The sequence below is a fragment of the Camellia sinensis genome, chromosome 2, assembly GCF_055761805.1.
Source record: "Camellia sinensis isolate YWXY chromosome 2, ASM5576180v1, whole genome shotgun sequence".
NCBI classification, from domain to species: Eukaryota; Viridiplantae; Streptophyta; class Magnoliopsida; order Ericales; family Theaceae; genus Camellia; species Camellia sinensis.
In genome coordinates, this window is record NC_138962.1 from 136,081,526 (window position 1) to 136,153,614 (window position 72,089).

Genomic DNA, 72,089 nt, shown 5'->3' on the forward strand with positions numbered 1-72,089 from the left:
AAATCCCAGCAAGCGCCGCCTCTCTCCATTTAGACATGGCTCCGAAAAGCCGCAAAATGGGAAGTCTTCCCCTTCCCAGACAAAGCGTCGATTCAGGGTCCCCTGGATAGGTCGGTGCACCAACTCGTAATGATTCTCGGCTTGTTTGGCCCTGGTTCTTCCGGCCATCTCTCTTCCTTTCCTCGCCTAATCCTCTTTGGTAGGCAGATAACCTAAGCCAAAGATATATGGGTTATGCGGCACTTCGGCCGATGCTGCAACACCTTTCCGGCCACTTCACCCTAATCCCATTCCGGGGATGTACTGAAGCTTGATCATAAGGTAGACAGATTGCGCACTGACGTATAGCCCCTCATCAACAACTAGAATGTTCCGTACAACCCGGGCCTCAGCTAGGGTGAATCCTGACCAAAACACATCCTCTGCGCCATGCTCAATCTCCAGAACTGGTGTAGAAACCTCTGGCGGTGGGTGTATTGAAGAATTTCCAAAAACGATTGCCACCCCCTTCCCGTGGGGGTACATCAACATTTGGTGCAGGGTGGAAGAGAAAACCTTCACCTGGTGCAACCACGACTGCACCAGGAGTAGATTGAAGGTGGCGGGAACATCCAAGACATGAAAATCAATATCCTGTTGGCCTGGACCAACCTGAGTTCGAATCTGTACAGTCCACGTCACCTCTCGGCTAGTATTATCATAGGTCTGTATCACCTGGGCAGTAGGCACAAAATGTACGGGCTTCAACTCGATAGCATATGTCGTCCTCGACGGAGACACATTCATAGCAGATCCTCTGTCAACAAAGACCACCGGTATCCATTTCTTTCTACACTCGACAGAGATGTAGAGCGGTTTGTTATGATCTGAGCCCTCAAGCGGCAGTTCCTTGTTAGTGAAGGTCAATGTTGAGGAAGCTCCTTCCGGGAAAACCAGACCTACAAACTGTTCAGGCGTGGTATTGATTGAAAGCTTGGCCCTATCCATTGCAGAAAGGATAGCTTGTCTGTGAACCCTTGAGGCCATAAGCAGTCCTCAAATGGAGATGTCTGCTTGGATTTTCTTAAGCTATTTTAGTACAGGCTCCTCCTTGAGCAGTTTTTCTTTCTGCCTCTCTGCTTCTTTGTCCTTTCCGGATGCCTCCAGTTGATCCAAGTGTGGGGGCTTGAAATACCGCCCACTTCTGGTCATATGGTCAACCTTCTCAATGTACCAGGTGTCATTCGGTTGGTTCTGCCCCCAATCTTCGTCAGTGTGGGCAAGAAGTAAGTCGTCGTCTTCCTGTGCACACAGCACATTCCGTCCCCGTAGGGGCTTTGGCCTTCCTAGCCCTCAAAAGATCCTTGATCTTTTCTTGCTCAAGACGCTTCAATGCAGCCTCTTTTTCGGCGTCTGCTGTACATAAACTGCTCGGTTCTCGTGCATAATTCTTCGCACCGGTGCTCTCCGGTGATCCCTTATGATTCTCGGCCATTTGGGCCACTACTGATATCCTAGCTTCTGATTGCCCTCGTTCTGGCTGAGGTGTCTCAACAACATCCGGCTCATCGCTGAGCCACCCAGTATTCTCTGTTGATCCATCAAATTCGAACCAGTTGAAGTTCACATCCCTTGAGTTCTGCTCTTCAAAGAATTGTATATTTGCAATATCCTCTTGCAGCTCTGCTAGGTCATTTAGCCCCTGACTCGGCCCATCTTCCCGAACCGCTTTGATCTCTGCCCCAACTGGCGACTCTACCCTCGGTTTAGCCTGATCTGTTGATGTGATGTAATAACTCGGGTTGTATGCAAAGCTCACAGACCCCTCGGGCTCTGAATCAACATTCCTATCTGCCCCCAAAGTCATGCCAGGAGTTGGGTTCTTGCCTCGTTGTCTCGAGATCCCGAGTTGTAATCTCGATTTGTGTATTGTATGAGTACTGCAAGATGAAGGCCTCAGCCATCTCGTCCCAACTCCTTTTGACGTCATCCTCCAATTTGGCATACCATATGGCCGCTACACCCGACAGGGTTCGGCCAAATAGAGACAGCTTCTGCAGTCTAGTGAGGCCCATCGGCCTTAGGATGTCTGAAAACAATCTTAGGTGCACCATGTGGTCTCCAGACCCATCAAATCGATCAATGTGCGGCATCTTGAATATGTCAGGCAGCGTCACGGCTGCGTCGGTATACCCATCTTCGATGTCAGGGATGGTCTTGACTCCCTGGGATCTTTTGAACAACTTTTCCAACTTACTCAATTTTAAGGCTGTGGGGTCCATTTCAAACTCAAAGGGAGAGTCCGGTATATTGACAGGCGTGGATGCCTTGCATAGTTGTGGTGGGATTGGGGGCGGAGTTGGCCCCGTTGGAAGGTCGATATCCTCTTGGACATTCCGGGCATTCGGTGTTTCTTCGGGTATCGGAACCCTTGGTGGGGGAGGAACTTGTTGCGAAGCAGATGCTCCGTTTTGCTGTTGTAACCTCACGATTAACTCTGCTTTTTCACTCACAACCGTGGCCTGCTGTTTGGCGAACTCTGTCTACCGAACAGCATCCTGCTGCATCATTTTCATGCTCTCTTGGAGTTGGCGCACCATCTCCTCTAAGCTAGCCATACTATTCTGCTCCGGTCGAATTACTGGTATATGTTCCCTTTCTGTAGGTGAAACAGGACCCTGATCCCCACTGAACTCAGGTGGGGTAGATAAGGCCCTCTGAACTGACTGTTGAACTGATGCCCTCTGCCTAGCTATCCTCCGTCTAGTAACCGGGGGTAGGGAGCGGTACACTGGTTGTCCGTCTACCAGATCCTCAGATCGATGGAGCCGACGACCTCTAATCCAGAGTGCTTGGGGAATATCTACCGGGTTGGAAGCAATGGTGCTAAACTACCTAGCAAAAAGATAAATAAAGCAGTAAATAAACAAACAATCGGACGGCATAACGGCATAAAATAAACACATACAATGCGCAGTTGGGTATTCATAATACACAGTTGGTAAGCCGAACATGCTGTTTCTCGATACTGATCACTGTTCCCCAGAATCACTGTTCCCAAAACTGAACCTGATACCCGCAGATAACCGATTCTCACAAACTGATACTGATGCCCTCGGGCCTGATACTCAATCTTGCAAACTAGTATGTACGCCCCTGTAGAGATACACTCTAAAGCACATAACAGATAAGTGAGAACCAAAACACCCCTATGGAGGGGTAAGGTTTCCCTGTCCTATTTTGTCAGGAGCTAGGGTTTCACTATGCACGCAGTAGTTTCAAACAACCTATAAACGGGTAAGTAACCTGTCCTAGCTTGGAATGGTCACTATGGATCCGAATATGCACTAGGTCGAATGGTCGAAGAGGGTGCCCCGGTAAAACCGGGGTTTGTGTTCCCATGCTGTCAGAGCCCATAACCGGTTAGCCTTATGGTCATGCCTTGACAAGACAAGCGTCCGGCAAACCGTTCAGGAATGGCAGATGCCAAACACGGTGTCCTAGGCGCACCAATGCACATGCAATGCAAAGAAACACATAAGTGAAATCAAAACAGGATATCACGAGTTCGAGTCAAGCTCTCTAAATCCCCAGCAGTGTCGCCAAAAACTGTAGCACGCGCCCGTGGGGCCCTCGCTATAGTTCGGACTCAATTTGTCACGGTTCTTAATCTGAACCAAAGAGTCCAAATCTGGCAAATTGTTTTGAGAAAGCAGATTTTTAGAAAAAGAAGTACCAAACATGGACTGCTTTGCCAGATACAGAGTTGCCACCTAAATATTTTATTTTGGGGAATTTAGGAAACCCTGACTCGATGCCAAAGGCCACGTGTCCGTCATCACCAAAGTTGTCTCGGCTCAGGAACTTGGGTACGATTGGGGAAGGTCAGCTATGAGCACCCCCTCTCGCCCGATCAAAGATCGGCCTCTACTAACCGTGATATCTTGTTTTGAAAGCATTATGTGTTCTTATTCCATTTATTAGCCTAGAATTACTATGTTATGCGCGCAGCAAACAAGTATAGACCAAATCGCCTAAATTGGAACAAAACATTGCATGTTTGTTTTGAAAATGGTTTGCTACTCATAAGTAGGCTAAAATGCAGGTTTTGCCACCTTCGAGCGGGCTTTTGAAAAGATGATTTTGCCACTACCTAGTGGGCTTAAAACACACAGTTTTAATGCATTATTCCAATTTAGGTAATTCAACCTCCATCCACAGGCATCCAAGCAGTTATATCACATAAGCATCTAGCCACATGGTAAGCATGCTGTCATGGCAACACTCACACGCATGCGGGATGCTAAAGCATAAATACTTACATCGTACTCCGTGCCAAAACAATAAACTAGTTAGCCAACATGCATGGTCCTAGTTCATGTCAAATTGCCTAATGTAACACATACAGGATGCAATCAAAGTAGGCTCGGCTAACCTAAGCATGGCATGTGAAATGCGATCAATTGATGCACGTATTCAATTTGGAATTGAAGTACAAATGCAGTTAGCGTGATGTACCGAGCCTGATGCATGCAATACAAATGCATGAATGCACGCATGCATAGCATAAGGTATGCTAATTTTAAATATGCCCTAGTCTACCATCATAAGCAGGTAAATAAAAGGGAAGAAAGACGTGGGGTTGGAAGACATACACACACTCACGCACACTTATTACATCATTGCCCTCACTCGAAGGGTCCGAATAAATATTACAGTCCGAATGATAAGCAAATAAATTATTACAGAATTTCTAATTTACTTAACAGAATGAGTGCAAATAAAAAAGAAAGGTGGCCACCGCTCCCGCCACGGGATGCGCGAATGATGCATGCTCGAACCCGTCTCGCCCGGAAAGTCCGTACCATACCATTGCTGCCTCTGTTATCACTGCCTTGCTTCTCTGAAAAATTCCAAAGTTCTGGGACAGGTTCCTTGCACACAGCAGAATACCATCGGCAGGGGGGAATTCCCACCGGCAGTGTATAACTTCCATCGGCTGCTGATTGAGTCATCGGCCATTCACCAATGGCCGGTCGGCACTGAATTCTGTCGGTCGGCAGAAACTTCCTGCAGGAGACAGTTTTGACAGCAACAGAGGACAGACAACATATGGCATGGGATTTCAGGCACATGTAAGCATGGTCATGTTCGCCATCATGTATTGAACTCAGGGAGGCATGGCCCTCGATCCTCGAGCTATCAATTGTGCATGATAGCCCAAGAGATCAAGCTTGCCATTTGATGTAAAAATGCATGCAACACACAAATGAGGACCAAGGCCTTATCACGTCGAAGTGAAAGGCCCCGGTGACCGAGAGTTAAGGCGCGTTGCATCACTTATATTATGAATGCTCCTTAACCCTCACACTTGGTTTGACACCCCAAACCAAGTAATGCAATGCATGTTATGCTCACATGGCTCAAAATGCAACATGATACTAATTATGCAAGGCATGCCAAATGCCATGCAACTACTATGGAAAATATGCAATGCTAGGCATGCAAGATGCAAATGCAATGCAAACATGGACAATTTAAGCAATAGGATCATCATGTTACAACACCTAATGAAGCAATCATGCAACAAACATGAAACAAGCATGCAATGGTGGCTTAAAATGGTAAAGGGGTAGACCTTAATTCACCTCAAAACAGTGCCAAAAAGTGCCCAAAATGATGGACAAACTCTCATGCCAACATGCAAGCCAATGGACCTAAGGCTAAGGCACAAAAAGGGGCATTTTACTTCTACCAATATGACCGGTCATGGCATGAATTAGACAAGTAAAAACAGAATTTTAGCATGCAAAAATGGACTCCAAAACCCACTAATATGGCAATTTAAGTGGCTCCAATGAGATACATGGACCAAAGCTCATTTCAAGGCATAAAAGGGCATATCCTCAAAGCATGAAAGAGGTCACATATGCAAGCATAAAAGCATGATTTATGGACTGAAATACGACCCTAGATGATGCCAAATCATGAAGATGGTCCAAGCTACACATGCTAGAGGCCAATATGCTCAAGGCTCACAAGCCAAAACACAAAGAGAGGACACCAAACATGGCAAGCATGACTGAAACAAATGGCCAACAGACCTTAAACATGGTGAAATAATGCCAATACCTTCATGAAATTAGGCTAACACATGCAAGAATCATGGCCTAAACACAAGATGCATTTCTAGGCCAAATAGAGGAATATAAAGAAAGTATGTTAAGCATGCAAATGGGTACAAATCCAACCAAAAACAGAGATAATATGTGACCTAAGGACACCCAAAAAGCTGTGAAATGGTGTCAAAATCAATCAAGCATACATGTTACCCTTTTAGCCAAAAGGTAAGGAAATAAGGCAATGAAGGGAGAGGGGTGTCCCTCCCCTATACAAGACTTCAAACCACCTTCCTCACCACTGAAAATCCACTGGTTTTCAGTGATGAGAAGACCAAAACACTCAAGCAATCAAAGCCTCACAAAGGAGGCACCCAAAAAGGCCAAATAAGGCCTAAGAGGGTGAGTTTGAACTCAAACCACAAAAGACCCTTAACGAAAGTTCTTAAGCATGAAAATATAAGCCTTTTTTATGTTATGCACAAAAACTAAATCAGCAAGCAAGATAGGTAAAAAACTAGTGCAAGTTTGGGGAAACTAAAGCAAAGTGATTACCCTTGAAGATCCTTTGAAGAACAGTTGGTCCAGCCCTCTTCTCTTGATCAAAATCAGTCCAAAAGCTCAAGAATCAACCCTCTAAGCCTCTCAATCTCGAAGCAAGGTGTAATGGTGTGTGTTTTAGTGCAAAAGTAAGGCCAAAATGCACTTTTGGGCTTCCAAACACACCCTAAGGATGAGAGAGAGAGATATAGAGAGAGAAGGTGATATACTAGATATATAGATATAAAAGCTCTGGTTTTTTGGTTCAAAAGCTCCAACCCTTTGCAAAGGGAGAGGGTGAGTGTTTATATAGGCAAAGGGCCAAGGCTAAAGCTTCTCAAGGAAGCTAAATGAAAGGGGCAAAGGGTGCAAAGGAGTCTTGGCTTCTTGGAGAAGCCAAAACAGCTGGCCAAGCTTCTCCAAGAAGCTTGGCCAAAGGGTTCAAGCTTCTAGAAGGAAAGGGGGGTTCAAAGGCTCACACCAGCCAAAAACCGCACGAGGAGGAGTGATGGTGCATTCCAGCTGGTACAGCTGGCATGCACCATGCCTCAAGGGTGCAAAGGAGTCACACCGGCCAGCAAAAGATGTCACCGGCAAAACAAAGTGCCGGTTTGCAGTATATTATGCCGACCGGCCATTGATTTTAAGAAACCAAGGCCGGTGGAACCCCTACACAGCCGGCGATGCTAGGGGAAGGCCGGTGGAATGTGAGGATGGCCAACATGCCATTCTCCTCTCTTCAAGGCAAAAGCACAAGTGTTTGGTGCAAAACCAGACACTAAAGAGTCGAGTCCTGAGATCCTGAGGCAAAGCACGTAGCCGAGGCCTCCGGGAACTCCAAACAAACACAAACATGGATGATCACCGGGTGTTCAAACGGTGACATCCAAGTCTTGAGGACGGTCAAAAATGGAGTGTCTACAGTAGGGTTTCCCTATCCTATTTTGTTAGGAACTAGGGTTTTACTATGCACACAGCGGTTTCAAACAACCATTAATCGGGTGAGCAACCTGTCCTAGCTTGGAATGGTCACTATGCATTCCGAATATGCACTAGGTCGAATGGTAAAAAAGGGTGCCCCGGTAAAACCGGGGTTTGTGTTCCCGTCATGGCAGTGCCCGCAACCGGTCAGCCTTTTGGCACACTTCGCAAAGCGAGCCTCCGGCAAACCGTTCAGGAATAGCATACGGCAAGCACGGTGTTCTAGGCGCACCAATGCAAATGCAATGCAAAGAAACACATAAGTGTAGTCAAAACAAGATATTATGAGTTTGAGTCAAGCTCTCTAAATCTCCAACAGAGTCGCCAGAAACTGTAGACGTCCCCGAACGTCCCGGGAGGAGATCCCCCGTTTTGTTCATTTGGGCTCACTACAGTTCAGAAGTCAAAGTCATGGTTCTAAATCTAATCTCGCAAAGTGCAATGCAAGACCGATAAATCACCAAAGAGTCCAAATCCGGCAAATCGTTTTGAAAAACTGATTTTTAGAAAGAAGTGCCAAACATGGACTGCTTTGCCAGATACAGAGTTGCCACCTAAATATTTTATTTTTGGGAAATTTAGGAAACCCTGACTCATGCCTAAGGCCAGGTGTCTATCATCACCAAAGTTGTCTCGGCTCGGGAACTTGGGTACGATTGGGGAAGGTCACTTCGTGAGCAACCCCGTTCGCCCGATCAAATATCGGCCTCTCCTAACCATGATATCGAGTTTTGAAAACATTATGTGCTCTTATTCCGATTATTAGCCTAGAATTACCATGTGATGCACACAACATACAAATATAGACCGGATCGCCTAAATTGGAACAAAACATATTATGTTTTTTTTTGAAAGTGGTTTGCTACCCTCAGGTGGGCCTAGAAAACATGGTGTTGCCACTATCAAGTGGGCTTAAAACTCGCAATCGATGAATTATTCCAATCTAGACAATCCAACCTTCACCCATAGGCAATCAGGCAGGTATATCACATAAGCACATAGCCTCATGGTAAGCATGCTATCATGGCAGTCACTCACACGCATGCAAGGATGCTAAAGCATAAATACTTACCGAGTACTCCAAGCTAAAGAAAGAAGCTAGTTAGAAAACATGCATGGATCCTAACTATGCTGAGATGCCTAACGCAACACACGCAAAAATGCAACTATAATAGGCTCAGCTGTTCAAAGATGGCATATGATGATGCTACAGCTAACACGTATTCAATTTGGAATTGAAATACAAATGCAGTTAGTATGATGCGCCGAGCCCGGTGCATGCAATACAGATGAATGATGCAAACATGCTATCATAAGTATACTAATTGAAACAAGCCCTAATCTAACCATCATAAGCTGGTAAATAAAAGGGAGAAAGAAGTGGGGGTTGGAAGACATACATCACACACACGCACACTTATTACAACATTGCCCTCGCTTGGAGGGTCCGAACAAATAATACATTCTTAATAAATAATTAACTACTCAAGCTACGAAAGCGAATAAACTAGCATGCAAGCTATAAAATGGACTGCCTCAGCTCTTGTTCTGAATGATGAAAGATGCATGCGTGCTCGGGTCGCCTCGTCGGAAAATTCCTCGCGATGCCCCGATTCGCCTCTGTTTGTAATTAATCCCAGAATGCTGTGTAAAGCTCTAGAAGGTTGCTGATTTCTGATTTGCTGCAACACAGAGCAAGAAAGGGGCTTGACAAAGTATTTTCTCATATGTATGCACACCTCGATCTTTGTGCCACCAATCACACATCTCGATGCACGATGGCTGGGGAGTTGAATTGCACGACTCCATATGAAATGAATGCACACATAAACACAACAAGACCTAAACTACATCATGGGTAATCCGGAGTGTCGGCGACCGAGAATTGAGACACGTCCCGTCACTTGGAGTACGAAACGTCCCTCGTTTCCCGTGTTTGGACTAAACCCTACTCCAAACACAATGCAATATGCATGATATGCATGAATGTAATTCCAACATGCAACCTAGCATACGCAATGCTATGGACTAAAATGGCATACACAATGCACGAGACACAACATGGCATGCACAATGCTCTAACATGTAACCTAGCATACGCAATGCTATAAAACTGAAATGGCATACACAATGCACGATGGACTTACACCAATATGACCTCAGCCACACCCACATCAGTTGCCATATGATGGAAATAAGACAACCGAAATACATGCAAACATGCACGGATGCAAAAGACCGATCCTAAGGCCCAACATGCAACTCTAACTAAGCATAGCAAAGGATGAAAGATGGCATAGAATGGGACATGATACAACTCTGAAATGGCATGAAAGATGGTCCCGAAACATACAAATATGTCACACAATGCAAGCTAGGGGGCCCGGGTACAGAAACTAGTAAAGTGCGTCGCTCTAGAGGTACCCAAAGCAATGCACCAATGGCAAAACCAACCCCAAATAGACCCTAGGCAGGTCTGAAATAGTGAGGAAATGGCCTAAAAAGATGGCTCGGAATGCAAAGAAACGGAGCTCATTCAGTGGTCGGTAAATGAGGCATACAAGCCCGACTCTCAAACGCATTTAAAGAGTACAAAACATGGCAATATGGCATTCAAACAAGATCTGAAATATGATTTATAATGGCCCCAAAACAAGGAAATACCTCAGTATATGCATGTAATGGACCCCGAAACTCAAAGCTAAGCAAGTGTATTGAACCACAAGCATGCAAAACAAACACCATTGACCATGAGACCCAAAAACGGAGCTAGGCCACTCCAAAATACGCACAAAATCAGTTTAAGGTAAGGCCAAAAGGTGCTAACATGAAGGGCCAAAACAACATGCAACATAGGGTAGTAAGCATGGTTTTCACTATAGCTATATGAAGCACATGAGGGCTCACCAAACCAGCCAAACATAGAAGTACACCATGATAAAATATGCCCAAAAACCCACTGAAACTCAGTCAATGCATGCAAGAATGATGGTCTCCTTTGGAGGGCCATGCAAGGGGTTGTTCCACACGTATATGACGGACACACAAAATGGCAAAATGACCTCTGGACAGAGGTTATGACAGCCCTAAAACTCACCAAAAAGGCCCTAGAATTGGTCTATGAAGCATGCAATGAAGGGCCGCTTTGAAAGGCCTTGAGGAGGATTACTCTACACATGTATGATAGACACAAAATGTGGCTAAAGGGGCTCTGGAAAGAGTTAAGGAAGACCTTAAAACTCACCAAATTGGGCCTGAAATATGACTTCACAACATGCAAGTAGGAGCCTCTTTGGAAGGCCAAAAGGGCCAACAAACAAGATAAGGAGAGAGGGGGTCACCCCCCCTGATTTTGGCTCTCAAAATAGTGTGCTAGCCACTGAAAATCCACTGGATTTCAGTGGCTAGAAGGCCAAACAAAGCATGAAACAAAGGCCTAGATGCAAGGCTCAAAGTAAGATGCAAACAAGCATACAAGGGGGTAGATGACCTCTAACAGAAAAATGTTCTAAAACAATCTTCAAGAGAAGCTCAAAATAAGACACTTTTCAGTTTATGTCAAAGCTCAAAAATGCTTGCAAACAAGGCTAAACAATGAAGCAAAATAAGCCTTAAAAGAGGGATGGAGCATACAAGGGGGTAAATGACCTCTAACAGAAAAAAGTCGTTAAACAAACTTCAAGAGGGACTCAAAATAAGACTCTTTCCAGTTTATGCCAAAACTTAAAAATGCTTTCAAGTATAGCTAAAACATGGATCAAAATAATGCCCAAAAAGGGGGAAAATGGTTACCCTTGAAGACCAGCAGAAACCAGCAGCCTCTAGACCCAAAAACCCAACCTTGAACCTCTGAAAATACCCTCCAAGGACCTTAGGTTGATGATGGAAGTGTTGGGCTATGAGAGGTGGTGCAAAGGGGCCAAGAACCAAGCAATTTAGAGCTCAAGAGAGAGATATAAAGAGAGATATATTGTTTAGCCCTAGCAATTTTCTGAACCAGCACAAAGGAGGGAGAGGACCTCCTATATATACAAAGAGGTCTAAAGCTTCTCTTGAAAGCTAAAAACAACTTTGAAGATCCTCCATACACGTGTATGGTGGATGCTGCAAATGGCTCCCAGCTGGCACAGCTGGAACACACTCAGAGAGACAAAACAGAGGGTAGCTGGCCGACCAGGGGTCAAAAGGTTCAAGCTCAAAATCTAGTCATCCATGAAGTCCCAAAAGGTAGCTTTCCAATGGCGCCAGCCTTGCACTAAAATTCCTCATGTGAAAAAAGTTATGCCTGTTTTGGTAAAGCCGCACAGATTCGGTCCAACCGGATTGATGCCCTACTTCAACCAACCATATCTCCCCCATCTGGACTCGGCCTTAGGAGATTCTTGAGTGAAAAATGAAGCCCTAGAAGTCTTCTTTCCAATGATGGTGGCCTCATAGCTTAAATCGAAGTATGAAAATGATGAAGCCCGATTTAGCGAGGACCACTTCACTTTTCTCTCCTTCTTGGATTCATACCGAACCACTTTTGACCACCTAAGTGGTCGGCCATCTGATTTTCTGGTCTACCATGTGGCCACATTCAAGCCCCAAAAGTTATCTTTCCAATGGTGCCAACCTTGCATAAAAATGCCTCCTGTGAAAAGAGTTATGCCCATTTCGGTGAAGCTGCGCAGTTTCGGTCCTACCCGGATTCATGCCGAACTTCTCCCAAACTAGTTTTCCTCTCTCTTCTCCTCTTTTCTTGAACTCCAAACCCCTGGACAAGGTGTTTTGAAAGATTTTTCAAAGATTTCGTCTCTCTTTCATTCATTTCCACTTGGTCCTCGCTCGGTTTACCAAAAAGCGCAACATTTGACAAAATGCAAGCCTCGGAACATCGTAAAAACTTTATTTCAAAAACGTTTTGAAAGAGAGGGTTTTCAGGTCTAAAATCTTTTGATCAAGATTGTTTTGGTCCAAAAAAAGGGGTATGAAGTTGAGATTTGACTCTCTCTCCTTGCCAAAGAAACTGAACCTTTCCCCTGCACACCTTTCTCTACCATGTAAACCATCAGTCGCATCCAAGTCTTAAAGGCGGTCAAAAATGGGGTGTCTACATTTGCTTGTACCCTAGAAAAAGTATTCTTCTCTGATCTGCCCACTATTTTAGCACTTAAAGTTGCTATGCTCGATTATCCACTTTTACAGAGTAGAAGTCATATAGCGGAATGCCCTCAACTTGCCATGTGAAGAACTCTTTCTTTCATGTAGCCAGAATGCCTCTTGGCAGCACCACCAGTGGTCTAGCATGGGGATTGTCACGCCCCAAACTCGCCCCCAAAAGTTTGGGCATGACCAACTCAATAACAATATCAAAACTTAATAAGTATATAATATGGGGCCTGAATGGAAGCTAATATCAAATTAAAATAACATCCATTGAGCTACACTTATATGCCAGGATCATAAACATTTCATCAGATAGTCCAACACATAACGAACATACACATAAGAGGCAGTTATATACACACATACCTATATAGTCCCATCCTCGCAGCGGGGGGCATATTAACATCATCACTAATGAAGGTCATACATGATTCATAACATTTGACAAAAAGGCTAATGGCCAAAGCTATGGGTTATGAGGAGAACTCCACAAAGTGTGTAGGCTTCATCTAACTGCTTGGACGCAGTGGGGTTGTCAAAAATAGCTATTAGAGCTGAACTAAAACTGATCTCTGGGTTGATTACCTATAGAGATAGACATAACACGGAGTGAGCAAGGCTCGGTGAATAATAGTAAGTAAGGGATTTAAATGAATAAACATGAATTACAACACGTATAGGCACATTAGTTACACGTTTGGTCTTATTCTGTAAACATTTCCTTATTGGCCTTAGGCCCAACAGATGTACAAAACGGCCTCAGGCCTAATATTACACAGAACGGCCTTAGGCCCAACATGTGGTACAGAATGGCCTCAGGCCCACATCTCAAAAGTTGTTCACAGATTGGAGGGCAGGTAGAACATCGACATGTACAGTACTTCCCTTGGCTTCTGGCCATGAAATATAATCGGTCTGAATCATATTAGGGTCGGTGTGACATCGGCATGTCATCACCCTCCCCCAGTCTTAGAGTTACCCACACTTCGTGGCTTATAACCAAACAGCCTTGGGCCCATCACTAGCACAACAGAACGACCTTAGGTCCATAAGGATATTTGTAGACGCGCCTAAGGACTCCCGAAGCTCCGCACTTTGCGAAGGAGCGAAATCTCATTTGTTCTCTAGCATACTACAGTTCGGACTCAAATGTCACGGTTCTGAATCTAGTCACGCAAAGTGCAATGCAAGACCGATAAATCACCAAAGAGTCCAAATCCGGCAAATCGTTTTGGAAAATTGATTTTTGTAAAGAAGTGCCAAACATGGACTGCTTTACCAGATACAGAGTCGCCACCTAAATATTTTGTTTTGGGAAATTTAGGAGACCCTGACTCGTGCCTAAGGCCACGTGTCCGTCATCACCAAAGTTGCCTAGGCTCGAGAACTTGGGTACGAGAGGGGAAGGTCATGCAATGAGCACCCCCGCTCGGCCGATCAAAGATCAGTAAAGCTATGAAAATAGTAAAGTAGCCTCGGGAAGAGGAACAAATGCATGCTCGGTCGGCTTCGCTCGAAAATCCGTTGCCATGCCTCGTGTTGACTCTGTTTGCACTGTTTTTCACCTCTGAAAATGGCACAATTCTGTGTGATTATTCTGAATCACCTCAAGGACACTCTGAGAGGCCATCGGACAAAAGATAAGGCCATCGTCCAAGGGAAACTGGTCATCGACCAAAAATAATTCTCTCGGCCAGAAATTTGTAGCCAACCGGCACTGAAGATAGCCGATCGGCCATCTCTTCCTGTAAAATGCTCCTTTTGCTGCAGCAGAGGACAAACAGAGCATGGCAATACATTCACCAGACAATGTTTGCAACTACACCCCTTATCATGTTTAAGACTCAAAGGAGTGTAGTTCTCGACTCTCGGGCCACCAATCACGCATTTCAATGCATGATGGCCAAAGGAGCCAAGTGTGCAATTCAATATCAAATGAAATGTACAAAACACATAAGGGGCCCCAACCTCTATCATGCTTGATCAAGAGGCAAGGGATGCACACATAATGCAATGCAAACTTGCAAGCATGATGCGAACAACTCAAGCATGCAACAAGTATGCAACAAGATCATGCAATGCATCTAATATGCAATAGGCATACAACCTAAACATGTAAACATGGATAGCATGCAACAAATATGCAAAATGAAGCAAGCATGCAACAACATGCAAAGATGGACTTATACTAAAGTGGACAGCTCTTAAACATGCCCAACTCAGTGGCCAAAATGCTAAGAAATAATAGACAAAAGCACATATAAACATGAACATGTGATGGCCTATCACCTAGGCATGGGAGGACAACTTTCAAGAACACTTCATAGGGGACAAATATGGACATGTGAAAAACATGGAAAGCTTTGAAATCACACATGGAAAGGTGCCAAACCAACCAACCAACCAAAGCAAGCAAATCATGCAAGGAGGCCCAAAACTTGAAACTGGCCAAGGGAATCAAACCGTGGCCATGCGAAGCAAGCCCCAAAGGGCCAAGGGCTATCAAAGCAATCCCAAGGCAGGTCAATACAAGACCAAAAACAAGCTTGAAACTAGGCATCACAAGCTAGAACAAAAGTCCAAAAGCATGAAGCATGCAAGGCAACAAAAGGGGTGTTACACTACACCTATCAAAACCAAATATGGCATGACCTAACCAATAAAAAATAGAGTTATGGCATGGTAAAACAAGACCATAAACCCACTTAGATGGCATCCAAAAGACCTAAGCATGGAGGCATGTACAATGATCCATTCATGAGGCATAAAACATCAACTCTTTAAAGCAATAAAGGAGTGATAGGTACAAGTGTATGAGCATGAAACATGGACTGAAATATCATAACAAATGATGCCAAATCATTGAAATGAGCCAAGTAATGCAAGCTAGTGACTTGGACACTTGAAGCTAACATGCTAGGATGCCTTAGGGCTATACAAAGCATGGCATATATGATCAAAACAGCACAAAATACAGCTTAAGCATGGTAAAACAAGGCTAAAATCTTCTTAAAGTTAAGCCAAAATCATGCTAAAATCATGGCTTTAAGCACAAAGCATGTTAAGGCAATTTCATGGAAATGCACTACAAGTGCATAAGGCATGCAAAGGCTAACCAAACCAAACCTAAATAGAGGTATGAGATGGTAAGACAACACCAAATACATGCTGAAGTGGACACAACATAGGCTAGAATGACATACTACTTCATGAAGCATACAAGACTAGTGTGTGTGATTTACACAACAAGTGTATAAACCATGCATGGAGTGATCAAACCAAGCAAAACCAGTGGTAAGCCTCAGCAAAATAACCACAAATACATGCTAATATACAAGATAAAACAAGCCTAACAAATATGCTCACACATGAGGCATTCAAGGCAAATATTGAAGACACAAGGAGTGGGGATGACCCTCTCCTTTTTGGGACCTTAAAACACCATGGATTTCTGTGGTGAGAAGGCCAAAACAAGGTGATCCTGAAGCTTACAAAGAAGGCACAAAAGCAAGGCCAAACAAGGCCTAAGGGGGGGTAAACAACCCCAGACCAAAAAGTGACCTTAAACAAAGGTCTCAAGCATGCAAAATCCAAACTTTTTGTAGTTTAGAGTTAAGCTTAAAACAATAAGCAAAAAGGGCAAAAAGCTTGAGCCAAAATGGGGTATCTAAAGGTTAGTTGCTCACCCTTGTAGAACCTCTTCAAGAACAAAGCTCCAGCAGCTTTCTCTGACTAAAACCAGCTCAAGAACTCTGAAATCAACCTCAAGGGACCTCAACTCCAAGAGGATGGTGTTCTAGTGTGTGTTTGTGTACAATAGTAAGACAAAACAACACTTTAGAGCATAAAACAAGATCAAACAAAGGAATATAGATACAAAAGTATATCTATCCCTCAAGACCCAATTTTTTGAACCTCTGAGAAGGGAGGAGGAGCTCCCTTCTTATAGGAATTCAAGTCCAAAGCTTCTTGGAGAAGCTAAGCCAAGGGGCAAAAAGCTACCAATCGGCCAACACTTTTGGCCGATGGCAAGAAAACCAAGCCGATGGCATCATGCCTTAGCCGATGGGTTGAGGGGATGACCAACAAGCCACCCTCTTCCCTCAGAAGTAGAAACACAAGTCCTTGGTGCACAACCAAGCACAAACAGATAAATTGAGAGATCTTGAGGCCAGGCGCGTGGCCGAGACCTCTGAGAACTCAAAATGAACGCGAGCATGGATGATCATCGAGTGTTCAAACGATGACGTCCAAGCGTTGAGGAGGATCAAAAATGGGGTATCTACAGTTGGCCCACTTTGACAGAACTCGAAAGTCATAAGATGACAGGAGTGAATGTCAAAGCCCAGAGATGACCCATTTTTGACGAGGCCGAAGATTTAGACAAACATACAAGATAACGAAGATATGTGCCCGCAGGTAGGGTGTAGACACCCCATTTTTGACCGTCCTCAAGACTTGGACGTCACCATTTAAACACTCGGTGATCATCCATGTTTGTGTTCGTCTTGAGTTCCCGGAGGTCTCGGCCACGCGCCTTACCTTAGGATCTCTTGACTCGACTGTTTTGTGTTTGGTTTTGCACCAAACACTTGTGTTTTTTCTTTGGAGGGCAAGGGAATGGCTTGTGGGCCACCCCCACACCTCACTGGCCATGGCTTGAGGCCACCGGCCATTGTTTTGTTGCTATCGGCCATATGTTTGGTCGGTCGGCACTTTTTGTGGTCGGTCGACCATGTATTTTGCCATTTTATCATTTTTGGCTGGCCGACCACTGTGCATCTGTTTTTGTAGATATTTTTATGCCAGTTGTGCTAGCTGGCACACACCTTGCACCCCTTCCATACACGTATATGGAGGGATTTCACTCTTGCTTAGCTTGTTTTATAAGGTTTGCAAGAGTGATCCTCTATAAAAGGAGGGCTTCCCCTCCCTCCTCTAAGGTTACAAAAAAAGCTGGAGAGAGCTCTGAGATTAGGGTTTGAGTCTTGTGTCTATCCTATCTCTATTTCTCTCTCTCTTTAGTGTTAAGGTGTTTTGTGCTTAGTTTTGTACATAAACACGTAGAGTTACACTTTCCTTTGGTTACTGTGGTACTAAGGGTTGATTTTCAGAGTTCTTGAGCTGGTTTTGGTCTAAGGAAAGCAGCTGGAACTCCATCCTTGAAGGGGTCTACAAGGGTAAGAACTTTACCTTTAAATACCCCATTTTTGCATAGGCTTTTAGCCATCCTTGCTTGTTGTTTTAAGCTTAGTATATAACATATAAAAGTTTTGATTTTGCTTGATTAAAATAGTTGTGTAAGGTTGCTTAGAGCTTTGGGGTTGTTTGACCCCTCTTAGGCCTTGTTTGGCCCCCATTTTGTGCTATTTTGGTGAGCTCCGAGACCACCTTGTTTGGGCCTCCTCACCACTGAAATCTTGAGGAATTTCAGTGGTGAGGATGGTGTCTTAAGGTCCTAAGAAGGAGAGGGCCATCCCTTCTCCTTGTTACCTTCAAAAAGTGTCATTTTAGCCTCATGTGTGAGCACCATTTTTAAGCTCATGTTGGCCATGTCTTAAGTGTTATTTGTGCTCATTTTGCCATGATATAGAACTGTTTTTACTTGGTTTAGACACACCATGCATGCCTTGCATACTTTTCTTGTAATGCCATATTTTGCCTTAACATGCTTTAGGCTTTGACCCTTGTTCTAGCATGATTTTGGCCAAGCTTTGTGAAGCTTTTGTGTATGTTTTAGTATTCTTCAGCTCTATTTTTAATTTCTTTGGCCATGCTTGACATGCTTTCTATAGCCACCTTGCATTTTGGCTTGCTAGCCTCGGGTGTGTGAGTGTTGAGCATGCATTGTTTGGTTTGTTTAAGTGGTTTGGCACCACTTATAGCATCATTTCAGTCCATTTAGCATGCTCGTATGCTTGCATTTGATGCTCCTTTAATGTTTTAAAAGGGTGTTGTCCAATGCTCCATGTTTGGACATTTGTGTATGCTTCCATGTTTAAGTCATTTAAATGCCATCTATGTGGTTTTTGAGGTTCATTTTGACATGCTAAAACTCTTATTTTAGTTGTTTAAATCATGCCATGTTTGGTCTTGCTAAGTGTAGTTCAATGCCTCTTTGGTGAGCCTTAGGCTTTAGGCTTGGTTGCATGATATGCTTGCTTTGCTTAGTTGGTTTGGAACCTCTTACAGCATGATTTTCAGAGCATAATATGCATGCCATTAGTCCATGTTTGTCCCTTTTAAGTGTGCTTAGAAGTTGTTTCATTATGCTTAAGTCTTGAACCATGTATCTATGCATGCTTGTATGTACATTTGCCTTCATGTACTTAGCATTTTAGCCACTGTTTTGGGCTTAAAAAGTTACTCCCTCATGCTGAAAATTTGGACCATTGTGTGCATGAATGCTTGTGTGTGCATTTGCCTTGCATATTGTCCCATATTTGGCCCATGGCATGTTGTTGCATGTTTGAAGTTGTGTTGCATTTGGCATGCATCCCTCTTGTGGTTACTTAACATGTTGTCACATGTTTGCTTGATATGTTGTCAAATATCATTTGCATGACTGTTAGCTTGCATACTTCGCATGCTTGTTTGCTTAGGTTGTGTGCCTACTGTACATTACTTGCTTGCATGCTCATATTGCATATTTAGCTCACATGCTTAGGTTGCATTTGGCATGCATGCCTTGTCTCTTGATCAAGTGATAGAGGTTGGGCATTTATGTGCTTATTTGGTTTGCATTTCATTTGACATGAAAATGCACAACTTGGTTTCTTGGGCCATCACATTAAAATGCGCGATTGGTAGTCCGAGAATTGAGTACCATTCTCCTTTGAGTCATAAACATGATAAGGGGTGTATTGGTGCACACATTTTCTTGAAATGCATTGCCATGCCTTGTTTTGCCCTTTGTTGCTGTCAAAATAGGTTCTACAGGAAGCTTTGGTCGGTCGAAACAACGCATGGCCGATGGCTGATAGCTCCATAGATGGTCGATGATCACTTCCCTATGGCCGGTGACCATTCCTCATGGCCGATGGCATTCCCCAGTGTTCATGAGGTGTACCTTGGGAATTGTGCCATTTTCAGAGGAGTAGAGCAGGGAAAACAGAGGCAGCTTGTGCATTGCATTGGATTTTTGGGTGAAGCCAATCCGAGCACGCGTGCATCCCTCTTCCCGAGGCCTTTTAATGCTTTCCTTAGCTTAATTGATTTGTTAATTAATTAGGTGGTCTGTAAATTATTTAATTAGCTTGTAGGTTAATTAAAGTGTATTATTCTTTTGGTCCCTCCGAGTGAGGGCAAATTTGTAATAAGTGTGGGTGCGTGTGTGCATGCCTTCCAACCTCCACTTCTTTCTCCCTTTTACTTACCTACTTTGATGGTTAGTATTAGGGCATGTTTAATTTAGCATACCATATGCTATGCATGCGTGCATCATTCATCAGCCTTACATGCATCGGGCTTGGTGCATCATGCTAACCGCATAGTATTTCAATTCCAAACTTGAATACGTGCATCGAGTTGTCGCATTTCACATGTCATCCTTAGATTGGCCGAGCCTATTCTAATGACATTCTGTATGCGATGCATTAGCCATTTGTTAACTTGAACTAGGATCATGCATGATTACTAACTAGTTCATTGCTTTGGCATGGAGTACGATGTAAGTATTTATGCTTTAGCATCTCGCATGTGTGTGAATGTTAACATGATAGCATGCTTACCATGTGGCTATGTGCTTATGTGATATTACTGCCGGAATGCCTGTGGGTGAAGGTTGGATTGTTTGAGTTGGAACAACTCATTGAAATCCGTGTTTTAGCCTACTCGTGAGCAGCAGATTTCAAATCATTTCTAAACAAACGGATATGCGATGCTTTGTTCCAAATTAGGTGATCTAGTCTATACTTTTGTGTTGTGCGCATCACATAGTAAGATTAGGTTAATAATTGGAATAAGAATGCATAATGTTTTCAAAACTAGATATCATGGTTAGTAGAGGCCGATCTTCGGATCGGGCGAGAGGGGGTGCTCATAGCTGACCTTCCCCAATCGTACCCAAGTTCCCGAGCCGAGGCAACTTTGGTGATGACGGACACGTGGCCTTAGGCAACGAGTCAGGGTTTCCTAAATTTTCCAAAATAAAACATTTAAGTGGCGACTCTGTATCTGGCAAAGCAGTCCACGTTTGGCACTTCTTTTCTAAAAATCTATTTTCTCATAACGATTTGGCAGATTTGGACTCTTTTGTTCAGATTAAGAACCGTGACAAATCGAGTCCGAACTGTGGCAGCATAGGCCCTCAGGGCGCGTCCACACAGGGGCAAAAAGCAAAGGACAAGTAGGATGCCGACCATAACTTATGATCATGGAAAGAGAGTTGTAATGAAGCATAACATGCAACAGTTTAAGCAAGCAAATACAAATCAAACTACATTACATGCAGAAAGGATGTAAGAGAATTATACAATTCTCGCTGCGTCTCACACAGAGTACACACAATACCGTCCGGTTTGTCCGGTCGCGCCATCTTCAAATGAACCGTACATACAATATCGTGCCTGTAAAAGAAAGAAAGTTAACTGATACAATATCGTGCCTGTAAAAGAAAGAAACTTAACTGATACAATATCGTTAGAAACATGCATAATAATGCAATTTAAAACTGCGTGACAACGCGAGTGAAGTGTGAAGTGCATGACAATGCAGATAGGCATGCGTGACAGCACAAGTTAAAGATGTACATAACAATGTAAGTAGAACGTGTGAAACAACGCAAGTAAGATATGTGCGAAACAACGCAAGTAACAAACATAACAGCGCAAGTTATATGATGTATGCAAAATAACGCAAGTTAGATATAAGTGCGAAACAATGCAAATTAGATATGAGTGCGAAACAACGTAAGTTAGATAGGGTGCGAAACAACGCAAGTTAGATAGAGTGCGAAACAACGCAAGTTAGAGGGGGTGCAAAACAATGCAATTTAAAGGGTGCGAAACAACGCAAGTTAGAGGGTGTGAAACAACGCAAGTTAGAGGGGGTGCAAAACAATGCAAGTTAGAGGGTGTGAAACAACGCATGTTAGAGGGTGCAAAACAACGCAAGTTAGAGGGTGCGAAACAACGTAAGTTAGAGGGTGTGAAACAACGCAGGTTAGAGGGTGCAAAACAATGCAAGTTAGAGGTTAGAGGGTGCAAAACAATGCAAGTTAGGCTGTACAAAACAATGCAAGTTAGAGGGTGCGAAACAATGCAAGTTGGAGGGTGCGAAACAACACAGGTTAGAGGGTACAAAACAATGCAAGTTAGAGGGGGCGAAACAACGCAAGTTAGAGGGTGCGAAACAACGCAACCTAAGTGTGACGCATAACAGTGCGAAAAGAGGATACAAAGTAATGTAATGCACTAACAAGTGCGGATGAGGTGCGGAACAGAACGCGAATGATGCAATGCACTAGCAGGTGCAGATGAGGTGCACAAGATAGAGCGAACAATGCACTAACAGGTGCAGGAAGGTGCGCAAAATAGCGCGAACAATGCACTAACAGGTGCAGGAAGGTGCGCAAAATAGCGTGAACAATGCACTAACAGGTGCAGGAAGGTGCACAAAATAACATGAACAATGCACTAGCAGGTGCTGGTGCGGTGTGGAAAATAGCGCGAGCAATGCACTAACAGGTGCAGGAAGGTGTGCAAAATAGCGCGAACAATGCACTAACAGGTACACGAAGGTGCGCAAAATAGCGCGAACAATGCACTAACAGGGGCAGGAAGGTGCGCAAAATAGCGTGAACAATGCACTAACAGGTGCGGGTGATACAAAGGGGCGACACACTCCAACCTTGCTGGAATTATGAGGAAGGGAAAAATAAACAATCAAGTGCGTATACAATGCAACCCAAGATAAATTCCAAAACGCCGAAATCATGTGAGGAAAAGGAAACTCAAACCAGGCTAAAATCGTGAGAAGAGGTCCAAAAACAAACAATCAGGAGCGTGCAGGACGCAACGTGAGTCCAATTTCAAACACGCCAAAAATCGTGTGAGGAAGGAACAAACTCTAGCCAGGCTGAAATCGCGAGAAAAGGTAAACAAATTCCAAACACGTTGAACTTGTGTGAGGAAAGAACAAACTGTAACCACGCTGAAATCGCGAGAAGAGGTAAACAAATTCCAAACACGCTGAACTCGTGTGAGGAAGGAACAAACTCTAACCACGTTGAAATCGTGAGAAGAGGTAAACAAATTCCAAACACGCTGAACTCGTGTGAGGAAGGAACAGAGGGAGAAACATAGGGACATATCCCTATGCTTCAGAAGGAAAGAGAAACGCAGGGATGTATCCCGGTGTTTCCCGAAGGAAAGAGAAACATAAGGACGTATCCCCGTGTTTCCTGAAGGAAAGAGAAACATAGGGACGTATCCCCATGTTTCCCGAATGAAAGAGAGTGCAAAACAATGCAACAAAAGGAAAGGCACACCTCTCAGCGTATCACACGCGAGAGAGGAAAGGGAACATCTCTCAGCGTATCACACGCGAGAGAAGGAAGGGAAAACCTCTCAGCATATTACACACGAGAGAAGAAAGGACTGTGCAAGAAAGCACAGTCATCCTAACGTGTGTCAAATGCGAGAGGAGGAAGGTATCAGTGAAACTGAACCGAAACTTCTCTGAATAACCAGTACATACAATACCGTGCATAAACGGGAAAGAAACTTGATGGGTACAATGCAATGGAATGCAAAATGTTTAAGGAGTGCAATACACAAACAAAGCAGCACTTTAGAAAGCACCTCAAGGAGAGAGTGGAGGTAGACTACTCTATTCTGACGGGGATCCCCCCCTTTTTGTGTTTTTCGAACATTTACATTCAACACATAGTTCAAAAGTTCTGAAATGCTAACAAGGAGCAACATCAGCTGGGGAAATCCAGGAAGCCACTTTTCTTCCTGATCATACCCACAACTTCCCCTTATTACAATGCCAAGGTATCTCTAGCGGGGAATGGTGTTCAGGGAGAGCACATCTGATTGCCAGTCAGGTTTTGAAATAGTCGACATAGTATTCTGTTCACTCTAAACACACAGCTCATACAGCACACTGCTCATTCTGAAAATACTGGATATAATGACGGGACTTGCAGAAGTTGAAACAAACTCAGATGCTCCAAATTTTTCCTCTTTTCTTTTGCTTTAAAGTCTGGAACCTATGCAGCTTCAGATAGGTCCTGGTTCCACTGTTTTGACATTACCTGGGTTAAACCCTACGGTTTTGTGAAAGAACAAAATCTGTTTTGCACAAATGTGGAGGATGGCACAGCACTCTGAGCACAAAACAAATCGTTTTTGAAATTGAAAGATGAGTTTTTGACCAGGTATTGAGCCTACGACCGAATACAGCGCACCAAGACTCAACAATGGAAAACAAAGGTAAAGAACCTAAACACATCTATAAACACTCAAGAAAACACATCTATAAACGCTCAAGATGACTCAAGACAAGAATCGAGATGATCAAAACACAACAAAAGAAACAAGACTCAAATGTGCATAGGGAGCCTGTTTCTCCGGGTATTGTTTCCCACCCTTTCTCATTTGTGATTCTCACATCACTCGGCCCTCGGGCTCTGTTTTACCCTCAAAACCCTTTTCTCGCTTTTCTATCTGCGCACATCTCTCTATTCTTCAATCTCTCTTTTTTTTTATTCCTCCCCTAGGTAGTTGATGGATAAACAGGAAGTTGCGGGCTTTTGCCCCTAGCATTCCGCTGGATTCTTCTTCTTCTGCTCATAACAGTGAACTTCCCCCATAGAGGGGTTGCGCTATAACTGAGTGAGTAGCAAATTTGCAGCGGGTATCGGTTGACGATGCTCTGCTGGGAAGTTTTGACGTGATTAGATTTGTCCAGACAGAGGAGTGGAATGTCTTGATCCATTTCTGTTCGTGCTTCGCACTTGGCTTGATACCCCGTTGCTCGGAGGATGAGATAGCTTTCGGTATTTTGCTGTTAGCATCAGTTGTGCCCTTTTTCTGGCAAGAAGAGTGCCCTTCTTGGCAAGTATGTTAATAATGGGGAAAAGAAAGAACACTTGACTCAACTGTGCCCCTAGTTCATCGTTTTGACCATTTTTTTGTTTTGCTTTCTACTAAAACAATTTTCACCAACATGAGAGTTTGATTAACATGCTTGTTGAACTTTCTGATTCAAAATCATGCAAGTTAGGTTATGAGCACTGAAATGTTTCCCGTTTTGGGTCCAAGAAATGGTCTAGTTGTTAGAAAAATGGAATAATTTTCAAGAGAATTAGTCAACCTTATTAAAAATTCTCAAAAACTATTTTTGCAAATGGCCACTGCTCGACCAACACGGAACTTACTTTTGAGATGCACAACCTCAGATCCATAACAATGGAAAATTGCCCCTCTTTTTGAACGGCAATGCATGGCAACGGAAAGTTGCCCTCTTGTGTGAACGGCAATTCATGGCAAGGGAAAGTTGCCCCTTATCTGAACGGCGCTGCATCATACTAGAAACAGTTCTTATAGTGATGATCACAACCGAACTTTCAGATACAGAGAAGACAAAGATAATCAGAACCATTACATGGACATAGTTGATTTTGAAGTGTTTACAGCTGGACTTCAGAATGAAGTTGCCTACGTATCCCAAACATGGGAGTCAAGCCTTACGTACTTCGGGGTTAAGGTACACTTGGGTATTAACCTCCCCTTTTACGCTCTAACTTTTGCGAAGGCCGCCCTTCCGGGTTTTCAACGTTATGAGCCCTGTTTTTTATTTCTATGTATTTCTTTTCATCTTTCTTTTCATTTTTTTTTCAATTTTTTTTTGGTTTCTTTTTTTATTGCATTTTTTATTTCTTTTCATCTTTTTTTGTTCTTTTTCTTCTTTTTCTTGCTCTAACATTTGCTTGGGTCGCCATTCCGGGTTTTCGGCCCAACGAGCCTTACCAAGGTAAAAGTGTAGCTAGTCCATGTCGAATGGTTTTGAGATCTCGAAGCCATCTGAATCCAAGAGAATGGCTGTTGTTCGCTGATGATGCAGGAGTCCATCCAATGGGGGCTGAATTTGCCCCTAGTGTTATGGATAGGAACTCAGTTGTCCTTCAGCAATACTTTCTTCTTTTCCCCTTTCTAGGATTTGGCATTCTTGCCGATCTTCGTTAGCTTGAGAAACATCCCAATTTTTGACTCTTCGAGCACATCTGACATTTTTGCCCCTAGTTCAAGGGCTGCTTCTCATCCAGCTTTGCAAGCTTTCTTTTGATCATATCTGACCTTCTTGCCCCTAGTCCAAGGGTTGCTTCAAATTTGGCCGCACAGGCCTCACATTGTGGTTGACGATTGAACATTCTGAATACGAGTTCAAGGTTTTGAAAACCAGAGGGGAGGAGTCTCGAGGCCAAGAGCGATCCTAGGCTGTGCAATCTCAAGAGCGATTCCACACAAGTCTTCGTAGGACGCGCAAAAATTTTTTGAAATCTTTTAAGAAAGCGACTAATCGCTCGCGCCGAAGACAATGTAGAACCAATCTGGATCAAGCCAGGATCCTTCTCAGTACAAATGTTAACAACCATGATTTCATTCATTATGGTCTTAGCACGCCTCTCTTTCTCTCAGTTGATCAAATTTTTGCGAATCCCAAGAAATTCCTTCCTCTTTGTTTTCATCACAATGTTAAAAGGTTTTAAAAAAAACTTAGGTCAATGCAATGAATTCAAGGCACAGAAGAGCAGGCGAAATGGACTGCCGTTTCATTCAAGTTCCTAGCACAACTGGCGCAAGGCAGAAGTAAACACAAGATCGTGAAAATTACTGTTGTTTGTAGACGTCCCTGAACGTCCCGGGGGAAGATCCCCATTTTGTTCATTTGGGGTTCACTACAGTTCGGACTCAATTGTCACGGTTCTGAATCTAATCCCGCAAAGTGCAATGCGAGACTGATAAATCACGAAAGAGTCCAAATCCGGCAAATCGTTTTGAAAAATAAATTTTTGTAAAGAAGTGCCAAACATGGACTGCTTTGCCAGATACAGAGTTGCCTCCTAAATATTTTATTTTTGGGAAAATTTAGGAAATCTTGACTCGTTGCCTAAGGCTGCGTGTCCATCATCACCAAAGTTGCCTTGGCTCGAGAACTTTGGTACGATTGGGAAAGGTCTGCTACGAGCACCCCCGCTCGCCCGATCAAAGATTGGCCTCTACTAACCATGATATCTAGTTTTCGAAAACACATGCGTTCTTATTCTGATTAATGAGCTAATCTTACTATGTGATGCGCACAACACAAAAGTATAGACTAGATCGCCTAATTTGGAACAAAGCATTGCTTATCCGCTCGTTTGAAAAACGGTTTGAAATTTGCTACTTGCATGTAGGCTAAAACACGAATTTCAACGAGTTGTTCCAACTCAAGCAATCCAACCTTCACCCACAGGCATTCAGGCAGTAATTCAACTAAGTAGTTAGCCTCATGGCAAGCTTGCTTTCATGTTAACATTCACATTTATGCAAGATGCTAAAGCAAAAGAAAACACTTACAGTGTACTCCGAGCCAAAACAAGAAACATGTTAGTAATCAAATGTATGATCCAAGTCCATGTTAAGATGGCTAAATGCATCACAGGCAAAATGCAGCTAGAGTAGGCTCGGCTAATCTATAGATGGCATGTGAAATCCAACAGATAACATGTATTCAAGTTAGATTTGAAATACTATGCAATTAGTATGATGCGCCGAGCCCGGTGCATGCAATACTGATGAATGATGCATACATGCATGGCATGGCATAAGGATGCTAATTGAAATATGCCCTAATACTAACCATCAAAAGCAGGTAAGTAAAAGGGAGAAAGAAATGGGGGTTGGAAGACATGCATCACACACACGCACGATTATTACAAATTCGCCCTCGCTCGGAGGGACCAAAAGAATAATACAAATTTAACTAACTAGCAAGCTAATTAATTATTACAGACCACTTAACTAGTTAAGCAAATTAACTAAGCTAATAAAGCGGTAAAACAGCCTCGGGAAGAGGGTCCAATGCATGCGTCCTTGGCTCCGCTCAGAAATCCACCACTATGCACAAGCTGCCTCTGTTTGCACTGTTTTTCTCCTCTCAGGACTACACAAGTCTCAAAGTTGTTTCTGAAATACTCCCTGAGGGTTGTGGGAGACCACCGGCCAGAAGGCAACACCACCGGCCACGGCAAAGTAGTCATCGACCATCTATTGAGCTCTCAGCCATCCATTGTTGGTCGATCGGCACTGAAGATGGTCGGTCGACCATATCTTCCTGTAGAACCCTGTTTTGACAGCAGCAGAGGGCAAACAAAGCATGGCAATGCATTTCAAGCAAATGTTTGCACAACCAACCTCCCCATCATGTTGTGGACTCAAGGGAGTATGGTACTTGACCCTCGGAGCACCAATCGTGCATTTCAATGCGTGATGGTCCAAAAAGTCAAGTGTGCATTTTGATGTCAAGTGTAATGCACATAAACACACAATGGGCCCGACCTCTATCATAATCAATTCAAGAGGCAAGGCATGCATGCCAAATGCAACCTAAGCATGCGAGCTAAGTATGCAACATGAAAATGCAAACACGCATGCAAACATGCAAGCATGTGGCAATATTCAGACAAATGAGCAAGCAAGACATGATGCAACCAAAGCATGCAAACATGAAGCAATGTAACAACATTTGAGCAACATGCAAAAGATGGACTCAGACTAATATGGACAAGCCTCAGCCATGTCTAAATAAGTAGCCAAAATGCGATGGAAATGAAGGCAAATTTACATACAAACATGCATGCAAACATGGTCCAACACTTAAGCATAAAAGAGGCAACTTTTAAGCACACTTAAAAGGAACAAACATTGATACATGACCAACACATTAAGATCTGAAATCACATGAAAGATGATGCCAAATCAACTAATCAAGCCGAACATTGCATGTTAATGGACTTAAAGCTCAAAATTCGCCGAAGGACTTACACCATGGCCATGTCAACCAAGCCCCAAAGAGCCAAAATGACCAAAACAGTCCCAAAAGACACCAAAACAAGGCTAGAGCATGCATTGGAACAAGGCAAAAACATGCTAAGAAATGGGCTCAAAACAAAAGGCATTCAAAGCCACAAATGGGAGCATTCCATTACAACTATCTCAACCAAACATGGCATGGATTATGCGATGAAAAACAGAGACATAACTCGCCAAAATGAGCCCCAAAGCCCACCTAGATGGCATCTAAATAGCCTAAGTCTAAAGGCATGTGCAATGACCCAAACATGGAGCATGAAACACCAACCTTTTAAAGCATTAAAGGGGCATCAAATGCAAGCATACAAGCATGAAACAAGGACTGAAATATCATAACCAATGGTACCAAACCACTGAAATGATGCAAATAGAGCACGGTAGAGGAGCCAACACTCAAAGCATACAAGCTAGATTGCATGGTAGCTATACAAAGCAAATCATGGATGACCCAAACAACAAAAATTAGACCTAAAGCATGCCAAAATATGCATAAAAGCTTCATAAAGCTAAGCCAAAATCATGCTAGAAAGTCATGGTACATCATGATGCATGTTAAGGCAATTTCATGGCATTACAAGACAAGTATGCAAAGCATGCATGGTGTATCTAAACCAACTTAAAACAGTGCTATAACATGGCAAACTAACCACAAATAACAACTAAGACATGGCCAACATGGACTTAATCAAGGCGCTCACACATGAGGCTAAAATGACAAGTTTTGAAGACAACAAGGAGAGGGGATGGCCCTCTCCTTCTTAGGACCTCAAAACACCATCCCCACCATTGAAATCCCTCTGGATTTCAGTGGTGAGGAGGCCAATACAAGGTGGTCCCAGAGCTCACCAAAAATAGCACAAAAATGTGGCCAAACAAGGCCTAAGAGCGGTCAAACAACCCCAAACACCAAAGTGACCGGAAACAACTATTTTAAGCACTCAAAGTCAGAACTTTTATTAGTTATAGACTAAGCTTAAAAACAGATGCAAAGATAGCTAAAAGCTTATGCAAAAATGGGGAATAAAGGGGTAAGTTTCTTACCCTTGAAGACCTCTTCAAGAATGGAGATCCAGCAGCCTTTCCAAGCTTAAATCCACTCAAGAACTTCAAGAACAACCCTTTGGCACCTCAGCAACCAAGGTATGGTGTAACACTAGATGTCTTAGCGCAAAACTATGAACAAAACTCACTTTTGGACACTCTAACACACACAAATGTAGCGAGAGAGTGAGATATAGAGAGAGAGTGATATATATATCATATATATCTCTGATTTGCTCAACCTCCAACAACCTCTTCAAAGGAGAAGAGACGTCTCCTTTTATAGAGCAAGACAAGGGCCTAAGCTTCTTGGAGAAGCTAAGGCAAACGGGTCAAGGGGGTCAAGCTTCTAAGGGAAGCTAAGACAAAGGTCCAAGCTTCCTCAAGAAGCTTGAGCAAAGGGTGCAAACTTAGAACAAAAGGGTGCAAAGGGTGCAAATCCTCCATACACGTGTATGGAGGGAGTGCAATGCGAATGCCAACTATCACAGCTGGCATAAAATATCTGCCAAAAGCAGATGAATAGTGGTCGGCCAACCAAAAATGACAAATTGACCAAAGAAAACGTCGACCGACCATATAGAGTGCCGATCGGCCATCACCAATGGCCGGTAGCAACAAAACGGGGCCGGTGGCCTCAAGCCATGGCCGGTGAGGTGTGGGGATGGCTAACAAGCCTTCCTCTACCCTCAGAAGCAAAACAACAAGTGTTTGGTGCCAAACCAAGCACAGAACAGTCGAGTCGAGAGGTCTTCAGGTAAGGCGCGTGGCCGAGACCTCCATGAACTCAGGACGAACACGAACATGGATGATCACCGAGTGTTCAAACGGTGACGTCCAAGCCTTAAGGACGGTCAAAAATGGGGTGTCTACACTGTTTCATTTAGATCTGTTGGCACAACTGGCTCCAAGGCAGAAACAGACTCAAAAGAAAGCGAAAAGACAAACACAAAACAAAATAGTGATGCCTGAGGTAACACCCTCGGAATCACCTGACTTCTATACAACAGGACTAACTCGATACCACAAGACAGACCCGACCGGCATACTACAAAAATACTGACTATATACAAGACAACAAAGCTAACTGAATACCCGAGTCAGAAAGTACAAAAAGTAGCATTCGCAAATGCTCAAAATAGTGCGTGCCATATGCCACATCTGAAGTAAACTGAGCGCCGCCCGTAGGTGGTTCATCCCTTGATCACATCACACTATCCTCCAGGTTCACCGACCCAGTGAAGATAGACTTTGCTGGACTTGGTGGGAGGATGACCCCGTTGTCAAATAAATCATGTACCTCGTAGCGAAGACGGAAGCAATTGTCGGTGCTATGACAAGTTTGCTGATGGTGCGCACAGTACTGGGTAGCGTCATGACCAGGTGGAAGACAACTAGGGAGAGGCCGAGGCTCGAGGGGTTTGAGATGCCCCTTTTCAGCAAGGATTTGAAGAGCCTTAGACAGAGGCATATAGAGGGCATGGAAGACCCTACGAGCTCGGGGTAAATACTTCGTGGTTTGTGGGTTTTTGTTGGGCACACTAGAAAAGGGATCGGCAGGTACTGGCTTGGTTTGCTAATCTTTCCTGGGTGCAGAGTTAGGGTTGGAAGGAATGGTTCTGATATGATGGCCCTTCTCTCGATTTTTCTCATTGGCTCGAACTGCCCTCGTTTTGAGTGACGAAAGTGTCATCCACAGCTTTTGTACCAAATGCGAGCACCTGCTGTTTGTTCAGTCCCCAGGCTTTCAAAGCCTCAACAGCCTGCAAAAGTTGTGCATAGGGATCAGTGCCCACGCCCACCTTGTTCTTACCACTCGCCTCAGCTTGGTCGAAGGTTTGGGTTGCTACATCAGTGCGAAGTCCTGTTGTTGTCGACATGTCATTGCCAGAACTTCGGATGGCTTCAGGTTGGCTAAGTTCAATTACAATTCGCCCCAATAGTGGAGGCTCTTTCGGCATGAAGTTCTCGGCATGCGATATGATCGATGGCAGAATCGACATTCCGAAGGCTAGATCAGCCATAGATCTCTGAAGATCGCCGATCATTCTCATCAGCTCAAAAGTGGTGGGCTCGCGGGTTTGAAATAATTAGGGTTCTTAGATTGGATGTGCGGCTGGTGACCTGGGTGGGCGTTACATGTCAGCATCAGTCTCACCCTGCATGGTGATTCCCTGGTTTAAAGCCGCCGTCATGGCGACGATTTTTTCTGAATTATGCATCATCATGAGTCTGTTAAACTGAACAGTGGTGGTGTGACTAGTGACTAACGGATCAGATGAACCGGTGAGCCTTGACTGGCCTTTCTCTGACTTGCCTCAGCGATGGAAAACACTGGTTGCTCTAACCTGAATCTCTGACCTGACAAAGTCTATCAGCATAAGTCCAATGTACCGGAGGGATGTTGGAGCCTTCTGAAGCTACGGTTCCATGACTACCCCCTAGCAAAAGAGAAAATCGACAGGATCTCAGCCCAATTTCACCAGAATAGATATGAGCATAGCTGAATGACTGCACTCTCTACAGAATTCTGCCCAAAATTCCACCTGTAAAATGATACCCTCAGGTAAAACTAATTCCCTCAAAATACTGATGCCCTCAGGCCTGATACCCAAACTTGCAAACTAATAAATTCATTCCTGTAGAGGCACACTCTAAAAGCACAAAGCAAGCAAATGAGAGTAAAAAACACCCCTATGTTGGGGTAGGGTTTCCCTGTCCTATTTTGTCAGGAGCTAGGGTTTCACTACGCACGCAGCGATTTCAAGCAACCTACAATCGGGAAAGCAACCTGTCCTAGTTTGGAATGGTCACTACAGTTTCCGATATGCACTAGGTCGAATGGTCAAAAAGGGTGGCCCGGTAAAAACCGGGGTTTGTGTTCCCGTCGTGGCAGAGCCCGCAACCGGTCAGCCTTATGGCACGCTTCTCAAAGCAAGCCTCCGGCAAACTGTTCAGAAATAGCATACGACAAACACGGTGTCCTAGGCGCACCAATGCAAATGGAACGCAAAGAAACACATAAGTGTAATCAAAACAAGATACCATGAGTTCAAGTCAAGTTCTCTAAATCCCCAGCAGAGTCGCCAGAAACTGTAGACGTGCCCGAACGTCCCGAGCTCCACGCCGCGAATATTGGTCACAAAATCCCGTTTTGTTCATTTGGGCTTAATACAATTCAGACTCAAATGTCACAGTTCTGAATCTAATCTCGCAAAGTGTAATGCAAGACCAATAAATCACCAAAGAGTCCAAATCCAGCAAACCGTTTCGGAAAACTGATTTTTGTAAAGAAGTGCCAAACATGAACTGCTTTGCCAGATACAGAGTTGCCACCTAAATATTTTGTTTTGTAGAATTTAGGAAACCCTGACTCGTGCCTAAGGCCACGTGTCCGTCATCACAAGAGGGGAAGGTCATGCAATGAGCACCCCCGCTCGATCGATCAAAGATTGGCCTATACTAAGCATGATATCTTGTTTTTGAAAACACATGTGTTCTTATTCCAGTTTTTAACCTAGAAATTACTATGTGATGCACACAGCAAACAAGTATAGACTAGATCGCCTAAGTTGGAACAAAACATTGTATGTTTGTCTGAAAATTATTTGAAATTTGCTACTCGCAAGTAGGCTAAATCATGGATTTCGATGAATTGTTCCAATTCAAGCAACCCAACCTTCACCCACAGGCAGTTATGCAGTTATATCACGTAAGCAATTAGCCTCATGGAAAGCATGCTGTCATGGAAACATATACACATGCAGTATGCTAAAGCGCAAACACTCACAGTGTACTCCGAACCAAAACAAAGAACTAGTTAGTAATCATGCATGATCCTAGTTCATGTTAAGATGGCTAACGCAACACATGCAAAGATGCAACTAGAAATAGGCTCGGCTATTCTAAGATGTCATATGAGATGCGACAATTCAATATATGTATTCAACTTGGAATTAAAATACAATGCAATTAGTATGATGCGCCAAGCCCGGTGCATGCAATACAGATGAATGGATGCACGCATGAGAGCATAAGGTATGCTAAATGAAATATGCCCTAAAACTAACCATCGTAAGTGGTTAAGTAAAAGGGAGAAAGAAGTGGGGTTGGAAGACATGTATCACACACACACACGCTTATTACAACAATTGTGCCCTCTCGACGGAGGGACCGAAAGAATAATACAAATCAACTAATTAACTAACTTACAAATTAATTAATTATTACACAACTCTTAAGTAATTAAACAAATTAATTAAGCTATGAAAACAATAAAGCAGCCTCGAGAAGAGGAACAAATGCATGCTCGGTCAGCTTCGCTCGAAAATCCGTTGCCATGCCTCGTGTTGCCTCTGTTTGCATTGTTTTTCACCTCTGAAAACAGTACAATTCTCTATGATGATTCTGAATCACCTCACGGACACTCTGAGAGGCCATCGGCCAAAAGATAAGGCCATCGGCCAAGGGAAACTGGTCATCGACCAAAAATACTTCTCTCAGCCAGAAATTTGTAGCCGATCGGCTATCTTCACTGAAGATAGCCGATCGGCCATCTCTTCCTGTAAAATGCTCCTTTTACTGCAGCAGATGACAAATACAGCATGGCAATACATTTACAAGACAGTGTTTGTAACTACACCCCATATCATGTTTAAGACTCAAAGGAGTGTAGTTCTCGACCCTCGGGCCACCAATCACGCATTCGATGCATGATGGCCAAAGGAGCCAAGTGTGCAATTCAATATCAAATGAAATGCACAAAACACATAAGGGGCCCCAACCTCTATCATGCTTGATCAAGAGGCAAGGGATGTACACATAATGCAATGCAAACATGCAAGCATAATGCGAACAACTCAATCATGCAACAAGATCATGCAATGCATCTAATATGCAATAGGCATACAACCTAAACATGTAAACATGCATAGCATGCAACAAACATGCAAAATGAAGCAAGCATGCAACAACATGCAAAGATGGACTTAAACTAAAGTGGACAGCTCTTAAACATACCCAAATCAGTGGCCAAAATGCTAAGAAATGATAGACAAAAGCAACATACAAACATGCACATGTGATGGCCTATCACCTAGGCATGCGAGGGCAACTTTCAAGAAAACTTCAAAGGGGACAAATATAGACATGTGACAAATATGGTAAGCTTTGAAATCACACATGGAAAGGTGCCAAACCAACCAAACAAAGCAAGCAAATCATGCAAGGAGGCCTAAAACTTGAAAGTGGCCAAGGGACTCAAACCATGGCCACGTGCAACAAGCCCCAAAGGGCCAAGGGCTATCAAAGCAGTCCCAAGGCAGGTCAATACAAGACCAAAAACAAGCTGGAAACTAGCCAACACAAGCTAGAACAAAAGTCCAAAAGCATGAAGCATGCAAGGCTACAAAAGGGGTGTTACACTACAACTATCAAAAGCAAATATGGCATGACTTAACCAATGAAAAACAGAGTGATGGCATGGTAAAACAAGACCAAAAACCCGCTTAGATGGCATCCAAAAGACCTAAGCATGGAGGCATGTACAATGATCCATTGATAAGGCATAAAACATCAACTCTTTAAAGCATTAAAGGAGTGATAGGTGCAAGTGTATGAGCATGAAACATAGATTGAAATATCATAACAAATGATGCAAAATCATTGAAATAAGCCAAGTAATGCGTGCTAGTGACTTGGACACTTGAAGCTAACAAGCTAGGATGCCTTAGGGCTATAAAAAGCATGGAATAGATGATCAAAACAGCACAAAACAGAGCTTAAGCATGGTAAAACAAGGCTAAAAGCTTCTTAATGTTAAGCCAAAATCATGCTAAAAACATGGCTTTAAGCACAAAGCATGTTAAGGCAATTTCATAGAAATGCACTACAAGTGCATGAGGCATGCAAAGGCTAACGAAACCAAACCTAAATAGAGGTGTGACATGCTAAGACAACACCAAATACATGCTGAAGTGGACACAACATAGGCTAGAATGACACTCTACTTCATGAAGCATACAAGACTAGTGCGTGTGATTTACACTGCAAGTGTATAAACCATGCATGGAGTGATCAAACCAAGCAAAACCAGTGGTAAGCCTCAGCAAAATAACCACAAATACTTGCTAATATACAAGTTAAAACAAGCCTAACAAATATCCTCACACATGAGGCATTCAAGGCAAATATTGAAGACACAAGGAGAGGGGATGACCCTCTCCTTTTTGGGACCTTAAAACACCATCCCCACCATTGAAATCCAGAGGGATTTCAGTGGTGAGAAGACCAAAACAAGGTGATCTCGAAGCTTACAAAGAAGGCACAAAGGCAAGGCCAAACAAGTCCTAAGGGGGGGTAAACAACCCCAAACCAAAAAGTGACCTTAAACAAAGGTCTAAAGCATGCAAACTCAGAACTTTTTGTAGTTTAGAGTTAAGCTTAAAACATTAAGAAAAAAGGGAAAAAAGCTTGAGCCAAAATGGGATATCTAAAGGTTAGTAGCTCACCCTTGTAGAACCTATTTAAGAACAAAGCTCCAGCAGCTTTCTCTGACTAAAACCAGCTCAAGAACTCTGAAATCAACCTCAAGGGACCTCAACTCCAAGAGGATGGTGTTCTAGTCTGTGTTTGTGTACAATAGTAAGACAAAACAACACTTTAGAGCACAAAACAAGATCAAACAAAGGAATATAGATACAGAAGTATATCTATCCCTCAAGACTCAATTTTATGAACCTCTACAAAGGGAGGAGGAGCTAAGCCATGGGGCAAATGCCTCCATACACGTGTATGGAGGGGGTGAATTGTGCATGCCAACGGTGAAAACTGGCATAAAATATCTGCAAAAAGTAGATGAACAGGGTTCGACCAGAAAATATGGCCGATCGACCAACATAAGGGCCGACCGACCAAAAAAGGTGTCGATCGGCCAACACTTTTGGCCAATGGCAAGAAAACCAAGCCGATGGCATCATGCCTTAGCCAATGGGTTGAGGGGATGTCCAACAAGCCACCCTCTTCCCTCATAAGCATAAACACAAGTCCTTGGTGCACAACCAAGCACAAAATAGATAAATTGAGAGATCTTGAGGCAAGGCGCGTGGCCGAGACCTCCGAGAACTCAAAATGAACAAGAGCATGGATGATCATCGAATGTTCAAACGATGACGTCCAAGCCTTGAGGACGGTCAAAAATGGGTTGTCTATAGTTGTCCCTCTTTGACAGAACTCGAAAGTCATAAGATGACGGGAGTGAATGTCAAAGCCTAGAGACGACCCATTTTTTACGAGGCCGAAGACTTAGACAAACATACAAGATAACGAAGATATGTGCCCTCAGGCAGGGGCAAAATGCAAAGGACAAGTAGGATGTCGAACATAACTTATGGTCATGCAAAGTGAGCTGTAATGAAGCATAACATGCAACAGTTTAAGCAAACAAATACAAATCAAACTACGTTACATGCAGAAAGGATGTAAGAGAATTATACAATTCTCGCTACGTCTCACACGGAGTACATACAATACCGTCCGGTTCGTCTGGTCGCGCTAGCTTCAAATGAACCGTACATGCAATATCGTGCCTGTAAAAGAAAGAAAGTTAACAGGTACAATATCGTTAGAAACATGCATAACAACGCAATTTAAAACTGCGTGACAACGCAAGAGAAGTGTGAAGTGCATGACAATGCAGGTAGGCATGCGCGACAACGCAAGTTAAAGATGTACATAACAATGTAAGTAGAACGTGCGAAACAAAACAAGTAAGATATGTGCAAAATAACGCAAGTAACAAACGTAACAGTGCAAGTTATATGAGGTATGCGAAACAACGCAAGTTAGATATAAGTGCGAAATAATTCAAATTAGATACGTGTGCAAAACAACGCAAGTTAGATAGGGTGCGAAATAGTGCAAGTTAGAGGGTGTGCAAAACAATGCAAGTTAGAGGGTGAAAAACAACGCAAGTTAGAGGGTGGGAAAGAACGCAGGTTATAGGGTGGGAAAGAACGCAAGTTAGAGGGTGCCAAACAATGCAAGTTAGAGGGTGCGAAACAACGCAAGTTAGAGGGTGCAAAACAATGCAAGTTAGAGGGTGCGAAACAACGAAAGTTAGAGGGTGCAAAACAATGCAAGTTAGAGGGTGTGAAACAATGCAGGTTAGAGGGTGCAAAACAATGCAAGTTAGAGGGTATAAAACAATGCAAGTTTGAGGGTGCAAAACAATGCAAGTTTGAGGGTGCGAAACAATGCAAGTTAGAGGGTGCGAAACAACATAGGTTAGAGGGTGCAAAACAATGCAAGTTATAGGGTGCAAAACAATGCAAGTTAGAGGGTGCGAAACAACACAAGTTAGAGGGTTCAAAACAATGCAACCTAAGTGTGACGCATAACAGTACGAAAAGAGGATGCAAAGCAATGTAATGCACTAACAAGTGCAGATAAGGTGCGCAAGACAGTGCGAATGATGCAATGCACTAACAGGTGTAGATGAGGTGCGCAAGATAACGCGAACAATGGACTAACAGGTGCAGGAAGTTGCACAAAATAGCGCGAACAATGCACTAACAAGTGCAGGAAGGTGCGCAAAATAGCGCGAACAATGCACTAACTGGTGCAGGTGAGGTGCGCAAAATAGCGCGAGCAATGCACTAACAGGTGCAGGAAGGTGCGCAAAATAGCGCAAACAATGCACTAACTGGTGCACGAAGGTGCGCAAAATAGCGCGAACAATGCACTAATAGGTGCAGGAAGGTGCGTAAAATAGCACGAACAATGCACTAACAGGTGCAGGTGATACAAAGGGGCGACACACTCCAACCGTGCTGGAATTATGAGGAAGGGAAAAACAAACAATCAGTCGCGTATACAATGCAACCCGAGATAACTTCCAAACACGCAGAAATCATATGAGGAAAAGAACACTCAAACCACGCTGAAATCGTGAGAAGAGGTCCAAAAACAAACAATCAGGAGCGTGCACGACGCGACCTGAGTTCAATTTCAAACACTCCAAAAATCGTGTGAGGAAGGAACAAACTCTAACCACGCTGAAATCGCGAGAAGAGATAAATAAATTCCAAACACGTTGAACTCGTGTAAGGAAGGAACAAACTGTAACCACGCTAAAATCGCGAGAAGAGGTAAACAAATTCCAAGCACGCTGAACTCGTGTGAGGAAGGAACAAACTCTAACCACGCTAAAATCGTGAGAAGAGGTAAACAAATTCCAAACACACTGAACTCATGTGAGGAAGGAACAAACTCGAACCATGCTGAAATCGTGAGAAGAGGTAAACAAATTCCAAACACGCTAAACTCGTGTGAGGAAGGAACAAACTCTAACCACGCTGAAATCGTGAGAAGAGGTAAACAAATTCCAAACACGCTGAACTCGTGTGAGGAAGGAACAGAGGGAGAAAGATAGGGACATATCCCTGTGCTTCAGAAGGAAAGAGAAATGCGGGGACGTATCCTAGTGTTTCTCGAAGGACAGAGAAACATAGGGACGTATCCTCGTGTTTCCTAAAGGAAAGAGAAACATAGGGACGTATCCCCATGTTTCGCAAAGGAAAGAGAGTGCAAAATAATGCAACAAAAGGAAAGGCACACCTCTCAACATATCACACGCGAGAGACAGAAGGGAAAAGCTCTCAGCATATTACACGTGAGCGAAGAAAGGACTGTGCAAGAAAACGCAGTCATCCTAATGCGTGTCAAATGCGAGAGGAGGAAGGTATCGGTGAAACTGAACCAGAACTTCTCTGAATGACCAGTACACACAATATCGTGCATAAACAAGAAAGAAACACGATGGGTACAATGCAATACAATGTAAAATGTTTAAGGAGTGCAATACACAAACAAAGCGGCACTTTTGAAAGCACCTCAAGAGTGAGTGGCGGTAGACTGCTCTATTCTGACGGGGATCCCCCCCTTTTTGTGTTCTTCGAACATTTACCTTCAACTTATAGTTCAAAAGTTCTGAAATGCTAACAAGGAGCAACATCTACTGGGGAAATCCCGAATGCCGCTTTTCTTCCTGATCATACCCATAACTTCCCCTTATTACAATGCCAAGGTATCTCTGGCGGGGAATGGTGTTCAGGGAGAGCACATCTGATTGCCAGTCAGGTTTTGAAACAGTCGACACAGTATTCTGTTCACTCTGAACACACAACTCATACAGCACACTGCTCATTCTGAAAATACTGGATGTAGTGACGGGACATTCAGAAGTTGAAACAAACTCAGATGCTCCAAATTTTTCCTCTTTCTTTTGCTTTACAGTCTGGAACCTATACAACTTCAGATAGGTCCTGGTTCCATAGTTTTGACATGACCTAGGTTAAACCCTAAGGTTTTGTGAAAGAACAAAAATTTTTTTGCACAAATGTGGAGGATAGCACAGCACTCTGAGCACTAAACAAATCGTTTTTGAAATTGAAGATGAGTTTTTGATCGGGCATTGAGCCTACGACTGAATACAACGCACCAAGACTCAACAACGAAAAACAAAGGTAAACAGCCTAAACACATCTATAAACACTCAAGACGACTCAAGACAAGAATCGAGATGATCAAAACACAACAAAAGAAACAATACTCAAATGTACATAGGGAGCCTGTTTCTTCAGGTATTGTTTCCCACCCTTTCTCATTTGTGATTATCACATCACTCGGCCCTCGGGCTCTGTTTTTCTCTCAAAACCCTTTTGTCGCTTTTCTCTCTGCGCATATCTCTCTATTCTTCAATCTTTCTTCCTTTTTATCCCTCCCCTAGGTAGTTGATGGACAAACAGGAAGTTGCGGGCTTTTGCCCCTAGCATTCTGCTAGATTCTTCTTCTTCTGCTCACAACAGTGAACTTCCCCCATAGATGGGTTGCGCTACAATTGGGTGTGTAGCAAATCTGCAGCGGGTATCGGTTGACGATGCTCTGCTGGGTAGTTTGGACGTGATTAGATCTGTCCAGACGAGGGAGTGGAATGTCTTGATCCATTCTTGTTCGTGCTTCGCACTTGGCTTGATACCCCGTTGCTCGGAGGATGAGATAGCTTTCGGCATTTTGCTGTTAGCATCAGTTGTGCCCTTTTCTGGCTGGTAGAGCGCCCTTCTTGGCAAGTATGTTAATAATGGGGAAAACACAGAACACCTTACTCAACTGTGCCCCTAGTTCATCATTTTGACCATTTTTTGTTTTGCTTTCTACTAAAACAATTTTGACCAACATGAGAGTTTGATTAACATGCTTGTTGAACTTTCTGATTCAAAATCATGCAAGTTAGGTTATGAGCACTGAAAATTTTCCTGTTTTGGGTCTAAGAAATGGTCCAGTTGTTAGAAAAATGGAATAATTTTCGAGAGAATTAGTCAACCTTATTAAAAATTCTCAAAAACTATTTCTGCAAATGGCCACTGCTCGACCAACAAGGAACTTACTTTTGAGATGCACAACCTCAGATCCATCACAATGGAAAATTGCCCCTCTTTTTGAATGGCACTGCACGGCAACGGAAAGTTGCCCTCTTGTGTGAACGGCGATTCATGGCAAGGGAAAGTTGCCCCTTATCTGAACAGTGCTGCAGCATACTGGAAACAGTTCTTATAGTGATGATCACAACCGAACTTTCGGATACAGAGAAGACAAAGATAATCAGAAACATTACATGGACATAGCTGATTTTGAAGGGTTTACGGATGGACTTCATAATGAAGTTCCCTACGTATCCCAAACATGGGAATCAAGCCTTACGTAGTTCGGGGTTAAAGTACACTCGGGTATTAACCTCTCCTTTTACGCTCTCACTTTTGCCAAGGCCGCCCTTTCGGGTTTTAAACCTTGCAAGCTCTGTTTTTTTATTTCTATTCATTTCTTTTCTTCTTTTCATCTTTCTTTTCATTTTTTTTTCATTTCTTTTTTTGTTGCATTTTTTATTTCTTTTCATCTTCTCTTGTTCTTTTTCTTCTTTTTCTTACTCTAACTTTTGCTTGGGTGGCCCTTCTGGGTTTTCAGCCTAGGGAGCCTCACGAGGGTAAAAGTGTAGCTAGTCCTTGTCAAATGGTTTTGAGATCTCGAAGCCATCTGAATCCAACAGAATGGTTGTTGTTCGCTGATGATGCAGGAGCCAATGGGGGCTGAATTTGCCCCTAGTGTTATGGATAGGAACTCAGTTGTCCTTCAACAATACTTTCTTCTTTCCCCCTTTCTAGGATTTGGCCTTCTTGCCGATCTTCGTTAGCTTGAGAAACATCCCAATTTTGGACTCTTCAAGCACAACTGACATTTTTGCCCCTAGTTCAAGGGCTGCTTCTCATCCAGCTTTGCAAGCTTTCTTTTGATCATATCTGACCTTCTAGCCCCTAGTCCAAGGGTTGCTTCAAATCTTGCCACACTGGCCTCACATTGTGGTTGACGATTGAAAATTCTGAATTCAAGTTCAAGGTTTTGAAAATGAGAGAGGATGAGTCTCGAGGCCGAGAGCAATCCTAGACTGCGTAATCTCAAGAGTGATTCCACACAGGTCTTCGTAGGACGCCCAAAACATTTTCTGTAATCTTTTAAGAAAGCGACTAATCGCTCGTGCCAAGGACAATGTAGAACCAATCTGGATCAAGCCAGGATCCTTCTCAGTACAAATGTTAACAAGCATGATCTCATTCATTAAGGTCTTAGCACGCCTCTCTTTCTCTCAGTTGATCAAATTTTTGCAAATCCAGAGGAATTCTTTCCTCTTTGTTTTCCTCACAATGTTAAAAGGTTTTGAAAAAAACTTAGGTTAATGCAATGACTTCAAGGCACAGAAGAGCAGGCGAAATGGACTGCCGTTTCATTCAAGTTCCTGGCACAACTGGCGCAAGGCAGAAGCAAACACAAGAGTGTGAAAATTACTGCTGTTTCATTCAGATCTGTTGGCACAACTGGCTCTCAAGAAGAAACAAACTCAAAAGAAAGCGAAAAGACAAACACAAAACAAAATAGAGATGCCCGAGGTAACACCCCCAGAATCACCCGACTTCTGTTCAACAGGACTGACTCGATACAACAAGACAGACTCGACTGACATACTAGAAAAACACTGGCTATATACAAGACAACAATGCTGACTGAATATCCGAGTCAGAAAGTACAAAAACTAGCATTCGCAAATGCTCAAAATAGTGCGTGCCATATGCCACATCTGAAGTAAACTGAGCACCGCCCGTAAGTGGTTCATCCCCTGATCACATCATACTATCCTCTAGGTTCACCGACCCAGTGACGATAGACTTTGCTGAACTCGGTGGGAGGACGACCCCGTTGTCAAACAAATCTTGTACCTTGTGGCGAAGATGGAAGCAATTGTCGGTGCTATGACCCGTTTGCTGATGGTACGCACAGTACTGGGTAGCGTCATGACCAGGTGGAAGACAACTAGGGAGAGGCCGAGGCTCGAGGGGTTTGAGATGCCCCTTTTCAGCAAGGATTTGAAAAGCCTTGGACAGAGGCATATAGAGAGCATGGAAGACCTTGCGACCTCGGGGTAAATACTTCGAGGTTTATGGAATTTTGCTGGGCGCACTAGAAAAGGGATCGATAGTTACTGGCTTGGTCTGCTGATCTTCCACAGGGGCAGAGTTAGGGTTGGAAGGAATGGTTCTGATATGACGGTTCTTCTCCCGATTTTCCCCTTGGCTCAAACTGCCCTCGTTTTGAGTAACGAAAGTGTCATCCACAGTTTTTGTGGCAAATGCGAGCACCTGCTGTTTGTTCAGTCCCCCGGCTTTCAAAGCCTCAACAGCCTGCAGAAGTTGTGCATAGGGCTCAGTGCCCGCCCCTACCTTGTTCTTACCACTCGCCTTAACTTGCTCGAAGGTTTGTGTTGCTGCATTAGTGCAAAGTCCTGTTGTTGTCAACATGTCATTGCTAGAACTTGAGATGGGTACAGGTTGGCTGAGTTCAATTACAATTCGCCCCAATAGTGGAGGCTCTTCCGGCATGAAGTTCCCGGCATGTGATATGATTGATGGCGGAACCGACATTCCGAAGGCTAGATCAGCCACAGATCTCTGAAGATCGCCGATCATTCCTATTAGCTCAAAAGTGGTGGGCTCGCGGGTTTGAAATAATTGGGGTTCCCAGATTGGATGTGCGGCAGGTGACCTGGGCGGGCGTTGCATGTCAGCATCAGTCTCACCCTGCATGGTGATTCCCTGGTTTAAAGCCGCCGTCATGGCCATGATTTCTTCTGAATTGTGCATCATCATGAGTCTGCTGAACTGAACAGAGGTGGTGTGAATGGTGACCAACGGAACAGATGAACCGGTGAGCCTCAACTGGCCTTTCTCTGCCTTGCCTCAGCGAAGGAAAACACTAGTTTCTCTTAACTGAATCTCTAACCTGACAAAGTCTATCAGCGTAAGTCCAATGTACTGGAGGGATATTGGAGCCTTCTGAAGCTATGGTTCTACGACTACCCCCTAACAAAAGAGAAAATCAACAGGATTTCAGCCCAATTTCACCGGAATAGATATGAGCATAGCCGAATGACTGCATTCTCTATAGAATTCAGCCCAAAATTCCGCCTGTAAAATGATACCCTCAGGTAAAACTGATTCCCCCAAAATACTGATGCCCTCAGGCCTAATACCCAGACTTGCAAACTGATACATTCATTCCAGTAGAGGCATACTCCAAAAGAACATAGCAAACAAATGAGAGCAAAAAACACCCCTATGTTGGGGTAGGGTTTCCTTGTACTATTTTGTCAGGAGCTGGGGTTCTACTACACACGTAGCGGTTTCAAACAACCTACAATCGGGTAAGCAACCTGTTGTAGTTTGGAATGGTCACTACAGTTTCCGATATGCACTAGGTCGAATGGTCAAAAAGGGTGCCCCGGTAAAAATCGGGGTTTGTGTTCCCGTCGTGGAAGAGCCCGCAACCGGTCAGCCTTATGCGACACTTCTCAAAGCAAGCCTCCGGCAAACCGTTCAGGAATTACATAAGGAAAACACGGTGTCCTAGGCGCACCAATGCAAATGCAATGCAAAGAAACACATAAGTGTAATCGAAACAAGATATCATGAGTTCAAGTCAAGTTCTCTAAATCCCTAGCAGAGTCGCCAAAAACTGTAGACGTGCCCGAATGTCCCGAGCTCTGCACCGCGAATATTGGGCGCGTAATCCCGTTTTGTTCATTTGGGCTTAATATAGTTCGGACTCAAATGTCACAATTCTGAATCTAGTCTCGCAAAGTGTAATGCAAGACCGATAAATCACCAAAGAGTCCAAATCCGGCAAACCGTTTTGGAAAACTAATTTTTGTAAAGAAGTGCCAAAGATGGACTAATTTTCCAGATACAGACTTGCCATCTAAATATTTTGTTTTGAGGAATTTAGGAAACCCTGGCTCGTGCCTAAGGCCACGTGTCCGTCATCGCCAAAGTTGCCTCGGCTCGGGAACTTGGGTACGAGAGGGGAAGGTCATGCAATGAGCACCCACGCTCGCCTGATCAAAGATCGGTCTGTACTAAGCATGATATCTTGTTTTTGAAAACACATGACTTCTTATTCCAGTTTTTAGCCTAGAATTTACTATGTGATGCGCGCAACAAACGAGTATAGACTAGATCGCCTAAGTTGGAACAAAACTGTAATGACCCCAAAATGCATGTAAGAAATCATCTTTATTTCCCTATGAAATGACGTGGTTTAATTTAATTATATCTATTAGAATTGAAGCATTATCAGTTGAGTTACAGACTTAAAATGGGAATTACCGACCTTTATGGGTTCAAAAATCAAAATTGAGTACTTGGATATGTTAATGGGAATTTTTGGAATTATTTGGAAAAATTAATTTGAAATCTAATTTGTTTGATTCGTTAATGGACGTTTGGGTGATTAACTTTATACTGCAAATTAAAGGCCTTAAAGACTTCAGATATCGGAACAGGGGACATATTTTTTATCAGCATAATTTTTAGAGTTATCTGGGAAGTTTAATTGAAATATGATTTTGTGCGATTCGTAAGGGCGTGTTTGGCCCTTCCTATTTGTGGGAAGCTTTTATATATGCATATATGCCTTGTGAGTTGTTGAACTCATCTATTTTGAACCAAACAAAAAATAAAAATATCTAGAGAAAGGGGAAGGAGAACCGTGAGAGAGAGAGAGGGAGAGAGAGAAGAGGCCAAGCTTCTCCCTAAGGAATTCAACATCCATGGAAGCTTGAAGATGGTTGAAGAAGATAGAAGAGAGAGGAAAGATCAACCAAGCTTGGGAAAAATTGAAGAGACTAAGGGATGAACAAAGGTTTCAGTAAGGTATGTGGCTCTAATTACTAACCTTGTATAGAATCCATCTACTACTTGAAATCATGGATTGATATAGAAGATGTGAGCTTTGAACCCATGAACCTTGATTTTCTAAGAATTCCTTGATTGAAGAAGTAAAATCATTAAATTTGTTTATTGTGAGATTATGGTGTTTGATGAAGAATAATAATGTGAAATTGGTCATGTATTAAAGGGTTTTGGGCTTTGATTTACATGTAATACAGGTTTGATTTTTGAAAAAGAGAAGTCCCACAATTTCAGCCATTTTCGGACTGCTGCTGTCCAGGGCCGCACGTGCGGCACTGTTCACCCGCACATGCGGTGACAGCTCTGTCCAGCCAACTTTGAATAGGTATATCTTTTGCATCCGGACTCTGTTTTGAGTGATTCTTGAGCCTAAAATCAAGCCCCTGAAGCCTAGTTTCCAATGGCACTAGTCTCACTCCCAAATTCTAAATACAGAAAAAGTTATACCCAAATTAGTGACGACTGTTCACGTTATGTCAATTAGTTATGTACCATTTCTTCACCTAAACCATTTCCTATCGATTTCTCCTATTTTCTAAGACATGGATTACAACATATTAAAGAATAATGACCTTGGTACCACCATGACTAATTGATTGAACGATCAAAGAGAATAAGTAAAGGATCGAGTATAACATCATATTATGTGTTGTGCACTGTAATTGTAGGTCGAAACGAGGACACCGGGAACCGATCAATGTGAGTAGTAGTACTTTGATGTACCATTAACCATTTATCGTTATTGATGTTAAATCTTCGTCGTAAGAATTATGTTGACATAAATGTTATGAATGCTATGTGAGAAACACTGTGATATTATGGAAGCTTCAAAAGAGTTTATGAAGTTATGTATGTTATGTGAGAAACATTATGGAATTATGAAAACATCAAAGGAACTTGTGATTGTGTGAACCCCTCAGGCCAAGGGCCGAACTGTGAAATTGTGAAACCAATAAAGTCATCTATAATCTAATGAGAATGTACTTACTTTTTGTTACTAATTATCAGGAATGTCCTGTTAACTTTACGTTAATTATGTCAACTCATGGGAATGATGTAACAGTTACCATTAGGACTATGTTAATTACAAGGCAAGGCAACTATGTTAACATATAAGAATGATTAAACAAAGGTGTACGCTATTGATAAGAGAGCACGTAAAGTAAGTCATTTACCCAAAAGAATTTATGTTCATTCTTGAAGAATGGATTCTGAGTAAATATAAGAGTAGCTACATGTATCCAGATGAATTGAAGTTAATTTGTTATGTTGCTTATGAATTGGAAGTGATCCAGAATCTATGATATAAGTGCAAAGTTTAGCATCATTATGTGACCCTCATGAGAATGTGAATTAGTCTCTCATTGTTAAGCGTACGATAATGACACGATACAACAAGAAATGCTCTAGTTATGATATGTTCCGTTTGAATTAATGAATGATGTTCAAGTATGTTTCAGGCATGTTTTTAGTATGTTACAAGTTCAAGTATGTTCAGGTATGTTTCAAGTATGTGTTACAAGTTTAAGTCTGTCAGAAGTTTACGTATGTTACCAGTTTATGTATGTACATGTTCAAGTATGCTACAAGTTCACAATGTTGGGGGATTCCTTTATGGAACGAACAAAAAAAAAAATACTTATTATTGATTTGCTAGCACTATTAGAGTGCCAAGTATAAGCAAGTATGAATTCTGATTTCTATTTATGATTCAAGCATAATGCATATGTATGAATTTATTTCCGGGGTATGACATTACATGTATGGTTTGGTCTGTAAGACCTAATGATTATTGGTATGGAACAAAGTGCTACTTGGAACTAAGTGCTACATTGTGAGCCACCGCTAGAGTCCATGTGAGACACCTCTTGAGTCCATACACATGTGAAAGTTATGAGGCTTATAGCCATCCGTATAAGTTGTTATGAAATGAAACAAAGTGCTACATGGAACTAAGTGCTACATTGTGAGTTACCTCTAGAGTCCGTGTGAGACACCTCTTGGGTTCATATATGCATGTCCAAAGGCTTCATGCCAACTTTTCAAGGGCTTCATGCCAACTTTACAAGGGCTTTATGCCATATGTTTCAAGGGCCTTAGTGCCATATGTTACAAGGGCTTTATGCCACATGCTTCAAGGGCCTTAGTGCCACAAGTTTCAAGGGCTTATAGCCACCATGTTTCAAGGGCCTTAGTGCCATATGTTACAAGGGCTTTATGCCACATGCTTCAAGGGCCTTAGTGCCACAAGTTTCAAGGGCTTATTGCCACCATGTTTCAAGGGCCTCGTGCCACCATGTTTCAAGGGCTTATAGCCACCATGTTTATGTTGCAAGATTGAACTTAAGGTCGTTATGTACGTAGCACAGAATCAGACTAACTATGTGAACTCTACATCTTTATATGCATTGCTATGTGTTATGTTTCAATTTAAGCATCGTTTTATTTATGTATTACTATTCACTGAGCTTGGCTCACTCTGTCTAGTGTCTGTTTCTGTAGGTAACCAACCAAGTGGTCAGTCCTAGTCATGACACATGTTCTCTTTTGTCAATCTTCGTGGGTTCAGGCACTGCACGAAGCCATTTATTTTTGTAAAGTCTATTGAAATGTTGGCTTAATTTTGATTACCCATTTAAAGTTAAAGAGGTAGAACTTCAATGATTTTTATATAAGCTCAATGATGGGGCTGGGTCTGTACATATGGTTGTTTATCACCGATGCTACAACATATGGTTTGGAGCTTTATCTATTTTCCATCATGAATGTGATGTATAAGAGGTCCTGGCATGTAGATATAGCTCAATGGAATTTATATGTATAGTTATTTTCGTACTTTATGCATCCGATGAGGCCCCATATGTTATTTACTCCAGGTTAAGTGTTCGTTTTCAAACGGGTCATGCCCAAACTTTTAGGGGCGGGTTTGGGGCGTGACAAAAACATTGCATGTTCGTCTGAAAATGATTCAAAATTTGCTACTCACAAGTAGGCTAAATCACGAATTTCGATGAATTGTTCCAATTCAAGCAACCCAACCTTCACCCACAGGCATTCAGGCAGTTATATCACGTATGCAATTAGCCTCATGGCAAGCATGTTGTCATGACAACATATACACATGCAGTATGCTAAAGCGCAAACACTCACAGTGTACTCCGAGCCAAAACAAAGAACTAGTTAGTAATCATGCGTGATCCTAGTTCATGTTAAGATGGTTAATGCAACACATGCAAAGATGCAACTAGTAATAGGCTCGGCTATTGTAAGACGGCATATGAGATGCGACAATTCAATACATGTATTCAACTTGTTATTGAAATACAATGCCGTTAGTCTGATGCGCCGAGCCCGGTGCATGCAATACAGATAAATGGATGCATGCATGCGAGCATAAGGTATGCTAAATGAAATATGCCCTAAAACTAACAATCGTAAGCGGTTAAGTAAAAGGGAGAAAGAAGTGGGGTTGGAAGACATGCATCGCATGCACGCACGCTTATTACAACAATGGCGCCCTCTCGACGGAGGGACCGAAAGAATAATACAAATCAACTAATTAACAAACTTACAAGCTAATTAATTATTGCACAACTCTTAACTAATTAAACAAATTAATTAAGCTATGAAAACAATAAAGTAGCTTCAGGAAGAGGAACAAATGCATGCTTGGTCAGCTTCGCTCGAAAATCTGTTGCCATGCCTCGTGTTGCCTCTATTTGCACTGTTTTTCACCTTTGGAAATGGCACAATTCTCTGTGATGATTCTGAATCACCTCAAGGACACTCTGAGAGGCCATCGGCCATGGGAAACTGGTCATCGACCAAAAATAATTCTCACGGCCAGAAATTTGTAGCCGACCGGCACTGAAGATAGCTGATCGGCCATCTCTTCCGGTAAAATGCTCTTTTTGCTGTAGCAGAAAACAAACAAAGCATGTCAATACATTTACAAGACAATGTTTGCAACTACACCTCTTATCATATTTAAGACTCAAAAGAGTGTAGTTCTCGACCCTCGGGCCACCAATCACGCATTTCAATGCATGATGGCCAAAGGAGCCAAGTGTGCAATTCAATATCAAATGAAATGCACAAAAAACATAAGGGGCCCCAACCTCTATCATGCTTGATCAAGAGGCAAGGGATGCACACATAATGCAATGCAAACATGCAAGCATGATGCGAACAACTCAAGCATGCAACAAGTATGCAACAAGATCATGCAATGCATCTAATATGCAATAGGCATACAACCTAAACATGTGAACATGCATAGCATGCAACAAACATGCAAAATGAAGCAAGCATGCAACAACATGCAAAGATGGACTTAAACTAAAGTGGACAGCTCTTAAACATGCCCAAATCAGTGGCCAAAATGCTAAGAAATGATAGACAAAAGCACATACAAACATGCACATGTGATGGCCTATCACCTAGGCATGGGAGGGCAACTTTCAAGAACACTTCGAAGGGGACAAATATGGACATGTGACAAATATGGTAAGCTTCGAAATCACACATGGAAAGGTGCCAAACCAACCAAACAAAGCGAGCAAATCATGCAAGGAGGCCCAAAACTTGAAACTAGCCAAGGGACTCAAACCATGGCCATGCGAGGCAAGCCCCAATGGGCCAAGGGCTATCAAAACAGTCCCAAGGTAGGTCAATACAAGACCGAAAGCAAGCTTGAAACTAGCCAACACAAGCTAGAACAAAATTCCAAAAGCATGAAGCATGCAAGGCTACAAAAGGGGTGTTACACTGCACCTATCAAAACCAAATATGGCATGACTTAACCAATGAAAAACAGAGTTATGGCATGGTAAAACAAGACCAAAAACCCACTTAGATGGCATCCAAAAGACCTAAGCATGGAGGCATGTACAATGATCCATTCATGAGGCATAAAACATCAACTCTTTAAAGCATTAAAGGTGTGATAGGTGCAAGTGTATGAGCATGAAACATGGACTGAAATATCATAACAAATGATGCCAAATCATTGAAATGAGCCAAGTAATGCATGCTAGTGACTTGGACACTTGAAGCTAACAAGCTAGGATGCCGTAGGGCTATACAAAGCATGGCAAAACAAGGCCAAAAGCTTCTCAAAGTTATGCCAAAATCATGCTAAGGCAATTTCATGGAAATGCACTACAAGTGCATGAGGCATGCAAAGGCTAACCAAACCAAACCTAAACGGGGAATGACATGGTAAGGCAACACCAAATACATGCTGAAGTGGACACAACATAGGCTAGAATGACATGCTACTTCATGAAGCATACAAGACTAGTGTGTGTGATTTACACTACAAGTGTATAAACCATGCATGGAGTGATCAAACCATGCAAAACTAGTGGTAAGCCTCAGCAAAATAACCACAAATACATGGTAATAAACAAGCTAAAATAAGCCTAACAAATATGCTCACACATGAGGCATTTAAGGCAAATATTGAAGACACAAGGAGAGGGGATGACCCTCTCCTTTTTGGGACCTTAAAACACCATCCCCACCACTAAAATCCAAATCCAAAGGGATTTCAGTGGTGAGAAGGCCAAAACAAGGTGATCCCGAACCTCACAAAGAAGGCACAAAAGCAAGGCCAAACAAGGCCTAAGGGGGGGGGGGTAAACAACCCCTAACCAAAAAGTGACCATAAACAAAGGTCTCAAGCTTGAAAAATCATAACGTTTTGTAGTTTAGAGTTAAGCTTAAAACAATAAGCAAAAAGGGCTAAAAGCTTGAGCCAAAATGGGGTATCTAAAGGTTAGTTGCTCACCCTTGTAGAACCTCTTCAAGAACAAAGCTCCAGCAGCTTTCTCTGACTAAAACCAGCTCAAAAACTCTGAAATCAACCTCAGGGGACCTCAGCTCCAAGAGGATGGTGTTCTAGTGTATGTTTGTGTACAATAGTAAGACAAAACAACACTTTGGAGCACAAAACAAGATCAAACAAAGGGATATAGATACAAAAGTATATGTCTCACTCAAGACTCAATTTTCTGAACCTCTGAGAAGGGAGGAGGAGCTCCTTTCTTATAGGAATTCAATTCCAAAGCTTCTTGGAGGAGCTAAGCCAAGAGGCAACGTGTATGGAGGGGTTGAATTATGCATGCCAGCTGTGACAGCTGCCATAAAACATCTGCGAAAAGCAGATGAACAGGGTTCAACTAGAAAATATGGCCGATCGACCAACATAAGGGCCGACCGACCAAAAAAGCTGCCGATCGGCCAACATTTTTGGACGATGGCAAGAAAACCAGGCCGATGGCATCATGCCTTAGCCGATGGGTTAAGGGGATGGCCAACAAGCCACCCTCTTCCCTCGGAAGCAGAAACACAAGTCCTTGGTGCACAACCATGCACAAAACAGATAAATTGAGAGATCTTGCGGCAAGGCGTGTGGCCGAGACCTCCGAGAACACAAAATGAACACATGCATGGATGACCATTGAGTGTTCAAATGATGACGTCCAAGTCTTGAGGACGGTCAAAAATGGGGTGTCTAAAATATCATTGTACAATCACGTACATAAGTGTTCCAGTCATTCACTTTAAGGAAACATTACTTACTTATGCATAACAGAATGCTAATGATAACTATTAGCAGTCAACGGTACATATCATTACACTACTATTACTCACAGTGCTGTGGCGGAGCGATAGTCCCTTCCTGTATATGACCTACACACACATGCAGTTCAGAGAGTAGTCCATTTCCTTTTTAATCAATATTTGATTCGTTCACCACACATTTAATTATAAGCATTTTAAGAACTTCAAATACGCATTTTGGCAATCTCAGAGGGTCAAACAAAGGACATGGAGTACACAAAAATTTTCCACATGGGCCTCACGTGCAGAGGCCCTGCGCCGCACGTGCGGGAAGATGGGCCGCACGTGCGCCCCACACGCGCATTTATTCCAATAGCTGCAAATCGAAATCCCCTGTTTTGCACATGTGCAGCTATGAGCCCTGCACGTGCAGTAGTACCTCCCCGCACGTGCGACCATGAGCCCCGCACGTGTGGTTGCTACCTCTATTTTTTAGCAGTTTGGATTTAGGCAAAATTTCACACAACCAACATATTATAGAGTAGAAAATGGGGAAATCAAAGCAATACTATGATATAACATCATACTAACATGAATTATAAACTCGATTAGGTCTTTGTTCTTTCCAATTCCATGATCACACTTAATATTCTTATGTTTGATTATATTTGATATATTTAGACGCGCCCCGAGGACTCATCGAGAAAATCTCGTTTGGTTCTCTGGCATACTACAGTTCGAACTCAATGTCACGGTTCTGAATCTAGTCTCGCAAAGTGCAATGCAAGACCGATAAATCACCAAAGAGTCCAAATCTGGCAAATCATTTTGGAAAACTGATTTTTGTAAAGAAGTGCCAAACATGGACAGGTTTTCCAGATACAGAGTCGACACTTAAATATTTTGTTTTAGGGAATTTAGGAAACCCTGACTCGTTGCCTAAGGCCACGTGTCCGTCATCACAAAAGTTGCCTCGGCTAGGGAACTTAGGTACGATTGGGGAAGGTCATGCAATGAGAACCCCCGCTCGCCTGATCAAAGATCGGCATGTACTAAGCATGATATCCTGTTTTTGAAAACATATGCGTTCTTATTCCGGTTAATTAGCTAATCTTACTACGTGATGTGTACAGCAAACAAGTACAGATTAGATCGCCTAATTTGGAACGAAACACTGCATATTTGTTTGAAAATGGTTTGAAGTTTGCTACTCACAGGTAGGCTAAAATGCGGATTTCAATGAATTGTTCCAATTCAAGCAATCCAACCTTCACCCACAGGCATTCAGGCAGTTATATCACGTAAGCAATTAGCCTCATGGCAAGCATGCTGTCATGGCAACGTATACACATGCATTATGCTAAAGCCTAAACACTCACAGTGTACTCCGAGCCAAAACAAAGAACTAGTTACAAATCATGTGTGATCGTAGTTCTCGACCCTCGGGCCACCAATCACGCATTCCAATGCATGATGGCCAAAGGAGCCAAGTGTGCAATTCAATATCTAATGAAATGCACAAAATGCATAAGGGACCTTAACCTCTATCATGTGTGATCAAGAGGTAAGGCAATGCACACACAATGAAGCAAGCATGCAAATAACTCAAGCATGCAACAAGTATGCAAGATGGATGATCATGCAAGAACATGCAAAATGAAGCAAGCATGCAACAACATGCAAGCCAAGCATGCAACAACATGCAAGGATGGACTTAAACTAAAGTGGACAGCTCTCAAACATACCCAAATCAGTGGCCAAAAGTACTAAAATGATGGCGCCAAAATGCAAAACAAACATGCATGCCAATTGGCCCATAAGTTGGGCAACAAGATGCAACTCTCAAACATGAGCAAGGCGTGACAAACACGATAATGTAGCAATGAGGTAAGCTCTAAAATCTCATGTGAATTGATTCCAAATCAACTAAATAATGCAAGCATAGCATGCTAATGGACTTATAGCTCAAAGCTAGCCAAGGGACTTATACTATGGCCATGCAAGACAAGCCCCAAAGGGCCATGGGTACCCAAAATAGTCCCAAGGCAGGTCAATACAAGACCAAACTCATGCTCGAAACTAGCCAACACAAGCTAGAACACAACACGAAAAGCATGAGGCATGCAAGGCTACAAAAGGGGTGTTATACTACATCTATCAAAACCAAACATGGCATCATTTAACCAATGAAAAACAGAGTTATGGCATGTCAAAGTAAGCCCAAAAACCCCCTTAGATGGCATTCCAAAGACCAAGCGTGGAGGCATGCACAATCATCTATTCATGAGGCATAAACATCAACTCTTTAAAGCATTAAAGGAGTGATAGGTGCAAGTGTATGGCTACACTATATGGACTGAAATAGCATAACAAATGATGCCAAATCATTGAAATGAGCCAAGTAATGCATGCTAGTAGACTCAATACTCAAAGCTAACAAGCTAGATTGAACCAAGGCTATACAAAGCAATGCAAGCATGACCAAAAAAACACCAAACAGACCTTAGGCGTGGTAAAACAAGGCTAAATGCTTCTTTGGGTGAAGCCAAAATCATGCTAAAAACATGGCTTAAAGCACAAAGCATGTTAAGGCAATTTCATGGAAATGCACTACAAGTGCATGAGGCATGCAAAGGCTAACCTAACCAAACCTAAACAGAGGTATGGCATGATAAGGCAACACCAAATACATGCTGAAGTGGGCACAACATAGGCTAGAATGACATGCTCAAACATGAAGCCTATAAGACTAGTTTGTGTGATTTACACTACAAGTGTATAAACCATGCATGGAGTGATCAATCCAAGCAAAAATAGTGGTAAGCCTTAGCAAAGTAACCACAAATACATGCTAAGATATAAGCTAACACAAGCTTAACAAACATGTTCACTCATGAGGCATTCAAAGCAAGTATTGAAGACGCAAGGAGAGGGGACGACCCTCTCCTTTTTGGGACCTTAAAACACCATCCCCACCAATGAAATCCCTCTAGATTTCAGTGGTGAGAAGGCCAAAACAAGATGATCCTGAAGCTCACATAGAAGGCACAAAAGCAAGGCCAAACAAGGTCTAAGGGGGGTAAACAACCCCAAACCAAAAAGTGACCTTAAACAAAGGTCTCAAGCATGCAAAATCAGAACTTATTGTAGTTTAAAGTTAAGCTTAAAACAATAAGTAAATAGGGCTAAAAGCTTAAGCAAGAATGGGGTAGTAAAAGCAAGTTTGCTCACCCTTGAAGAACCTCTTCAAGAACACCACTCTAGCAGCCTCCTCTAATCAAAACCAGCCCAAGAACAGTAAAATCAACCTCAAGGGACCTCAGCTCCAAGAGGATGGTGTTCTAGTGTGTGTTTGTGTACAATAGTGAGACAAAACAATACTTTTAAGCACAAAATAAGAACAAACAAGAAGATAGAGATACAAAACTATATGTAACCCTCAACCCTAAATTTTCTTAACCACTGAGAAGGGAGGAGGGGCTCCCTTCTTATAGAATTCCAATTCCAAGGCTTTTTGGAGAAGCTAAGCCAAGGGGCAAATCCCTCCATACACGTATGGAGGGGTGAATTCTGCATGCCAGCTATTCCAGCTGGCATAAGATATCTTCAAAAGGCAGATGAACAGGGTTCGGCCAGAAAATATGCCCGATCGACCAACAAAGGGGCCGATCGACCAAAAAATGTGCCGATCGGCCAACACTTTTGGCCGATGTCAAGAAAATAAGGCTGATGGCTTCATGCCTTGGCCGATGGGTTGAGGGAATGGCCAACAAGCCACCCTCTTTCCTGAAAAGCAAAAACACAAGTGCTTGGTCCACAACCAAGCACAAAACAGTCAAGTTGAGAGATCTTGAGGCAAGGCGCACAGCCGAGACCTCTGGGAACTCAAAACAAACACGGGCATGGATGATCATCGAGTGTTCAAACGATGATATCCAAGTCTTGAGGACTGTCAAAAATAGGGTGTCTACAGTTGCCCCTCTTTGACAGAACTTGAAAGTCATAAAAAGGACGAGAGTGAATATCAAAGCCCAGAAATGACCCATTTTTGACAAGGCCGAAGACTTAGACAAGCATACAGGATAACAAGATATGTGCCCGAAGGCGGGGGAAAAATGCAAAGGACATGCACGATGCCGAACATAACTTATGATCATGCAAAGAAAGCTGTAACGAAGCATAACATGTGACAGTTTTAAGCAAGCGAATAAAAAACAAACTACATTACATGCAGAAAGGATGTATGAGAATTTTACAATTCTCGTTACGTCTCACACGGAGTACATACAATATCGTCCAGTTCGTCTGGTCGCGCCAACTTCAAATGAACTGTACAAACAATATCGTGCCTGTAAAAGAAAGAAACTCAACAGGTACAATATCATTAGAAACATGCATAGCAATACAAGTGAAAAGGGCATGACAATGCAAGCAAAATGTGGATGCATGACAATGCAACCTAAGTGTGACGCATAACAATGCGGAAGGGTGCGTGACAATGCAACCTAAGTGTGATGCATAACAATGCAATTTGAAACAAGCATGACAATGCAAAGGGGGGTGCATAACAATGCAATGCAATGCAATGCACTAGCAAGGTGTGCAAGATAGCGCGAACAATGCAATGCACAAAATAGTGCGATGTGCTAAACAGCGCAAGTGATGCAAAGCACAAAATAGTGCGATGAGAAAAATAGCGTGACTGAAATGCAATGCACTAACAGGTGCAAATGATGCAATGCACTAACAGGTGCAGATGAGGTGCGTAAAATAGCGCGAAAGAAATGCATGCACTAACAGGTGCAAATGAGGTGCGCAAAATGGCACGATGCGCAAAATAGCGCGAAATCAATGCATTGCACTAACAGGAGCAAATGATGTGCGCAAGATAGCGCGATGCACAAAATAGGGCCAATGATATGCAATGGATGACAAACTCCAACCATGCTGGAATCATGAGAGGAGGAAAAACAAATAATCAGGCGCGTATATAACGCAACCTGAGACAAATTCCAAACATGCTGAAATCGTGTGAGGAAAAGGACACTCAAACCACGCTAAAATCGTGAGAGGAGGTCCAAAACAACTCACCCAGGCATGTTCAAAACACAGCCTGAGATAAATTCCAAACACGCTGAAATCGTGTGAGGAAAAGGACACTCAAACCACGTTAAAATCGTGAGAAAAGGTCCAAAACAACCCGCCCAAGAGTGTTCAAAACACAACCTGAGATAAATTCAAAATACGCTGAAATCGTGTGAGGAAAAAGGCAATCAAACCACGCTGAAATCTTGAGAGGAGGTCCAAAACAACCCGCCCAGGCGTGTTCAAAACACAACCAGAGATGAACTTCCAAACACGCTGAAATTGTGTGAGGAAAAGGACACTCAAACCACGCTAAAATCGTGAGAGGAGGTCCAAAACAACCCACCCAGGCGTGTTCAAAACACAACCTGAGATAAATTCCAAACATGCTGAAATCGTTGAGGAAAACGACACTCAAACCACGCTGAAATCGTGAGAGGAGGCCCGCAACAACTCGCCCAGGTGTGTTCAAAACACAACATGAGATAAACTTCCAAACACACTGAAATCGTGTGAGGAAAAGGGAGAGGGAGAAACATAGGGACATATCCCAGTGTTTCGGAGTGGTATGACCATTGGAACGTATTCCAAATTCTCTAAACAAGAAAAAGTGAAACATAGGGACATATCCCCACGTTTCAGAATGGTATGAGCATTGGAACGTATTCCAAATGCTCTAAACCAGAAAAGGAGAAACCTAGGGACGTATCCCAGTGTTTCGGCATGGTATGAGCATTGGAACGTATTCCAAATGCTCTAAACCCGAAAAGGTGAAACATAGGGACATATCCCAGTGTGTCGGCATGGCATGAGCATTGGAACGTATTCCAAATGCTCTAAACCAGAAAAGGTGAAACATAGGGACGTATCCTAGTGTTTCGGAATGGTATGAGCTTTGGAACGTATTCCAAATGCTCTAAATCGGAAAAGGTGAAACATAGGGACGTATCCTAGTGTTTCGAAATGGTATGAGCATTGGAACGTATTCCAAATGCTCTAAACCAGAAAAGGTGAAACATAGGGACATATCCCAGTGTTTCGGCATGGTATGGGCATTGAAACGTATTCTAAATGCTCTAAACCAGAAAAGGTGAAACATAGGGACATATCCCAGTGTTTCTCGAAGAAAGGAGAGTGCAAAACAATGCAACAAGAGGAAAGGCACACCTCTCAGCATATCATACGCGAGGGGGAAAAAGGGAAAATCTCTCAGCGTATCACACGCAAGAGAGGAAGGAGAGAATCTCTTAGCGTATCACACGTAATAGAGGAAAGATAAAATCTCTCAGTGTATCATACGCAAGAGAGGAAAGATAACGGTCAAACTAAGCCGGAACTTCTCTGAATGAACAGTATATACAATACTATGCATAAATGAGAAAGAAACTCGACAGGTAGAATGCAGTACAATGCATGATGTTAAAGGGATGCAATACATAAACAAAGCGGCACTTTAGAAAGCACCTCAAGGAGTGAGTGGCGGTAAGCCGCTCTACTCTAACGGGGATATCACCTCATGTTCCTCGAACACTTACCTTCAACTCACAGTACAAAGGTGTTGAAATGCTGACAAGGAGCAACATCTACTGGGGAAACCACGGACGCCGCTTTTCTTCTTGATCATACTCACAACTTTCCCTATTCTTCAACGGGGTGACAGACTAGGTTAGATCAGTATCCAGAATCGAGGCGCATACCCAGCTATCTCAACCTATGGGGCTTCCATAAAGATTTCAAGCCGGGGATACATCCTTGGGTATTTAAACCAGACTTTAGTCTCGGAAATTCCAAACCTTTGTGTTCTAGGCAACAACCATTCGAACTCTAGTTTTCACCGTCGCGGTTGATCTCCTAGGAACTAATTGCAAACACAGCCAAGAGAACCCTGGCGGGGATTGGTACTCCAGGAGAGCACTTCTGATTGCCATTTTGGCGTTGGAATAGTTGACACAATATTCTATTCACTTCAAACACACAGCTTGTACAGCAAACTGCTCATTCTGAACACACAGTCCGTAACACAGCACCATGTTTATTTTGAACGCACGGCTCACACAGGACACTGCTCATTCACATTGCCCATTCTGAACACTGCTCATTCTGAACACACAGCCCACTCTGAACACTGCTCCGTTCATTTTGAACGCACGAGATACAAAGACCAAACTTGCAGAGGTCGAAACAAACTCAGATGCTCCGAATTTTCCTTCTTTTCTTTTGCTTTGCAGTTCGGAACCCATATAACTTTAGATAGGTCCTGGTTCTACTGTTCTCACATGACCTGGGATGAACCTTGCAGTTTTTTGAAAGAACGAATCCCGTTTTGCACAAATATGGAGAATGACACAACACTCTGAGCACAAAACAAATCACTTTAAAATTGAAAAATGAATTTTTAAACGGGTATTGAACCTACGACTGACCACGGCCAAAACGACTCAACAAAGGAAAACAAAAGGGAAACAACCTAAACACATCGAGGAACACTCGAAACGACTCACAACAGGAATCGAGACAAACAAAAACAACACACAACACTCAGATACGTTCCAATGCGAGAGACTTCTGGGTTGACGGGGGGCCCAGTTTCTTCAGGTATTGTTTCCCACCCTTTCTCATTTGTGATTCTCACATCGCTCGGCCCTTAGTCTCTGTTTTTCTGAAAAAGCCTTTTTCTCACTTTTTCTCTTAGTGCACATCTCTGTATTCTTCAATCTCTCATTTTTCATCCCTCTCCTGGGTGGTTGATGGATAAAGAAGAAATTGTAGGTTCATGCCCCTAGCATTATCAGCTCGTGGCTATTTCCTCTAGTGATGTTTAGTCGATGCCCCGGATGAGGGAGTGGAGTAACTTGATCCATTCCAATTTGTGCTTCACACTTAGCTTGATACCTCGCTGCTCGGAGGATGAGAGAGCTTTCAGCCCTTTGTTGTTAGCTTCGGTTGTGACCTTTTTGGTGAATACATCCCTTTTTCGAGCAAGTACGTTGACAATGGGGAAAAGACAGAACACCTGACTCAACTGTACCCCCTAGTTCATCATTTTGGCCAATTTTTTGTTTTGGTTTTTACTAAAACAATTTTGACCAATATGAGAGTTAGATTAACATACTTGTTCACTTTTCTGATTTAAAATCATGGAAGTTAAGTTTTGAGCACTGGAAATTTTCCTTTTTGGGTCCAAGAAAATTGTCCAGTTTTGGAAAAATGGAATAATTTTTGAGAAAATTAGTCAACCTCAGTAAAAATTCTCAAAACTTGTTTTTTGCAAATGGCCACTGCTCGACCAATACGGAACTTACTCTTGAGATGCACAACCTCAGATCCACAACAAAGGAAAATTTCCCCCTTGTGTGAAGGACACTGCACAACAACGGAAAGTGCACGGCAACGAAAGTTACCCCTTATTTGAATAGTACCGCAGCACACTGAATGGCAACGGAAAGTTGCCCTTTGTTTGAATAGTACCGCAGCACACTGTAATCAGCTGTCAAAGTGACGACCGCAATCGAACTCTCGGATACAGAAATGAGAAAGATGATCAGAACCATTACATGGACATAGTCGATTTGGAAGTGTTTATGGCTGGACTTCTGAATGAAGTTGCCTACATATCACAAACATGGGAATCAAGCCTTACGTAGTTCCGGTTAAGGTACACTTAGGTATTAACCTCTCCTTTTGCGCTCTAACTTTTGCCAAGGCCGCCCTTCTGGGTTTTCAACCTTGCGAGCTATGTTCTTCTTTTCTATTCATTTCTTTTTTTTCATTTCTCTTCTGTTCTTTTCTTTTCTTCTTTTCATTTCTTTTTTGTTCTTTTCATTTCTTTTCTTCTTTTCATTTCGTTTCATTTCTTTTTCTTGCTCTAACTTTTGCCTGGGTCGCCCTTCCAGGTTTTTAGCCCAGCAAGCCTCTCAAGAGTAAAAGTGTAGCTTTGTCCACGTCAAATGGTTTTGGGATCTCGAAGCCATCTCAATCCAGGAGAGTGGCTATTGTTCGCTGATGATGCAGGAGTCCATCCAATCGGGGGCTGAATTGCCCTGCTGTTATGGATAGGAACTTGATTGTCCTTCAGCAGTACTTTCTTCTTTCCTCCCTTATGGGATTTGGCATTCTTGCCAATCTTCGTTAACCTGAGAAATGTCCCAATTTTTGACTCTTCGAGCACATCTAACATTTTTTGCCCCTAGTCCGAGGGGTGCTTCTGATCTAGCTTCCCAGGCTTCCTTTGATAACATCTGATCTACTTGCCCGAGTCCAAGGGTTGCTTCTGATCTGGCCATGCAAGCCTCACATTGTGGATGACCGTTGAACATTCTGAATCCAAGTTCAAGGTTTGAAAGTGAGGGGTCGAGTCTCGAGGCTGAGAGTGATCCTAAGCTGTACAATCTCAAGAGCGATTCCACACAGGTCTTCGCAGGACCGCGTAAAATATATATTTTTTTGAAATCTTTTAAGAAAGCGACAAATCCCTCGCGCTGAAGACAGTGTTGAACCAATTTGGATCAAGCCAGGATCTTTCTTAGTACTTACATTAACAAGCATGATCTCATTTATTAAGGGCTTAGCATGCCTTTCTCTCAATTGATCAATTTTTTGCAAAATCCTTAGGAATTCCTTCCTCTTTGTTTTCAACAGATTGTTCAAAAAAAAAAGTTTTGAAAAACTTAGGTCAATGCAATGATTTCAAGGCACAGAAAAGTAGGCGAAAAACACTTCCATTTTATTCAAACTTTCTGGCACCACTGGCACAAGGCAGAAACAAGCATAAAAGCATGAAAAACCACTGTTGTTTCATTCAGATCTTCTGATGTAATTGGCCCCTCGGCAGAAACAGACTCAAAACAAAGCAAAAAGACAAACACAAAACAAGCAAGTGATGTCTGAGGTAGCACCCTCGAAATCACATGACTCTAACAAAACGGGACTGACTCGATATAACAAGACAGATCTAACTGACTGAGTACAAAAGACTAACTATATACAACACAACAAGACTGATCCAACACCCAAGTCAGAAAGTACAAAAAAAAAAAAAACTAGCATTCGCAAATGCTCAAAAAGGTGCATGCCATACGCCACATCTGAAGTAAACTGAGCGCCGCCCGCAAGTGATTCATCCCCTGATCACATCACATTATCCTCCAGGTTCACCGTCCCAGTGACGATAGACTTTGCTGAACAAGGTGGGAGGATAACCTCATTGTCAATCAAATCCTGTACTTCGTGACGAAGACGGAAGCAATTGTCGGTGCTATGACCAGTTTGTTGATAGTACGCACAGTACTGGGTAGTGCCATGACCAGATAGAAGACGACCAGGGAGAGGCCGAGGCTCGAGGGGTTTGAGATGCCCCTTTTCAGCAGGGATTTGAAGAGCCTTGGACAAAGGCATATAGAGGGCATGGAAGACCCTGCGACCTTGGGGTAAATACTTCGAGGTTTGTGGATTTTTACTGGGTGCACTAGAAAAGGGATCGACTGGTGCAGGCTTGGTCTGCTGATTTTTCCCGGGTGCAGAATTAGGGTAGGAGGGAACGGTTCTGGTATGACGGCCCTTCTCTCGATTTTTCTCTTGACTTGAACTGCCCTCGGTCTGAGTGGGGAAAGTGTCATCCACAATTCTCGCAGCAACTGCAAGCACCTGCTATTTGTTCAGTCCCTCGGCTTTCAAAGCCTCAACAGCCTACAGAAGTTGCTCATAGGGATCAGTGTCCACCCGCACCTTGTTCTTACCACTCGCCTCAGCTTGGTCGAAGGTTTGGGTTGCTACATCAGTGTGAAGTCCTGTTGTTGTCGACATGTCATTGCCGAAACTTAGGATGGCTTCAAGTTGACTGAGTTCAATTACAATTCGCCCCAATAGTCGAGGTTCTTCCCGCATGAAGTTCCCGGCATGTGATATGATTAATGGCAGAGCCGACATTCCGAAGGCTAGATCAGCCACAGATCTCTGAAGATCACCGATCATTCCCATCAGCTCAAAAGTGGTAGGCTCACAGGTTTGAAACAATTGGGGTTCCCAGATTGGATGCGCAGCAGGTGACGTGGGTGAGCGTTGCATTTCAACATTGGTCTCACCCTGCATGGTGATTCCCTCGTTTAATGTTGCTACCATGACCATAATTTATTCTGAATTCTGTGCCATCACGAGTCTATTGAACTGAACAGAGATGATGTGACTGGTGACTAACAGACCGAATGAACCTGTGAGCCTTGACTAGCCTTTCTTTGTCTTGCCTCAGCGAAGCAAAACACTGGCTACTCTTGAACTGAATCTCTGACCTGACAAAGTCTATCAGTACAAATCTAAAGAACCTGAGAGGATATCAGAGCCTTCTGAAGCTACAGTTCCAAGACTACCTAGGAAAATAGAAAACAGGCAGCATCTTAGCCCAATTTCACCAGAACAGAAGTAAGCATCGCTGTGTAACTATGCTCTTTACTGAATTTGCCCCAAAATCCTGCCTGTAAACTGATATCTTCAGGTAAAACTGATTCCCAGATACTGATGCCCTCAGGTCTGATACCCAGACTTGTAAACTGATATGTACATTCCTGTAGAGGCCAACTCTAAAAGAACATAACAAGCAAGTGAGAGCCAGAACACCCCTATGTTGGGGTAGGGTTTCCCTGTCCTATTTTGCAGGTGCTAGGGTTTTACTACGCACACAACGGTTTCAAACAACCTATAATCAGGTAAGCAACATGTCCTAGTTTGGAATAGTCACTATGGATTCCGATATACACTAGGTCGAATGGTCAAAAGGGTGCCTCGGTGAAAACCGAGGTTTGTGTTCCTGTCGTGGCGGAGCCTGCGACCAGTCAGCCTTATGGCACGCTTCTCAAAGCGAGCCTCTGGCAAACCGTTCAGGAATAACATACGGTAAACACGGTGTCCTAGGCACACCAATGCAAATGCAATGCAAAGAAACACATAAGTGTAATCAAAACAAGATATCATGAGTTTGAGTTAAGTTCTCTAAATTCCCAGCAGAGTCGCCACAAACTATAGGCCCGCCCCGAGCCCTCATCGAGAAAATCTTTTTGGTTCTCTAGCATACTACAGTTCGGACTCAATGTCACAATTCTGAATCTAGTCTCGCAAAGTGCAATGCAAGATCGATAAATCAACAAAGAGTCCAAATCCGGCAAATCGCTTTGAAAAACTAATTTTTGTAAAGAAGTGTCAAACATGGACTGCTTTGCCAGATACAGAGTCGGCACCTAAATATTTTGTTTTGCGGAATTTAGGAAACCCTGACTTGTTGCCTAAGGCTGCGTGTCCGCCATCACCAAAGTTGCCTCGGCTCGAGAAGGTCATGCAACGAGCACCCCTGCTCGCCCCATCAAAGATCGGCCTGTACTAAGGACGATATCTTGTTTTTGAAAACACATGCATTGTTATTCCAGTTAATTAGCTAATCTTACTACGTGATGCGTACAACAAACAAGTATAGACTAGATCGCATAATTTGGAACGAAACACTATATATTTGTTTGAAAATGGTTTGTAGTTTGCTACTCGCAAGTAGGCTAAAATGCGGATTTCAATGAATTGTTCCAATTCAAGCAATCCACCCTTCACCCACAGGCATTCAGGCAGTTATATCACGTAAGCAATTAGCCTCATGGCAAGCATGCTGTCATGGCAATATATACACATGCATTATGCTAAAGCCTAAACACTCCCAGTGTACTCCGAGCCAAAACAAAGAACTAGTTAGAAATCATGCGTGATCCTAGTTCATGTTAAGATGGCTAATGCAACACATGCAAAGATGCAACTAGAAATAGGCTCGGCTATTCTAAGATGGCATATGGGAGGTGATAATTCGATACATGTATTCGACTTGGAAGTGAAGTACAATGTAGTTAGTATGATGCGCTGAGCCCGGTGCATGCAATACAGATGAATGGATGCACGCATGCGAGCATAAGGTATGCTAAGTGAAACATGCCCTAATGCTAACCATCGTAAGCGGTTAAGTAAAAGGGAGAAAGAAGCAGGGTTGGAAGACATGCATCACACATACGCACGCTTATTACAACAATTGGCTCCCTCGAGGGAGAGACCGAAAGAATAATACAAATCAACTAATTAACTAACTTATAAGATAATTAATTATTACACAATTCTTAACTAATTAAACAAATTAATTAAGCTACAAAAATAGTAAAGTAGCCTCGGGAAGACGGACAAATGCATGCTCGGTCGGCTTCACTCGGAAATCCGTTGCCATGACTCAAGTTGCCTCTGTTTGCACTGATTTGCACCTCTAAAAACTGTGACAAGTAGTGTGACGCTCTAGAACCACTTCATGGACATGCTGAGAGGCCATCGGCCAAACGTTGAAGCCATCGGCCAAAGGAAACTGGTCATCGACCAAAAATTGTTCTATCAGCTAGACATTTGTAGCTGACCGGCACTGAAGATAGCCGATCGGCGATCTATTCCTGCAGAAAGCTGTTTTTGCTGCAGCAGAGGACAAACAGAGCATGGCAATACATTTACAGGACAATGTTTGCAACTACACCCCTATCATGTTTAAGACTCAAAGGAGTGTAGTTCTCGACCCTCGAGCCACCAATCACGCATTCCAATGCATGATGGTCAAATGAGCGAAGCGTACAATTCAATATCAAATGAAATGCACAAAACACATATGGGAACTTAACCTCTATCATGCGTGATCAAGAGGCAAGGCAATGCACACACAATGCTATGCAAACTAGGCATGCAAGCAAGCATGCAAATAACTCAAGCATGCAACAAGTATGCAAGATGGATGATCATGCAACAACATGCAAAATGAAGCAAGCATGCAACAACATGCAAGGATGGACTTAAACTAAAGTGGACAGCTCTCAAACATAGCCAAATCAGTGGCCAAAAAGTACTAAAATGATGGCGCCAAAATGCAAAACAAACATGCATGCCAATTGGCCCATAAGTTGGGCAACAAGACGTAACTCTCAAACATGAGCAAGGCGTGACAAACACGATAATGTAGCAATGAGGTAAGCTCTAAAATCTCATGTGAATTGATTCCAAATCAACTAAATAATGCAAGCATAGCATGCTAATGGACTTATAGCTCAAAGCTAGCCAAGGGACTTATACTATGGCCATGCAAGGCAAGCCCCAAAGGGCGATGGGTACCCAAAACAATCCCAAGGCAGGTCAATACAAGACCAAACTCATGCTCGAAACAAGCCAACACAAGCTAGAACACTTCACGAAAAGCATGAGGCATGCAAGGCTACAAAAGGGGTGTTATACTACACCTATCAAAACCAAACATGGCATCATTTAACCAATGAAAAACAGAGTTATGGCATGTCAAAGTAAGCCCAAAAACCCACTTAGGTGGCATCCCAATGACCTAAGCATGGAGGCATGCACAATGATCCATTCATGAGGCATAAACATCAACTCTTTAAAGCATTAAAGGAGTGATAGGTGCAAGTGTATGGCTACACTATATGGACTGAAATAGCATAACAAATGATGTCAAATTATTGAAATCAGCCAAGTAATGCATGCTAGTGGACTCAATGCTCAAAGCTAACAAGCTAGATTGAACCAAGGCTATACAAAGCAATGCAAGCATGACCAAAACAACACCAAACAGACCTTAAGCGTGGTAAAACAAGGCTAAATGCTTCTTTGGGTCAAGCCAAAGTCATGCTAAAAACATGGCTTAAAGCATAAAGCAAGTTAAGGCAATTTCATCGAAATGCACTACACCACCCCCACCACTGAAATCCCTCTGGATTTCAGTGCTGAGAAGTCCAAAACAAGATGATCCCGAAGCTCACAAAGAAGGCACAAAAACAAGGCCAAACAAGGCCTAAGCGGGGTTAAACAACCCCAAACCAAAAAGTGACCTTAAACAAAGGTCTCAAGCATGCAAAATCAAAAATTATTGTAGTTTAGAGTTAAGCTTAAAACAATAAGCAAATAGGGCTAAAAGGTTAAGCAAGAATAGGGTATTAAAAGCAAGTTTGCTCACCCTTGAAGAACCTCTTCAAGAACACCACTCCAGCAACCTCCTCTGATCCAGCCCAAGAACAGTAAAATCAACCTCAAGGGACCTCAGCTCCAAGAGGATGGTGTTCTAGTGTGTGTTTGTGTACAATAGTGAGGCAAAACAACACTTTTAAGCACAAAATAAGAACGAACAAGAAGATATAGATACAAAACTATATGTAACCCTCAACCCTAAATTTTCTCAACCTCTGAGAAGGGAGGAGGGGCTCCCTTCTTATAGAATTCCAATTCCAAGGCTTCTTGGAGAAGCTAAGCCAAGGGGCAAATCCCTCCATACATGTTTATGGAGGGGATGAATTGTGCATGCTGACTGTTCCAGCTGGCATAAATATCTGCAAAAAGCAAATGAACAGGGTTCGGCCAAAAAATATGGCCGATTGAACAACAAAGGGGCCGACCGACCAAAAAACGTGTCGATCGGCCAAAATTTTTTGCCGATGTCAGGAAAACAAGGCCGATGGCTTCATGCCTTGGCTGATGGGTTGAGGGGATGGCCAACAAGCCACCCTTTTTCCTCAAAAGCAAAAACACAAGTGCTTGGTCCACAACGAAGCACAAAATAGTCAAGTTGAGAGATCTTGAGGCAAGGCGCGTGGCTGAGACCTCCGGGAACTCAAAACGAACACGGGCATGGATGATCATCGAGTGTTCAAACGATGACCTCCAAGTTCTGAGGACGGTCAAAAATGGGGTGTCTACAATATATGAGTTATATACATATATAACCATGTGAGTTCAATATGAGAAATCAAGAGCAAGATGGAATTCCTCCATAAAGCTCAAACTAATTCAAAATAACCAAGTGATAAAAACATCCTTACTATTAGTCAATTATTACACACATGGCCTCAATTACAAACCCTAATCACATAAATACGAAAGAAATCTTTACTCGAGTCCAAGTAAGGGTTATTTTATGTGGATTGAATCTACCTTGAGCTCAAATCACTAAAATCTTTCTCAATTCTCCAATGTTCCCTCTTGTTGAAGCTTCTTCTCTTATTCTCCCTCTCTAACTCTCTCTCTCTCTTCTCTTAGGAGATATTTTTATATGATGAGTTTACTAAGTTAAGAGTTTCAAAGAGGTATATAAGAGTCATATAAGAATTGACAAAAGAAATTTAATTAGTTTAATCATTCCGAATCAGATTTTTACAAAAATTCTTATTATTACCTAAAAATCATGCTTATCACTATTACGAAGTCAATTTCAGATTATCATGCTTCTAAGTCTTTCCATTACTGATCCAAACATCACAATTGCAACAGATATTTCTCATAATTGATAGATATAAATCTATAATCATACAATTCACACAATTAGACTTAACTTCACATGAAATTTCACATGTCCCAGATAAGTGCACACAATATGAAACTGAAAGCATACCAAAAGTTAGATAAGAGGGTCGGGTTATTACAAGGATACTTGGCCAAAATTTTTTATGTAAAAGTAATTATCATGAAAGTTTTTCCAGAGCCTAGAGCATGGGCCATGATGTAGCCACCTAGATTCTCTGCAACCAAGTTACTTAGTAGGAAATTGAAGCCCTCAACTTGATGGGGTTTCATCTGTTTTTTGTGCCAACGATGATGACCAATTTCAGTGACAGTAGAATCCTGTCTAGATAGTTTAACCCCATCATGAAATATTTCAGTTGCTTCCTTGTCCTTTATAGTTCGCCCTGCGTAAAAGTATATGCGTGTAGACCTTGTGCCCTGAATCAAAAAGAAAATGGAGCAGATTAATTTTCAGATTAACAGCCATATTTTGAAGCCGTTTTTGTGTGTTCTTGTAAATATTGACCCTTTCTGCTTCGCAGGAATTCTCATCATTGCATCTGATGGATATTGCTCATATCGCACCAACAATGTTAGTTTTTGTCAATTAAGACTTGCTACCAGTTGGTTTCATACATATGTTTGTTAACAAATGAAATCCATCACCAAGGAATACCCTGAATTTTTTATAGGATAAATTGTTACAGTAGCCCATGTACTTTTTTGTTTGCGTCATTTGTTTTGAACAAATTTTCAATGGCCTCACTTTGCATCGTCAATTGTGAATTTTTTTTTCAATTACATCCATTTGATTACAACTCTTTACCCTTTTTTATCAAAAAAACATGCATATACGTGGCATGTGTCATTTTTTTTTTAGTGAACTTATAGCTTTATTGAACTTAGTTAAACTTAACCAATGAACATTACAATATTTGTTTGGACAATCACAAACGACCTTAGCAATTTGACCAAAATTGTCCACGAAATTTAAAATGAAGTGTCAAAATTGAAGGACTTTAAAGTGCATCGAATCAAATGACACAACGGAAAAAATATGTACACCACCCCTATAATTTTCCCTTTAATCTAATTTCTATGATTTGCTCTTTCTTAAAGGGGAAGGAAAAGATTGAAGACAATTGGAGAACAACATATCCAAATGTCTGACACTATCAATGGCTCCTCTCAAAAGCAGCCAGTTGCACCATTCATTTGTTACAGGTACTACTTGTTCATTTTCACAATCCGAAATTAATTTTTTTATAGCCAAAGTATGCGCCTTGTCCAATTTCAATTTGTAATGTTTGAAATTGGATTGGTTCCGCATGTGTAAAAATGTTTAAATGGTATCGATTTGGTCCCAGTTGTTGGAAAGGTGTTTTACACAGATTTCGAGGCCAGACTGACAGAAATACTTACATATATATATATATATATATTCACATTTAAGATTTAGTGATGATAAGCTTGACAATGCTTGCATGTAGCCAGGAACAATTGAAGGAAATACAAGGAGCAGACAACACTCAACCAAAAATGGTGAGTGTGGAAATCTATATTCCCTATAATACACTATGATGAAAACACATGATTGGGTTTCCATCCACGAGTTGTATTGAATGGTCTCACTAGGCTTCTGATTCTTTCACGTTTGTTGCTTTGTAGCATGTAATAATGTCAACTTCCTAATTTTTTCTAAATTTCGATTCTTTGTAAAACTCCATCTACGTTTTGTCTCAGACATTTTCCTACAACTGTTATTTGTATTTGCAATCTTATTTAATTACCAACAATGCACACAGATTACGTTTGCTAGAAGTTGTAGATATAGTTATTTTGGACTTATAGTTGTTACTTGCCATGTATGTGTGTCAGTTTCGTGCTTAAAGAGTAGAAAGGAGCTTGGGAAAAGGTGGAAAGCACTCCCCCTCTGATGACAAGAAGAGGCTTGTGGACATGCCTGAGGCGAGTGCTAACGAATACGCCAAACTAATTCCATGTGCATTGAAATCTGAAAAGGTAATTATGTACTTCACGTTTTCATAAATGCATTTGGCTAGGTCCTGCTTTGCTGACATTGTTGGTTGTATTTTTGTATTAATTTAAGCGTAAAAAATGTGTGGACTAAAAGGCAACTCTGCATATCATTGAAGCTAATTGTTGATCTAGTTAACCAATTTGACAAAGCACAAAAGCAAATAGTCATTGATATTAGGTTTGGTAGCCTCCTAGGGATGAAGTGTCTACATATAGATCAGGACTTTTGCGAATGGTTGGTACAGAACTTTGATCTCGACAATAGTTCATTGAATGTTCATGGTCATCAACTTAGGCTGACCTGTAAGGCAATTAATGTTTTATTGGGAATACGGTGTGAACGCGATGATGTGCAGTTGGCTGGTGTAGTTCGACTTTTTTGCGCCCCCCCTTTTGGAGAGCTCGAATTGGTCCTATAGTTCGGACTCTTGTCATGGTTCTGAATCTAGTCTCACAAGTGCAATGTGAAACTGATAAATACCAAAGAGTCCAATCCGGCAAATCTTTTTGGAAAATCGATTTTGAAACAAATTATGCCAAAACTGGACTGCTTTGCCAGATTACAAAGTCGCCACCTAAATATTTTATTTTTGGGAAAATTTATGAAACCCTAACTCGTGCCTAAGGCCACATGTCTGTCATTACCAAAGTTTCCTCGGCTCGAGACTTTGGGTATGAGGGGGGAAGGTCATGAATTGAACACACCCACTCGCTCGGGCAAAGGATTGGCCTCTACTAATCATGATATGTTATGTTATAAACTTTATGCATTCTTATTTCGATTATTAGCAAACTTTACTATGTGCCACACACACGAGCAAGTA